At 40.7% G+C, this 72,089-nt stretch overlaps 1 protein-coding gene across 1 annotated transcript; it reads left to right on the top strand.

The window, feature by feature from the left end:
* Nucleotides 1–18,963: 18,963 nt before the first annotated feature.
* On the top strand, nucleotides 18,964–66,165 carry CHIC2 (cysteine rich hydrophobic domain 2). The gene is made up of 6 exons (XM_075849610.1): nucleotides 18,964–19,227; nucleotides 41,899–41,953; nucleotides 42,042–42,197; nucleotides 60,573–60,629; nucleotides 60,796–60,855; nucleotides 64,976–66,165. The coding sequence occupies exons 1-6, from the start codon at nucleotides 19,106–19,108 to the stop codon at nucleotides 65,024–65,026; spliced, it is 501 nt and encodes a 166-aa protein (XP_075705725.1). The 5' UTR covers nucleotides 18,964–19,105; the 3' UTR covers nucleotides 65,027–66,165.
* The last annotated feature ends 5,924 nt before the right edge of the window (nucleotides 66,166–72,089 follow it).

Here is a 72,089-nt window from a genome sequence, read left to right as displayed (position 1 = left end):
ACTCTCTCCTCCTTATTACTATGAGATTTCTCCATAATTCTGTCTGATGATAGAATGTCTCAGGCCATGAATTAATCCCTGCAATGAGGGCTCTTATGAGTCTATAATGAGCGGTAATTGCGGGGACTGGCCGGCACACGTGGAAGGGTTTAGCAGGTATTAAGCAGCTGGGTACAGAGCACAGACTGGTACAGAGCCATCACTTTCATAATTCAAGGGGAAAATTAGGCCTTTTAAGGAAAAAGCCTTTGATTCCCTTCATTCTAGTGAGGGGGTGCGGTGTGTAGAGCTGCGTCTGCCTGCAGTTCAATACACTGGAACTAATAGCAATGTAACTAAAGGCACCCACATAGGAGAATTATTAGAGGAGTTCAAAGAGGGTGCAAACTAAACCAACCACACTTCTCATATACACATGAACTACTAGCAATGTAACTAAAGGTACCCTCATAGTAGGAGAATTATAAGAGGAGTTCAAAGAGAGTGCAAACTAAACCAACCAAACTTCTCATATACACATGAACTACTCATATACACATGAACTACTAGCAATGTAACTAAAGGTACACTCATAGTAGGAGAATTATCAGAGGAGTTCAAAGAGAGTGCAAACTAAACCAACCAAACTTCTCATATACACATGAACTACTAGCAATGTAACTAAAGGTACACTCATAGTAGGAGAATTATCAGAGGAGTTTAAAGAGAGTGCAAACTAAACCAACCAAACTTCTCATATACACATGAACTACTAGCAATGTAACTAAAGGTACACTCATAGTAGGAGAATTATCAGAGGAGTTCAAAGAGAGTGCAAACTAAACCAACCAAACTTCTCATATACACATGAACTACTAGCAATGTAACTAAAGGTACCCTTATAGTAGGAGAATTATCAGAGGAGTTCAAAGACAGTGTAAATTAAACAAGCCACACTTCTCATATACACATGAACTACTAGCAATGTAACTAAAGGTACCCTCATAGTAGGAGTTTAAAGAGGGTGCAAACTAAACCAACCACACTTCTCATATACACCTGAACTACTAGCAATGTAACTAAAGGTACACTCATAGTAGGAGAATTATCAGAGGAGTTCAAAGAGAGTGCAAACTAAACCAACCACACTTCTCATATACACATGAACTACTAGCAATATAACTTAAAGGTACCCTTATAGTAGGAGAATTATCAAAGGAGTTTAAAGAGGGTGCAAACTAAACCAACCACACTTCTCATATACCCATGAACTACTAGCAATGTAACTAAAGGTACCCTCATAGTAGGAGTTTAAAGAGGGTGCAAACTAAACCAACCACACTTCTCATATACCCATGAACTACTAGCAATGTAACTAAAGGTACCCTCATAGTAGGAGTTTAAAGAGGGTGCAAACTAAACCAACCACACTTCTCATATACACATGAACTACTAGCAATGTAACTAAAGGTACCCTCATAGTAGGAGAATTATCAGAGAAGTTCAAAGGGAGTGCAAACTAAACCAACCAAACTTCTCATATACACATGAACTACTAGCAATGTATCTAAAGGTACCCTTATAGTAGGAGAATTATCAGAGGAGTTCAAAGAGGGTGCAAACTTATAACCAACCACACATCTCATATACACATGAAGTAATAGCTATATAACTAAATGCACCCTCATAGTAGGAGAATTATCAGAGAAGTTCAAAGAGGGTGCAAACTTATAACCAACAACACTTCTCATATACACATGAAATAATAGTAATATAACTAAAGGCACTCTCATAGTAGGAGAATTATTATAGGAGTTCAAAGGGGGTGCAAACTTATCCTAACCAACCACACTTCTCATATACAAGTATACATACGTACATACATACATACATACATACATACATACATACATACATACATACATACATACATACTGGCACTACTAGCGTTGTAACTAATGGCACCCTCTTAATACAAGAATTAATAGATCATTTCAAAAGAGGTGCACCCTGATCATACCCAACCTCATTTCTCATATACAGACATACATACTGGAACTATTAGCAATGTAACTAACGGCCCCCTCTTAGCACAAGAGTTATCAGAGTACAACTAAAGAGGTGCACCCTGATCGTACCCAACCTCATTTCTCATATACAGACATACAAACATTCACACTGGGACTAAGCAATGCAACTAAAGACAAGACATCCTCATATTAAGAGTATTTTCGGAGGAGTTCAAAGGAAGTGCACACTGACCATAATCGACCTCACTTCTCTAAATTTTGCTGCTAAATGACGGTATATTTATATATTTTTATATTTACACACATCTATACAATGCAATATGTACTTATATTCCTTGAAGCAGACATACCTATATAATATAGCATAATTAATATATATAGAACCTATACAGCTAAACTATACATGTGCACTAAAAAATCATTGGACTATACACAACTACACACACATCTTTTCTAAGTAAATAATTGGAAAGACACAGTATGTATACACATATTGCACATGCATATAAACGCGCACACAGACACACACACACACACACACACACACACACAAACACGATATAGAACATTGTTATATGGAAGCATATTACTGTATAGTAAATCTCTGCAAATATCCAGAACAAATAATTTAATCTTCACAATTGTAAATTAAAAACGATATTTATTATACGTGTATATTTATATACAGTATACAGATATTATACTACACCTTTATTTACTGCACTGTAGTTTTCGATATTACAATACAATAAAAATAGTACACACTACAGTTTTATATGATACGCTATAACTTTCTATAATACACCACTATGATATGGTAAAATATAACACAAAAGAAAACGAGCGATATATTCAAAAGTGTATCCATGTAGTGACATTGGAAACAGGTCATGTAATGTTGAAACATATTAATATGTGTACTGGCCCCCAGAACATTTATTATATGGAAATTACAGTAATTCCAATGCGACTTGTAGCAAAACTGTATGTGCAATGTGTGAACATGAAAGAAAAAAACAGCAACAAGGAAACAATAATATAAAATACTCCAACTGTCTAGTCGTAATACAGCAATATAATAATCACATATTAAGAAGGATTTATTAACAGAGGCACTGAATAGCGTCATCATACTGACACCATTAATACAGCCAAAAACTTTATATACTTATTTTTATTGTTATCTGCGTACTATAAGCAGATTGATATACAAGTGTCTGCATAAAAAACGTATATCCATATAAAGTATCTATATATCCACATCTTTATCTATCTATCTATCTATCTATCTATCTATCTATCTATCTATCTATCTATCTATCTATCTATCTATCTCTGCAAACCTTATATCTATATAATGTGTCTATATCTATCTTTTTATCTATTTATATATATATATATATATATATATATATATACACACATATATATATATATATATATATATATATATATATACACACATATATGTATATATTTTTTTATGTGTGTGTGTACTATATCTACATTTGTAGCTTTTATCTATATACTGCAGAATTGTCCATATATTATATGTAGAGCTACTCTTATTTCTTCATACTATATCTAGATTTCATTCCTTCTGTCATATATATCTTGTGTATCTTGAACCATCTTAGACTGTATCTATACACTATATCTGTGGATCTTTGTCCTTCTATCTATATGTACTTACTTTAGGCTGTTGCTTGAAGCATTAGAGTCAGGGTTGCCCTTCCTTGCACTAATGAGATCATTATAGAAACCGTGAACAAGCCTATTAATGTATTATTGAAAGCGGATCGTTAACTTGTATCTATAGTTGTTTAAAAGTGTCATTGTGATATTGCTATCTATGTCACATTTTACCCAATATAGACTGAGATTTCCCCATTATCTGTTACCAGGCAACACTTTGTGAATACCAAAAACTGAAAAGAAGCCTTCAAGAAAGTCCTCAATAATAGTGCAAAAGAACAAAGATCCAGGACACAACAAAATACCACAGGGGTGACTTTTCATGAGCAATTATGTCTCATTAATCAGAAGAACAGCTGCAATATTAATAATTTCTTCAGCCCTGGGATTAAAGTAGTAGGGGGAAGTCTCTTTTGATGAGGAAGTTACATGGATGTCGGTTTTGTAGATATAACTTGGCCACAAATGGATCGTGTTAAGCAGCTATTTGCATTTATGGACCTTGCCTGAAGGATATCTTGTTTTCTGAGCTGGAGGATTGATGCAGGTCCTTGCTCTGGCTCAGGCGTGGGAGCACCAACATCCTTGCTGTCAAGTCTACTTTTCAAACATCAAGCCAAGCGTTGTAGATCAGTCCAAAGAGACAATCTTTGGGCGTAACGTGCATTGTGGGACATCAAAAGGCCAGAGAATTATATGAACTGAGGAGTGCATTGAGCAAGAATAGTGCAAGGGTTCTCCTTTCAGAGAGCCAGGATTTGAATACTAACAGATATGTAGTAATGGTTAAAAACTAAGGTTTTCCCAATGATGAGGATGCAATATTTGAAGGGGCTTGTAAAGCTTAAAAGAATCTCATTACAGGAGCCGGGCAGCAAGAAGAAAAGATTTGTACTAATGAAAAGGAGGCTATTCTGGGAAATCACCTCCACTGCCCATTGAAATGTCCCATTTCCATGTCCTTAATAGCAATGAATGAGACCACGAAGATATATTAGAGATAAACACATCTCAGGCCTCACTTATAAGGTCACTTAGTTATTAAAGTCCTTCTTTATTTATTTATTTATTTTCCAATATAACAACTCATATAATATTTAATCATTTTGGTATAGCACCAAGATAAAATGTTGTAACAGGTTGGAGAAAATGTATTTAAGGTGACTTTATACAACAGTTTGTTCCATACAGAATATAGATAGATAGATAGATAGATAGATAGATAGATAGATAGATAGATAGATAGATAGATAGATAGATAGATAGATAGATAGATAGATAGATAGATAGATAGATAGATAGATATGAGAGTGATTAGATAGATAGATAGATAGATAGATAGATAGATAGATAGATAGATAGATAGATAGATAGATAGATAGATAGATAGATAGATAGATAGATAGATAGATAGATAGATAGATAGATAGATAGATATGAGATAGATAGATATGAGACAGATAGATAGATAGATAGATAGATAGATAGATATGAGATAGATAGATAGATAGATAGATAGATAGATAGATAGATAGATAGATAGATAGATAGATAGATAGATAGATAGATAGATAGATAGATAGATAGATAGATAGATAGATAGATAGATAGATATGAGATAGATAGATAGATAGATAGATAGATAGATAGATAGATAGATAGATAGATAGATAGATAGATATGAGATAGATAGATAGATATGAGATAGATAGATAGATAGATAGATAGATAGATAGATAGATAGATAGATAGATAGATAGATAGATAGATATGAGATAGATAGATATGAGACAGATAGATAGATAGATAGATAGATAGATAGATAGATAGATAGATAGATAGATAGATAGATAGATAGATAGATAGATAGATATGAGATAGATAGATAGATATGAGATAGATAGATAGATAGATAGATAGATAGATAGATAGATAGATAGATAGATAGATAGATAGATAGATAGATAGATAGATAGATATGAGACAGATAGATAGATAGATAGATAGATAGATAGATAGATAGATAGATAGATAGATAGATAGATAGATAGATAGATAGATAGATAGATAGATATGAGATAGATAGATATGAGACAGATAGATAGATAGATAGATAGATAGATAGATAGATAGATAGATAGATAGATAGATAGATAGATAGATAGATAGATAGATAGATAGATAGATATGAGATAGATAGATAGATAGATAGATAGATAGATAGATAGATAGATAGATAGATAGATAGATAGATAGATAGATAGATAGATAGAAATACATATACATCTATAGATATCTATTTACTTATTTATACATAGATAGAAGTCTATGGAGATCTTGACATACATATATAGATAGGTAACTTTAGATAGTTACACGCACATACACACACACACACACACACACACACACACACACACACACACACACACACACACACAGAAAATATCAAATATAAGGGAAGTCCTGATAAAAATTACATTTTGTATGCAACCTGTCCCAGACAAAGATATCCGGCATGTTTCACTCCCGGTTCTGGCAGTACTAACATGGGCACATGTTGGGGTGAGTATGTTGGGCAATGCTGAAACCGGCACATTTCTACTGGAATAACGTAGATCACCATAAAACCCTATGATTAACTAATTTCAGTTGAGCAGAACCACAGGGGCGGGGGGGGGGGGGGTTACATCTGTAATATGGACAGTCATATACATGTACAATATACCCGTCCGTAGTAGCTGTCAAGAAGAGAAGTGACTAGCCAGTCCTACTTTTGTAAGGCCCACTTCAGATATATCCAGCAATGCAGTTTTGCTACCCTCTGGGGAGTAAGGAAACTCCAGGGGGAAACTGATGTCAGGACTGATCCCACGTTTTGCTTTGTAGCAGTTTTGACATCAATTGCATTAGATTGGATGGCAGATCTCTGTCTAGCTATGTCAGGCTATGGACACCTGACCAGTGCACAAAAATCTTATCAGTTGTGTCAGTTATGCTCAGGTATGAAACAACTGCTTGGACATAAATGTGAACCTAGCCTAAAATGTTAACCACAGCACCTTCACTACTTATCGGAACAAAGTTATCATGGTGGCGCATATTAAAATTAAAAATGGGGCCCCAAGCTTTCTGTGTGACATAGTCAATTGAGAAGTACACAGAAGATGCATTGTAGGTTTGGGGCATCCTTCCTTTCATTCTTGATGGAACTACCTCGGTAGCAGCTGGAAGGACCATTCTGAATACTACTATGGGGCCTCATGATTATCTGTTACACCTTTGAATTGTGTGATTTTAGGCCTTATGCACATGAACGTGTTTTTGCGTCCGCAATTCATACGCAAAAGTCCGACCCATTAATTTCTATTGGCCCATACACACGAATGTGGCTTACATGGACCATGTGGACCGCAAAAACTCAGGACAAGTCATTTTACGGTCTGCAATTGCGGTCAGGCACCATTGAAATGAATGCGCCTCTTTTGTTGGAATGGTCAGTGATTGCAGATGGCCAGCGGATGACACTCCTCGGCCGTTCGTGTCCGTAATCACGGCTACGGCTGTGTGCATGTGGCCTTCAGATTGGCTGCAGCAGTCACATGCTATGTGCATGTAAACAATCCCCAGGGGTGCCGCCAGAGCATTAAAAATGTTTTATCAGGCGTGTTGGATTCCAAACTACCCATTGAAATAAACATCCATATTCATGGGGAAGTTGATACACTGAACTAATGTGTATGACTGGTTTATAATTTTTATGTAAAGTTTTGCTATTGTATAATATTAAGTTCTGCAACTTTTTACTATACTTTGTGTTATTCATTTCTCACCATTATCAACATTTATGTTTCTTTATCAATGAATATGAACATTCTTCTTGACATCGATAGGCTGAAAACCTGCACAAACCTAATAACTTTTCATATATAAGAGTTTTCTATAATTGTATCCAGTCTAGGCAATTCACTTTGTGATAAACAGCTTGGACTCCAGACAGATACATTGTACCTACATTGATACATCTTCGCAAACAATTACACCAGGAGAGATACCTCACAGAGGATGGTTCAGACTGGATACATTTGTAGCAATCTCTCTGCTGTGAGAAGTTTGTGGGGTTTGAGCTTCTGGATGTGAACAAGAATGTCCTAATTCTCTAACAGCCAATAGAGAACTGCATAACAGTGAGAAATTGAAACAAAATATATTACATCTAACTTCCCATTATACTGCGAAGAGAATTTATCTCCCTATGGGCCTAAAATTAATTCATAATCTGATGATTTTGGTCCTGACCAGAGAGTTTATGCATGCAGTGGTTTTAAGGGTGTATTAACTCACGCCATTTTGTGGCCATATGTGCAAAAAAAAAAAAAACACAACAAAAACATGTCACAGCAAAAAAAAAATAATAATAATAATACAGCCTCATGGCCCTAGCTTTTTTATTTGTTAGGCTACTCAAATAATCTTTGTGGTTTTTTGTGACATATAGGGCTTTTTTTTATTTTTATAGTCATAATGTTAATTATATATATTTTTTATTAGGCTAAAATTAAGCAACAGGTTTAAAAACAAAATCTATTTATTTGTAATTTTGCTAATTTACACTAAATATACTAGTCCTTCTCAATGAATTAGTATATCATCAAAAAATGTATTTATTTCAGTAATTCAATTAAAAAAGTGAAAACTCATATATTATATAGATTCATTACACACAGAGGGATCTATTTACAGCATTTTTATTATTTTAATGTTGATGATTATGGCTAATAGTTAATGAAAACCCAAAATTTAGTGTCTCCGAAAATGTTAATATTATATAAGCCCAATTTCAAAAATGATTTTTAATATCGAAATGTTGGCCTACTGAAAAGTATGTCCAGTATCTGCCCTCAATACTTGGTCGGGGCTCCTTTTGCATGAATTACTGCATCAATGCGGCGTGGTATGGAGGTGATCAGCCTGAGGCACTGCTGAGGGGTTATCAATGCGGCATGGCATGGAGGCGATCAGCCTGTGGCACTGCTGAGGTGTTATCAATGCGGTGTGGCATGGAGGCGATCAGCCTGTGGCACTGCTGAGGTGTTATCAATGCGGCGTGGCATGGGGGTGATCAGCCTGTGGCACTGCTGAGGTGTTATCAATGCGCCGTGGCATGGAGGCGATCACCCTGTGGCACTGCTGAGGTGTTATCAATGCGGCGTGGCATGGAGGCGATCAGCCTATGGCACTGCTGAGGTGTTATCAATGCGGTGTGGCATGGAGGTGATCAGCCTGTGGCACTGCTGAGGTGTTATCAATGCGGCGTGGCATGGAGGCGATCAGCCTGTGGCACTGCTGAGGTGTTATCAATGCGGCGTGGCATGGAGGCGATCAGCCTGTGGCACTGCTGAGATGTTATGGAAGCCCAGGTTGCCTTGATAGCGGCCTTCAGCTCGTCTGTATTGTTGGGTCTGGTGTCTCATCTTCCTCTTGACAATACCCCATAGATTCTCTATGGGGTTTAGGTCAGGCGAGTTTGCTGGCCAATCAAGCGCAGTGATACTGTGGTTATTAAACAAAGAATTGGTACTTTTGGCAGTGTGGGCAGGTGCCAAGTCCTGCTGGAAAATTAAATCAGCATCTCCATAAAGTTTGTCAGCAGAGGGAAGCATGAAGTGCTCGAAAATTTCCTGCTAGACGGCTGCGTTGACTCTGGACTTGATATAACACAGTGGACCAACACTGCTGCTCAGTGGTCCAAAGTCCTGTTTTCAGATGAAAGTAAATTTTGCATTTCATTTGGAAAACAAGGTCCCAGAGTCTGGAGGAAGAGTGGAGAGGCATCAATCCAAGTTGCTTGCGGTCCAGTGTGAAGTTTCTACAATCAGTGATGGTTTGGGGAGCCACGTCATCTGCTCGTGTCGCTCAACTGTGTTATATCAAGTACAAAAATGTTGGAAGGAAACTGGTGACAAAATGGATACCATGGTTTCCTTAGGGTTACAATTTGTGTCCAGTTGTGATGCCGGACATCTCATCAAGCAGAATAGCGAAATGTTGCCACATCGGTCACTAATCTCATCTTTAGCTAACGAAATGCCCCCCCTTCTCTAACAAGCAATGTCCATCCACATTTTACATTGATACTTTAACATTCCTCCTTGGTATTTAAATGTGGGTCACTCATTTACTACTTTGGATCTCAGACCATAAAACAAACAAAATTGTGCGACCATTAATTAATACACCCTTTATGGCCACACAATTTTGCAGATAAAGGGCGGTTTTACCCACATTAAATTGTGGCCATTAACAGGCCATTAGTCAGCCGCACTGAACATGAACGTGTCTGCACCCTTCTACACAGAAGTTACTCATTAAACATAATAATTCATTATTCTTATAGAAGTAGTATAACTTGCTATACTGTACTGCACCAACCCATTGACAATCATTCATAACCTGAGAGATTAAAGGGTTTCTCTGATATGGGTATTCTGACTTAATAGAGAGGGGTCTCCATGTAAGACCCTCATGTTTTAGCTAGATAAAGAGCATCTCTCACTCTGGTGTAAACAGAGTGTTTGTGTATTACACATTTAATTTCAATGGGCACCATGTAATCCTTATTTTCTCCTGTGGCGGCGCTGTAGGGGAATCAAGCACTTGCTACCGGGTTCCCCAGCAAATTATACCTGATCTCTGGAGGTATTAGCAGAAGGATCAGCAGACTATTATCATAAAATCTTCTAACCGAAAAGGAATGTCCAAAACGTACAACCTGCTTATGGCTGCATCTGCCATTAAGGTCATCAGTTAGACAGGCTTAAAAGCTAAGTAAACCTTTGAAGACTTTTTTTTTTTTTACAGTGTACTTTAGTGTTTTAAAAATGTTTTCCGATAAAGCTTCTATGTATCCTGGATACATAGAAACTGTATCTTGCGCTGAAACCTGAATCCGGTTATGAACTAAGATGTGATCTATAACAGCTGGATACTGCGTGAGGACACCAAGGACCCTCTTTCACCGAAGCCATCAATCACACTGACCTGATGGATTCAGGTTCCAGCGCAGATACAGCGCAGGATACACCTTCTATGTATCCAGCATACATAGACGCTGTATCTGAAAAAGTAAAAGAAAAAAAAAAGTGATAAAAACAAATGAAAAATTGCACAAAATACTAAAATACACTGTTTTAGTTAAAAAAAAAAAAAAAAAAAGGCTTCAAAAGGTTTACATAGCCTTTATTTTAAAGGAATAAATGTTGTTTGAACTGAAGGAGAAATAGAACAACATGTTATCTGATCTATAATGTAATAAAATGCCATATCATACTGCAAATAAAGGGGCTGTAGCTCTCTGTACAGTAACTGGAACTCTGTACAGTGATGCTCATAGATTTCTTGCAGTGCAAATCACAGAACCTGCACTATAGTGCTAGAGCATTGTGTCACAGATATCCAACGACAGACATTTGTAGAGTTCACCTTCTTTTTAGGACTGTAGGGGGACTTGCTCACAGACCCCCAATGATTTAGCCTTCTGATATGTCTATAGATATATTTAGGTACATTTCTAATTTAAAGAGGACCTGTCACTAGGACATATAAGTTGAACTGGTTAACTGACCTGAATAGCGTTATCTCCCTGATTCCAGCGCCTTTTTTCTCCTGGACCTCCATTCCAGAGATATGGCCCACTGTTGTTTTGGCTCCCTATATGGTATTGTTGCTGTAGTTAGCCAACGGGGTGGAGCTAGCTTCCCTGCCTTTGATGCTGACCAATCAGCGCAAGACAGCTTGGTAATAAGTCACACCCTGTTGGCTAACTACAGAAAATTAGCATATAGGGATCTTAAAAAAAAAAAAACAGCGAGCCATATCTCTGGAATGGGGGTTTCCAAGATACAAAAAAAGGAGCGCTGGAATCAGGGAGACAGCGCTATTTAGTTCAGTAAACCAGTTCAACTTATGTGACCTAGTGACAGGTCCTCTTTAACATGAAACTTGAAATTGTTAAGTAGACTTTAACTTTTCATACAAGTGGGGTTGTCCAGGAAGACAGAAATACAGATAAATTAGCAGAGTACAGGACATGATCTAAGTTTGTAGTGTTATTTGGGTGGTTGGGTGGCTGGGATTTGGGTAGTCCACGCAAGTATCCCACATCTATGAACAATCAGTCCCACACAATCCAAAGCCAAATTATAACATACAGTTAGGTCCAGAATTATTTGTGACACAGTCTTCATGATTTGGGCTCTGCATGCCGCCACATTGGATTTGAAATGAAACAACTAAGATGCAATTGAAGTGTAGACTTTCAGGTTTAATACAAAGGGTTGAAAAAAATATCCTGTGAAACGTTTAGGAATTGCAACCATTTTTCTACACAGCCTCCTCATTTCAGGGTCTCAAAAGTAATTGGACAAATTAACATTACCATAAATAAAATATAATTTTTTAATACAGGGTGGGCCATTTATATGGATACACCTAAATAAAATGGGAATGGTTGGTGATATTAACTTCCTGTTTGTTGCACATTAGTATATGGGAGGGGGGAAACTTTTCAAGCTGGGTGTTGACCATGGCGGCCATTTTGAAGTCGGCCATTTTGTATCCAACTTTAGTTTTTTCAATGGGAAGAGGGTCATGTGAGACATCAAACTTATCGAGAATTTCACAAGAAAAACAATGGTGTGCTTGGTTTTAACGTTACTTTATTCTTTCATGAGTTATTTACAAGTTTCTGACCACTTATAAAATGTGTTCAAAGTGCTGCCCATTGTGTTGGATTGTCAATGCAACCCTCTTCTCCCACTCTTCACACACTGATAGCAACTGGGTTTCCTCCTTTGTGATGCTTTGCCTGGCCTTTACGGCAGCGTCTTCAGTTGTTGTTTGTTTGTGGGTCTTTCTACCTTAAGTTTTGTCTTAAGCAAGTGAAATGCAGCTCAATCGGGTTGAGATCTGTTGATTGACTTGGCCATTGCAGAATATTCCACTTCTTTGCCTTAAAATACTCCTGGGTTGCTTTCACAGTATGTTTTGGGTCATTGTCAATAAGTACTGTGAAGCAACATCCAATCAACCTTGCTGTATTTGGTTGAATCTGAGCAGAATGTATATCCCTGAACACTTCAGAATTCATCCGGCTGCTTCTGTCTTCAGTCACATCATCAATAAACACTAGTGACCCAGTGCCTCTGGCAGCCATGCATGCCCATGCCATCACACTGCCTCCACCATGTTTTACAGAGGATGTGGTGTGCTTTGGATCATGAGCCGTTCCAAGCCTTCTCCATACTTTCTTCCTCCTATTATTCTGACACAGGTTGATCTTAGGTTTCATCTGTCCAAAGAATGCTGTTCCAGGACTGGCCTGGCTTCTTTACATGTTGTTTGGCAAAGTCTAATCTGACCTTTCCATTTATGAGGCTGATTAATGGTTTGCACCTTGTGGTGAATCCTCTGTATTTGCTCTCATGAAGTTTTCTCTTTATGGTAGACTTAGATACTGATACACCAACTTCCAGGAGAGTGGTCTTTACTTGGGTAGATGTTGTGAAGCGGTTTTTCTTCACCATGGAAAGGATTCTGTGATCATCCACCACTGTTGTCTTCCGTGGAGGTCCAGGCCTATCGGAGTTCACAAGATCACCAGTGCACCCTTTTTTTCAAGAATGTACCAAACTGTTGATTTGGCCACTCCTAACAATTGTGCCATCTCTCTGATGGATTTCTTCATTTTTTTCAGCCTAACGATGGTCTGTTTCACTTGCATTGAGAGCTCCTTTGACCTCATATTGTGGGTTCACAGCAACAGGTTCCAAATGCAAATGCCACACCTGGAATCAACTCCAGACCCATTACCTGCTTAATTGATGATGGATTAACGAGGGAATAGCCCAAGCAGCCCATTAAATAACTTTTGAGATAATTGTCCAATTGCATTTGGTCCCTTGAAAAAAAGGCAGCTACATATTAAAGAGCTATAATTCCTAAACCCTTTTTCAAATTAGGATGTGAATACCCTCAAATTAAAGCTGAGTCTGCACTTAAGCCCATATTGATTATATAACTGTATATTCAATATGTTTTGGTAAACAGCTAAAATGCCACAACTTGTGTCACTGTCCAAATAATTCTGGACCTAACTGTATAATATATTTGGAAATTAAATGTGTTGTGTTCTTTTAAAGGTTTGTCTGTATTAGATTAGAGAAACATGGTGGCTTTCTTCCAGAAACAGCGCCACTTTTGTCCATTGGCTGTATCTGGCATTGCAGTTCAGCCTTTGCAATACCAGCCCACAGACATGAATGGTGCTGTTTCTGGAATAAATAATCAGCCCTGTTTTTTTAAATCTACAACCTTTAGTTGATTTGCATGTAGGTAGAACCCTTCCTAAAGCTGTTTATTTTATTTTTTTTGCTTTCATTTTTTTCTTAGAGATGTTAGGATATTATATTCTGAAAATGTTCTGTTATTTACTAATCATACATAAAATGAATATAACTTAGGTAATTTTACATTTGCTTCATTACTATTATGGAAAGCAGAGCTTGAACTAATGTATAAAACCAAAGCACGATTGTATTAACAAAGCAGCATATAAAAAGCTCAATGTGCTCAATAAAATGATGAGAAAAACAAATATTTAAATGCTAGTGAATGACTGGAAAATCATGCCTATTTCATTAGAGAGTTGCAGTTTTAAGAGCATTAGCCTCTGGAGTAAAGGTCTTTCTTCCTAGTGAAAGAGGCACAATTACCCTCATTGAGAAGTCGGTTTGTTCTCTGGCTGGTATTTTATTCTTTATGTAAGCCTCAGCATTTCTGAATGAATAAAAGCACATGGCAAGTATTTCAGGTCAGTTTCAGCTTAAAATCCTGTGCAGGTGGCAGTGAAGCCCCCTTAGTTGCTTATTATGGGTAAAAAGTCATTTCAATTCTGCAACCAATTTCCATAATATGCCCAGCAAGAAAGAAGAGCAGAATTATAAATGTGTTATTTCTCTATTACTATTGCTTTTTTCACTTGTTAGTTCCATCCGATCATGTTGCTCATGCATCTTGATTTAACAGTTCCAAAATTATTTTTTATGGATAGTTTTGTAGCTCATTATCATGACTTTGGGCCTTTTAATACCGGTTCCACTTTATAATTTTTGTGATTTCTAAAACTACATTACGATCTTTTAGCTACATCTCAGTCGTCACCATTCACAACGTTCCTCTTCTTAGGGGGTTTAAAGTATTGATCTAGAGAACTTAGGCCTGTGTAAATTTATGTGCAAATATCCACATTAAAATTCCACATTGGAAAAGTATTTCTTGTAATGTTGTATAGAATATCCGTTTTTCTTCTTTCCTATCTGTCAGGGCTGTTAGAGCTAAAGTAACTCACATATAAGGCTGGGTTCACACAACCTATTTTCAGGCGTAAACGAGGCGAATTATGCCTCGTTTTACGCCTGAAAATAGGGCTACAATACGTCGGCAAACATTTGCCCATTCATTTGAATGGGTTTGCCGACGTATTGTGCAGACGACCTGTAATTTACGCGTCGTCGTTTGACAGCTGTCAAACTACGACGCGTAAATTGACTGCCTCGGCAAAGAAGTGCAGGACACTTATATACATTATATGCAGGACACTTCTTTGCAACGTAATTTGAGCCGTTCTTCATTGAAGTCAATGAAGAGCAGCTCAAGATTTACGAGCGTCACAGACGCCTCTCATAATACGAGGAGGAGCTTTTACGTCTGAAACGAGGCAGCTGTTTTCTCCTGGAAACAGTCTGTCTTTTCTGACGTAAAAGCCTCTCATCGTGTGCACATACCCTCACACTGAATGATGTGTCACCTTCTCTTTGTTTGGTTTGTCAATGCAGAACAATTTCATCCGAATGTTAAAATTCAATCTTAGTAATAATATCCTAGAGCAAGTTTCTTGGGGATAACTCACTAAATACGTGAAGCTATAAAGTCACACATTTATTAAAATACAAAATACTAATATATTATACTTCTCTCTCTATAATTACTTGCATAATGAAACTACAGATATATAGTGCATCTGTTCCTATGTTACCCTGTCTGAGGGAGCATATGAGGGGTAGACACATTTTTTTCTAATATTTATAAAAATGTGTCATGTAAAAAGCTGCCTATGGGCACAGTAGTCATAGTTGGAGAATAATGTATATATGCTTTACAGTACCCAATGTTGTCTTTTATGCAACACTAGAAAAACGCATAGTTATGTATTACTCAGCACACTTTGATGTCTGTTCTGAGGTATTGATATTTTGACAGTAACTATATGCAGGGACTTAACTATATGCAGGGACGTAAGAAATTCAGTGATTTACAGGTGACGTTTTCTCAAATTGGAGTCGTTCACTTTTCCTATCTTTTCTATCTGGCCCAGACCATTATGAGGTCTTCTTCCAGACACGACTTGTGTCTGCAGAGCTCGCTGTCCAGACATCTTTGGATCTTCCCTTTTCCAGCTCCCTCCCCACCTACTTCCCACCTACAAAAACTTATTGTGTAGGCACAAAGAGGGTTGTTATTACAGTTTTGGGGCAGAAAGGGGGGAATTATTATTACTAAAACCCCTTTCTGCCCCAAAAACAATAACAACCCACTTTGTTCCCCACGCAATACAAATGACCACCTTTGTGCCCCCTAATAGCCCATATAGTTCCCTCTAGCACCATATAGTGCCCCTTAGTAGCGTACAATGCCCCCTAGATGTATATAGTGCCCCCTGGTAGCTTATAGTGCGCCCTAGTAGCATATAGGACAGAAAAACAATTTTTGACCCTGGGTAGTCAGCAGGTACAATAATTATGGTCAATAAGAGGAATGCCTGCAGGCAAACAGAACCCTTTTTCCTGACCACCCAATAGTAGTAGAAATAATTTTAAAATTTTTATTAAGCTACGTGTAGCAAAAGACAGACCACATACATAAGTTTAAAACTGTCACTGCCAGAAGCCGAAGTAAGAGTGGTTCGCTGAAGGATTCAGCAAAGTATTTAAACAACCGAAAGTAAACACTGAATGACATACAGCAAGTCAGTTATCAGGCAATAAACACCATATGGCTCGGTAGATGAATATATCCGGCTAAGGCAGGAAATTAAAACAAATAGAGCCCCCCCGACATGTTTCGCTAAGTAGTAGCGTCCTCAGGGGTACACGGGGCTAATGGCGGCGCGGCGAGAAAACATAACCTCTTATGGGAATGTAGAATGACGTATGTAGGGGGCGGGTAAAAGAACAGACCGCCAATAGAGCAGTGCAAAACGTAACAGCCATCGGAGGGGAAGACCCAACCAATAGAAGACATCATAACAGAGGACCAATAGCAGACAGCGGGCCGCGCAAGCGTACAGCCGGAACGGCCAACCAAGTCCAGAGACAGCGCGCATGCGCAGTTAGACAAAAAGAGAACTTAGAAAAGTGACAAGAAAGACCGGAGTGTGACAGGTCGGCGCAAGCGCCGTAGATGTCAGTCTGGACTTAGTGCAGGGAACAGTACACATCCCCCGCCATAGTCCAATAGTAGCACAGTCCAGATCAGCGCAGCTGCGCAGTAGGCAGAAGATAGGACTCAGAGCACAGCCAGGTCAAACAGGACATGGCAAATAGATGTAAACGCCATGAATGTCTCTTTAAACTCATTGCCGGGGGCAGTAGCTAGTCTCCACTATGGCATCGTAGTATATGTATGTAAATGCGACTATAAATAATTAAATACACCACACATACAGACCCCCATCAGAACAGGTACAACTATGAAAAAATAATAATAATAATAATACAACAAATAATAAATAATACCGGCTGCCATACTAGAAGATATATATATGGTCAAAATAATAAAATAATAAATAAAGGTAAGGGTAACTATGATATATCAGAGTACAGCCGCTCTATTAGGAGAGGCTATGATAAACATAAATCAGGCGATTATATAGGCTAGAAACCGACCAATCATAAAACGGCACAAACAATATGGACATCCATACCGAACATAAAAAGGGGAATGACAAACAGTCACAGAAAGGCACTATAAGTGAATCCCTCGTTGAGCCCCTGAGGGGTCATGGTGCCAAGACGGTGGATCCAGCGTGCTTCCTCCTCTAAGAGTCTGCGGTCTAAATTGCCAGCCCTGGGTCCCAGTTTTAATTGTTCAATGCCCCAAAATTGGAGCAACAAAGTTACACTTACCTTCTCTTGATCCCGCGTAAAGCGGAGCAGCTGAGGCCTCTTCTGGCATGTGAAATCAGCATCCCGGTGCAGGCGGCGTGATGCGGTGATATCATCGCGCCATCTGTGCTGTGACGCTAATGTCCTTTGACGATCCTGTCGTCTTGTAAGCCGTAGTGCTAAAGCAGCCTGTGGCCTGGAGAATGGCAGGGCAGGTAGCTTATAGCTCCATACTCTGCCATAAATTTCAATAGTTAAAGGTGGCGCTTCCCCGGGGATTTGGGGGGGGGGGGGGGGCTAGGCATGGAGGCCCTGGGGAATTGATCACAAGGGTGTTTAAGCCGCATGTGCTCCGCACAAGCATCAGATGACCGAGCCCCATGTACAGGACAACACTGATGACATCCCATACATTGGATGAGTGGAGTTCAAGAAGAGAACCATGGTACCAATGTATGGGATGTCATCATATCAGGAAACAAACACAAAAGTAGCAATCACGTGACCGGCCAGTGCAAGTGCGAATAGTGGCAGAGTTCTGAAAGCAAGTATATTACGTAGTGCCTTCATTTTGTATATTTAGAACCCGGGGGGGGGATTTAAAAATGTTTACAATTTATGATACACGTTGTAACAATTAAGAGGATATAAAAACCTCTGCTCATGACTTGCAAAATTTTAATTTTTAAGTGTTCAGAGAACTAGAGAAAAAGAAACAGAAAAAAAAGCAATGTGTCATTTTAATTATTTTATATTCTGCTTTAATAAAATAAATATAAATGAAACGTTAACATTTTATGGACCGAAAAATTAGGCAAAAAAAATTTCACCCTGAAATTAAAAAATAAAAAAACCTCAAAAATACTTAAAACCTTAAAAAATTCAAAGTTATTATTTTTAATCACACTGTGTGTACAGACCTGCTCTGAATATATACACCACACTTTTCACTCAGACATCTTCTTGTAAACCTCTACAGAACAATAAAGTTACAAAAAGTGACAATAAAAAAAAAACACTGAAGCTTAATATGTCACATGACCCTCGTGACGTTGAAGGACGTCCTCACGTCTTGACGCAGCGGCAGGGTATGGCGGCCTCAGCTTCCTGGTAACGGGGACGATCTAGAAGATAGCTGCGGCGCTTTCCGCTGTGCGCCCAGCTTTGAGAACGGCGAGAATGGCGGATTTTGATGAGATTTACGAAGAGGAGGAAGAGGATGAGGAACGAGCGCTGGAGGAGCAGCTTCTGAAATACACCCCGGATCCGGTCGTTGTGCGGGGATGTGGGCACGTCACAGTGTAAGGCTGCAAATGGTAGTTGGGGTGAAAGGAGGGGAATTCACGTGTAACTGTAAGGGGAAAAGTAAGTGCACAGCTGGAGGAGCTAAACAGGTAATTCGTGTCTTGGCTAGAATGTGATAGAACCTGTAAGCAAAGGCAAGTGCCGGGCACTGAGGTGCCATCAGAGAGGATATGCCCATGCAGTGTTATGTGGGTTGAGCACTGGACAGAGTCAGGCAGGTGGAGTATACCATGCCCTCCAACATCCAGAATCAAATAGAGCCATGCCACTGCCCCCCCCCCTCTCATTACATAATCGCAAGCTGCAGGGATACCAGCACCATGTCACCCGCAGCACCATGTCACCCGCAGCACCATGTCAAATACATGATCTATAAAATCACATCACTCTGATCTGCAGATTATTACATGACTTTAACCTCTGTCCATACGGTCTAGTAATTGTTCTCCCTTGTAACAGCATAGGTAACTGTATAGCTATGGGTATATATATCTCAATGATGAGGTAAGAAGCTGCATATATATCTAGGAGTCCACCGGTTCTGTATTTGAGCATAGCTATGTTTTTGCAGGATCAGAGGCTGAACCGGATGATAAAGGGGAGCATTGAAGAGGCAGGAAGACAGACGGGAAACAGTAGGGCTGGGATGAGCACATTGTTCTAAGTCCCTTTGCCACCTGGAAACCAGCACACTCAAGATGTGAGAAAAAGTGGTAGATGGGGTATTGCCAAAATTGGACCATACAGACCACATTATTATTTTAGGCACGTAAATTGCTATCCAGATGGTAAGAGTGGTTCCTTGAGGTATGTCCATTTCTGACCTGGAGTATAGATCTGCCTTGAATTGGGTCCTAGGCATGTAGATCACCCATATTGAAAGTGTGGCTTTGTGCCAATGACTGACAGGAGCCAGCTGTGTAGATCAGGATTCTTGTCTGGCAGCCAGATGGTCTAACACCCTGGTACACTATATTTCCAAAAGTATATTGGCACACCTCCTAATTATTGACTTTACTGTCTCAGCAACGCGTAGAAGTGATTAACGCTCAGTCTTAACCCCTTAGTGACCACTAATACGCCTTTTTACGTCGGTCACTAATGGGCTTTAGGCTAGGCTGACGCCTTTTCACGTCAGCCTAGTCTAAGTCCTGCACGGGTCTCCCGTGCAGGCTGGAGCCGGGGCTCTGCTGTCTGATGACAGCTGAGCTCCTGCTCCAACGCCCGCGATCGAAGTTTACTTCGATCGCGGCCGTTTAACCCGTTAAATGCCGCCGTCAATAGCGACCGCGGCATTTAACTTTGTTTACAGAGGGAGTGCGCTCCCTCTGTCACCCATCGGCGGCCCGCGAATGAAATCGCGGGTCTCCGATGGGGTGTCATGGCAGCCGGGGGCTTGATAAAAGCCCCCAGGTCTGCCCTGGACATATTCCTGTTAGGACGCGCCGGAGGCACGTCCTAACAGATTGCCTGTCAGATTTACACTGACAGGCAATAATGCTCTGGTATACGAAGTATAACAGAGCATTATAGCAGCGATCGGAACATCGCACAGTAAAGTCCCCTAGTGGGACTAATAAAATAAGTCATCAAAGTGAAATAAATATTATTAATAAAAAGTACAGTAAAAAAATAAATCCATTTTTTTCCATAAGTGGTTTTATTTAGTAAAAGTGTAAAAAAAAAAAAAAAAAGTACACACATGTGGTATCGCCGCGACCGTAATGACTCCATTAATAAAGTTAATATGTAATTTAAACCGCAAAGTGAACACCGTAAAAAAAAAAACGCAAAGAACCATGGCGAAATTGCTATTTTTTTCCATCGCCCCCCAAAAAAGTCATAATAAAAATGAATCAATAAGTCCCATGCACCCCAAAACAGTACCATTCAAAACTACGTCTCGTCCCGCGAAAAACAAGCCCAAAAAATCACTACATTGATGGAAAAATAAAAAAATTACGGCTCTTGGAAAGCGACGATGCAAAAGCAAATAATTTTAGTTCAAAAGTGTTTTTATTGTTTATTATTTTTAAAGTCGTAAAACATAAAAAAACCTCTACATATGTGGTATCGCCGTAATCGTACCGACCCATAGAATAAAGGTAATGTGTTATTTACGTCGCATAGTGAACGGTGGCAATTTAAAAACGCATAGAACAATGGCGGAATTTCAGGTTTTTTTTATAATCCCCCCCCCAAAAGGGTTAATAAAAGTTAATATAAAAATTATATGTACCCAAAAATGGTCCTCATACAGCTATGTAGACGAAAAAATAAAAACGTTATAGCTCTTTGAATGCGACTATAGAAAAACGAATAAAATAGCTTGGTCATTAGGGCCTAAAATGGGCTGGTCACTAAGGGGTTAAAGTAATCGACCACGTAAACTCAGTGGGCTGACGAGTTCTGTGGGGAGTGAAACTGGCCTGTCCTCTGTTTCATCCGCACAAGAACTGTGTGTCGGGAGCTTTGACATGAGTTTTCTCGGTCCAGCTGCTGCACACAATGGAGCAGGGGAAATGTGTTCTCTAGAGTGGTGAATCACGTTTTACTATCTGGCCGTCCAATGGTGAATCTGGGTTTAGTGGATACCGGGGGAACGCTGCCTACTGTAACATTGGGTGGAGGAGGGATATTGATCTGGGACTACTTTTCAGGTTTGGTCAAGGCCCATTATTTCCAGTGAAGGTTAATGTTTCAGCATACACGACATGTTGGGCAATTTGTATGCTTCTAACTTGTGGTAAAAGTATGAGGAAGCCCCCTTTCTGTGCCCCCGTGCACAAAGCAATGTCCATAAGGCATGGTTTTATGAAATTGGTGTGGAAAAGCTGGAGTTGCCCGCACAGAGCCCTGACCTCAACCCAATCCAACACCCTTGTAATGAATTGGCACGTGGACCTTCTTATCCAACTTCCGTGTCTGGCCTCGCTAATGCTCTTTTGGCTGAATTCCACAAATTCCCACAAACGCGATCCAAAATCTTTACAGAAGAGCGGTGACCATTATAGTCACCAAAAGGGCCCAAGCTCATATAATGTATGTTCAGGTGTCCCCATACATAGGCCGGATAGTGTATGTAGTTTGGTGGCCTTATCTGACAGGCTTTGTAGGTCACCACCTTGGACTTTGTGCCATGTGAGTATTGGCGCTCCTCTGATGCAGGCGTTTGCTTCCCAGTGTCAAGCTGGCAAAGCCTAAATCTCTAATTTTTTTTATTTTTTTTTGTAATTCATCCCTCCTACCCCAGCTACTTTTTGGAATAACTCAGAAAACCCCTTTTAAGAGCTCCTTTGATTTCACAAACTTAAATGTGAAATGCTAAAGCCGGAGTGCTGAAATCGAATGGCTCTCTGGGCACTTTGTGGTCGTGTGGTGGCTTACTGAGTGACTGATGGCTTGTTGGCAATCTTTAGTTGACCAATATGTAAGCGAGTCAGATAAAATGAGAGAGTGCCGGAGCTATTGAGGTCCGACTAAATGCAAGCATATACAGTAGGTATTTCACAGTATGTCATCATTGGCTGCCATTTGCTTCACTGGGATTATAGGGGTTGTCTAGCTATATAGGAGGACTATTTTAAAGATCTTTGCTTGTTGTCAGTTACAAGAAATCTCTGGGTTTTATATATAGATGGGAAAACCCAAAAAACTTTTCAGTTGATAACTTGCTACAATTGTATCTAGTCTAGGCAATCTTCTGCAATTTATACCATCAGGATTCCAGACTGATTAATTTTATGTAGGGCCTGTTCACATCTTCATTAGGGGCGTCTGTCACGGATCCGGCCGAAAACACCGGTAAAACAACCGACTCGACGGAACCCATTAAAGTCAATGGGATCCGTCGGGTGCCGATTTTGTCCATCGTACAATGGAACCGGCGCTTTCCGATATTTTTGTTCTTTTGCTTCTATGAGCAGAACAGCGGAGACACCATCGCAGGTGTAAACCCTGCCCTGCTCTGATACATTGTATCCTATGGCATCAATATATGGGTAGTACAGGGACACTTTTGTAAAGACGTATTTAGTGTTGGTGTAACATAATATAGAGGCCTATCTATGAAGGGAAATATTGTAGACCACGAATATTTATTGTAGATTTGAGGTAACCTATACTTGGCATAATGCAAACTCATTGGGTACGTGCTCCGTTAATTCAAACATGCATCTGTTTCACGCAGGATGGTGGCTATTGGGTGGGAGTTATTTGTATGTGTTTTTTTTTTTAAACTACTTTGACATTTGCTTTGTTTGAACCTTAATTTACATCGCCCCCTGCCTCCCTAACTAGGGTATATAATATGAGTTGGCTATTAGGTCACTATTCGCAGTGTATATAGAACAATGCAGGGAAGACACACATAATGTCATGCCAGCACCACCAACCCACCCTTCAATTTAGCACTGATAGAATTCAGCGCTCATGGGCTAATCTCATGGGCTGCCTGTGAAGCTGGATTGGAGGGGGCATTGTTTGCATGCCATTAAGGGGGTTTTACACTGGGCGATTATCGTGCAGACGAGCGTTCATATAACGCTAGTTACCAATAATTGTCCTGTGTAAAAAGGACCGCGATCGGCAGAAGAGCCAGCAAACGCTCCATCATCTGCTGATCGTATTGTTTTAAAGAAGTAAAATATTATTGTTGTCGGCAGCGCATCTCCCTGATATTGACTGTCGGCCAGTATGGAAGTCCCTTTATTCTATACAGGCTTGTCAACCACATCCGAGCACAACGAGCAAACACTCGTTCATCAGCTGATCGTATCGTTTATGCAGCCTGAAATAGAATTGTCGGCAGCACATCCCTCTGTGTAAATATAGTTATAGTTTGTACGGTTGAAAAAAGACACATGTCCATCAAGTTCAACCAAGGGAAGGGAAAAGGGATGGGAAAAATTTCTACACATAGGAGCTAATATTTTTTCATTCTAGGAAATTATCTAACCCTTTTTTAAAGCCATCTACTGTCCCTGCTGTGACGGCTCCTGCGGTAGACTATCCCATAGATTCACAGTTCTCACTGTAAAGAAGACTTGTCTCCTCTGCAGGTTGAACCTTTTTTTCTCCAGACGGAGGGAGTGCCCCCTTGTTTTTTGAGGGGGTTTTACATGGAACAGGATTTCACCATATTTTTTGTATGTGCCATTAATATATTTATATAAATTAATCATGTCCCCCCTTAGTCATCTTTTTTCAAGGCTAAATATGTTTAATTCTTTCAATCTTTCCTCATAACTTAGATTCTCCATGCCCCTAATTAGCTTTGTTGCTCTTCTTTGTATTTTTTCCAACTCCAGGGCATCCTTTCTATGAACTGGAGCCCAGAACTGAACTGCATATTCTAGATGAGGCCTCACTAATGCTTTGTAAAGTGGTAATATTATATCCCTGTCCCGGGAGTCCATGCCTCTTTTAATACACGACAATATCTTGCTGGCCTTAAAGGGTTTATCCAGGGACATTCTTTTTCTCAGGCCGTGCAGCGCACGAGCACTCAGGAGTTTTACTCATTAGAGGCAAATGGGGCGTGCAGTAAGGCGTAACTAAAGAGGCGGGCATTGAGGAGACTGGACCAATAGGATGCTTCGAACCCGGGTGTACGTCAGAAGTCCCGGGTTTTGAGACATCCTATTAATCCACGGCCCCCTCTATGGCTGCTCCGATCATTCTGTGCTTGTACTTGAATAACAGCACAATTTCCTTTGCATGTATTCTATTCCTCAGTGAAAATTGCAGAATAGCATGCACGCAACGAAAATGGTGCTGCTTATTATATATAGATATAGATAGATGATGGGGATCACATTAGTTATCTGAGGTGCGGTCACGGGATTCTGTGACCACACCTCAGATAAAGCAGGTGGGCGGGAGATACTAAAAGGGAAGGGAGAACTAGTGGGGAGCGCCAATAGACACAGAGGGGGCAGAATAATTAGTAAAGAACAGTCCTGTGTCGTTACGTAGGTCAGTGAGATATCGACACAGGACTGTGTGCATACTAAGGGTATGTTCACACGCTGAGAGGCAGTTACGTGTGAAAAGACAGACTGTTAACAGCTGCCTCGTTTCACACGTAAAAGCTCCTCCTCGTAATTTACGAGGCGTCTGAGACGCTCGTAAACCTTGAGCCGTGCTTCATTGATTTCAATGAAGAACGGCTCAAATTACGTGGCAAAGAAGTGCCCTGCACTTCTTTGCCGAGGCAGTAAATTTACGGGTCGTCGTTTGACAGCTGTCAAACGACGACTCGTAAATAACAGGTCGTCTGCACAGTACGTCGGCAAACCCATTCAAATGAATGGGCAGATGTTTGCCGACGTATTGTAGCCCTATTTTCAGACGTAAAACGAGGCATAATACGCCTCGTATACGTCTGAAATTTGGGCGTGTGAACATACCCTAACTCTCGTGCATGAGCCTGTGTCGAGAGAAAAAAAAAAGACAAATGAAAATCAGAACTTCCGGCCGGGCAGAGGTAGGTAGAATAGGAAGGAAAGTGTTCAGATTTAATACAGACTATGTATTAGCAACTTTATTAAATATTTACATAGAATATTAGGTCAAAAATGGTGTCCCTGGAAAGCCCCTTTAATGCCCTTTTACACTAGCCGACACTCGGCCGGTGCAGCAAGCGCCGATCAACGAGACATCTTTGATCGGCGCTCGTTTGCTCCGGTCGCACGGAGCTATGGATTGGGACGAGCGGTCGTTACTCCGATCACTCGTTCCCATACATTATTATGATGTCCGCAGCACGTCACCCTGTTAACACAGGGAGATGTGCTGCCGATAAAGATAATCTTTTACCTTTTTAAAACTATACAACCAGCAGATGATCGAGTATTTGCGCGTTCATCTGCTGATCTCTGCCCTGTTTACACATGGCAATTAACGGCAACGAGCGTTCTATTAATGCTTGTCTGCCCAATAATCGTCCTGTGTAAAACCCCCTTTAGAAGCAGCTGATTGACATTGCATGCTGTTATTTAGTCTATGTTCTACAAGTACACCCAGAACCTTCTCAACAAGTGACTCCCCCAGTATAGCTCCCCCTAGGACATATGATGCCTTCAGGTTGTTGGTACCCAGGGGCATAACTTTACATTTATCTACATTAAACTCCATTTGCCAACTGGACGCCCAAACATTTAGTGTGTCCAAATCAGCTTGCAGTTTACTAACATTTTCTATAGACTGAACTATATTACATAGCTTGGTGTCATCTGCAAAAATAGAAATAGTGCTATTAATCCCATCCTCTATATCATTAATAAATAAGTTGAATAATAGTGGTCCCAGCACTGAACCCTGGGGTACACCACTTATAACTGGGGACCATTCAGAGTAGGAATCATTGACCACAACTCTCTGGATACGGTCCTTGAGCCAATTCTCAATCCAATAAACTATATTTTCTAAACCTATAGTCCTTAATTTACCCATTAGGCGTCTATGGGGGACAGTGTCAAATGCCTTTGCAAAGTCCGTAAACACTATATCCACAGCGGCCCCTCTGTCTAGGCTTCTGCTCACCTCTTCATAAAAACAAATCAGGTTAGTTTGACAACTTCTGTCCTTAGTAAAACCGTGCTGGCTGTCCCTTGGCACTACACCAGTCACTAGAGAATCACTGAATGTTATTAAGAGGGGAAAATAAATAACTGAACAAAGCTCTGTAAGAACTCTTAGGCTGGATTCACATGACCATGTTACGTCCGTAATGGACGGAACGTATTTCGGCCGCTAATCCCGGACCGAACACAGTGCAGGGAGCCGGGCTCCTAGCATCATAGTTCTGTACGACGCTAGGAGCCCCTGCCTCGCTGCAGGACAACTGTCCCGTACTGAAAACATGATTACAGTACGGGACAGTTGTCCTGCAGCGAGGCAGGGGCTCCTAGCGTCGTACATAACTATGATTCTAGGAGCCCGGCTCCCTGCACTGTGTTCGGTCCGGGATTAGCGGCCGAAATACGTTCCGTCCATTACGGACGTAACATGGTCGTGTGAATCCAGCCTTAAGGAAGATGTGTTGCCGACAATGATAATCTTTTACTTTTTTAAAAGTATACCATAGGCAGATGATGGAGTGTGTGCTCGTTTATCTGCTGATCGTTCCCCTGTTTACACAGGGCGATTATCAGCAACGAGTGCTATATTAACGCTCGTCTGCATGATAAACGTCCAGTGTAAAACCCCCTTTACCCATCTGGTCCCGGGGCCTTGTGCATATTTTATGTAACTTAGCTTGGATCATATCTACATTCAGCCAATTCAGTATATTAATTGACGTATTAACAGCACTGGCCCCGGCTACATCGGCTGCTGTTTCTTCTGTTGTATATACTAAGCTGAAGAACCCATTTAGTAACTCTGCCTTCTCGTGATCCCCTGTGACCAACTCCCCATTACCAATATTTAGGGGTCCTACATGTTCATACTTGAAGAATTTTTGGGATTTGTTTTACTATCCTTGGCCTCCTGCCTTTCATTATGTATTTTTGCAGATTTTTATTAAGCTCTTTATATTTTACAAAGGCTGCAGATGTACCCTCAGATTTGTGTATTTTAAATCCCCTTTTTTTTGTCATGTATTGCCCCTTTCACAGAAGGTGTAAGCTATGTGGGGTTTAACTTTAGTCGTTTATACTTGTTACCTATAGGAATACATTTTGCACTATACTTACCCAAAGAAGATTTGAAAATCTCCCATTTATCATTTGTCCCATTATTTGACATTAGTTCTTCCCAGTCTATATCCTGAATTGCCGCCCTCATCCTGGGGAAATTGGCCTTCTTAAAATGAAGTGTTTTTGCCCTCCCAGCCTGTGTTTGTTTTTTACAGTATAGATAAAATATAACTATATTGTGATCACTGTTAACGAGGTTTTCACGAACATTGACGTTCCCAACAAGCTCTGCATTATTAGAAATGACCTGATCCAACAGAATTTCACCTCCGTTCCCATGTTCTTTGCTCGTCCTAATGCATTTTTCCTTGTGAAACGAGCAAACGAGCGCTGATGAACGAGCTGCCTCCTTGATCGGCGCTCATTTACATGCCCCATGTCGGGACGTGTAAGAGGACCCTAAGGCCTAATTCTCGTGAGCGTATTTCACGTCCGTGACACTAGGGATGCACGGTGCATCGAAACTTCGATACTGTGCATCCCTAAACGGTTCGATACCGCTATTTCCTGTATTTCGATACTGAGCTGCGCAGCCGCACAGCTAAGTATAGTAATACATGAATGTATGGGAGCACGGCTGCGGCTGTGTAATTCAGCCACAGCCCCGCTCCTGAGTCATGATAAGTTCGCGGGGTCAGGATGATGCGATGCGGCCAGCGCTGCACTAATGAGCGGCGGCACTGCAGACAGAACATGGCGGGCGCACTACAAAACACCCCCATGTTCTGTCCTCAGTGCCTGAACTGCCGCTCATTAGTGCAGCGCCGGCCGCACCTCCTTATGCTGACCGCGCGTGCACTTCCTGTCAGGAGCGGGGCAATGGCTGTATTACACAGCCACAGCCCCGCTCTATAACGGCGGAGATCAGAGAAACCTCTCATCTCCGCCGTTATTCCCCTGAATGCTGCGATCACAGCGGACTGCAGCATTCAGGAGAAAATGAGCAGGGGAGAGGGCCATACCATATATGGGCAGACAGCCCAGGGTCTATTGACGGACCCCAGGGCTGTCCTACCATATTTCTTGTTGTTAGGGCATACCCAAGTATGTCCTAACAGCCTGTGTGCTATCCGTCCACAGGCTAATGTACTGGCACATATCTGATATATGTCAGTACATTAAAGTTTAAAAATAAAGTAAAAACAAAGTATTGTTAAAATTAAAAAAAAATACACATTCACCTTTTTTACAATAAACATTAAAATAAGTCTCAATACATAAAATATTCACATTCAGTAATGCCGCGGCCGTAATAACCTGCACAACTATTTTTCTGCATCATTTATGATGTGTACGCTGTAAAAAATAAAATAAACACGGCTTTCATTCACTTATTAATGTGAGGCGCGAGGTGCGATGAATTCAACCTCCATGTTCCTCACATTAATAGTAATTAACCCCATCCTGTACCTCACACATTAACCCATTATGACTGAGAAACATGATGGGATTAATTACTATTAATGTGAGGCGCGTTCAAAATATATCACACGTCGCGCCTCACATCAGAAAACTGAAGAATTTTATTTTATTACTGTTGGCAAAAGTATCGAAATTGGTATCGAAATCGCAATACTAAACGAAGTATCGGTATCTAAGTCCAAATTCTGGTATCGTGACATCCCTACGTGACACGCGCATGAAAATAACGCACGTCACACGGACCTGTGGAAGTGAATGGGGCCATTCAGACATTCAGTCTGTTTCACGCAGCGTGTGTCCGCTACATGAACCTTACTGCATGTCCTATACTTGTGCATTTTTTGCGCATCACGCACCCATTGAAGTCAACAGTTGCTAAAGGAATTACATACTCATGCCATATGCGTGCTTTTCTGTTTACAAACATCCAAACAGAGTGTCATAATGATGGCGGCTGCGCGAAAAGCACGCAGCCGCGCACCATATGATCATGACACACGGAGCTGTTAAGTGCCTTTTGCGCACTCAAAACGCCGCATTTTTTGCGTGCGCAAAACACACACGCTCGTGTAAACCCGCCCTCACATTAATAGTAATTAACCCCATCATATTCCTCAGTCAGTCATAATGGACAACATTGCGTTAATGTGTGATCTACATGATGGGGTTAATTACTAATAATCTGAGGCACATGGAGGTATTAAATTCATAACACCTCGTGCCTCACATTAATAAGTGAAAGGAAGGCGTTTTTATAAAAAAAATTATAGCGTTCACATCATAAATGATGCTATAAATTTTTTATTCGATACCGAACGTGTGTATATTTTATGTATTGACACATTTATTTTAATGTTTATTGTAAAAACTTGTATTTTTAAAAAAAAAAAACAGTAATTGTATTTAACATTACTTAAATTTTTTTAACTCCTTTTTTTTAATTTTTATTATAAACTTTAATGTACTGGCGTATATCTATATTCCAGTACATAAGCCTGTGTACTTATAGTACACAGGCAGTTGTTAGGACATACCTCAGTATGCCCTGACAACACGAAATATGGTCAGACAGCCCTGGGGTCTTTCAATGGACCCTGTACTGTCTGCCCATATATGGTATGTCCCTCGATCCAAGGGCGTTCTCATTTTCCTCTTGAATGCTGCGGGCAGCTTTGATCACAACTTTCAAGGGAATAGTGGTGGAGGTCGGAGGTTTCTCTGATCTCCGCCATTAGAGCGGGGCTGCGGCTGTGTAATACAGCCACTGCCCCGCTCCTGACAATAAGTGTGCGCGTGCGGTCAGCATGAGGTGATGCGGCCGGCGCTGCACTAATGAGCGGCGGCGCGTGCACTGAAGACAGAACATGGGGGTATTTTGTAGTGCGCCCACCATGTTCTGTCTCCAGTGCCAGCGCTTGTTAGTGCAGCCTCGGCCGCATCACATCATGCTGACCGCATCTGCACACCTGTCAGGAGCAGGGCAATGGCTGTATTACACAGCCGCAGCCCCGCTCTAACAGCATTCATGTGTTACAATACTAAGCTCTGCGTACGCACAGCTTAGTATCAAAATACATGAATTGCCGGTATTGTACAGTTCGAGGGTGCACGGCATCGAAATAGTATCGTTATTTCGATGCATCGTACAACCCTACAATCAGGAAGCTTGAAATGTTGATGCCATACGTATTGTAGATGTTTTATTCTCTAGACCCCTTAACCCGTTAGTGATCGCCAATACACCTTTTCACGGCGGCCACTAATGGGCTTTATTGTGGTGCATATGCCTTTTCATGGCGCTGCATCAGTATAAATAAACAGCAGGGAGCCGTTAAATCTCCCTGCTCTTCGCTACCAGAGGTAGCTGAGGTCTAGGGGCATCCCTGCTCTAACGGGTGAGATCGATATCCATATCGATCTCACCCATTTAACCCCTCAGATGCGGCGCTCAATAGCGAGCGCCGCATCTGAGTGGTTTTGGAGAGCGGGAGGGAGCTCTCGATGGATTGCATAATGAAGTCCCCTAGTGGAACTAGTAAAAAAAAAAAAAGTTTCATAAAGTTAATAAAAATAATAATTAAAAACCCACTTTTTCCACTTACAAAATGCTTTATTATTAAAAAAAAATTACACGTATTTGGTATCACTGCACCCGTAACGGCCCCAACTATAAATGTATTACATTATTTAACCCGCATGGTGAACGCGGTAAAAAAATAATGCAAAAATTGCTGTTTTCTGTGAATCCTATCTTAAAAAAATGTGATAGAGTGAAGTCGCATCTACTCAAATGGTACCAATAAAAACTACAAATCGTCCTGCAAAAAAAACAAACATAAGCCCTCATACAACTGCATCAGCGGAAAAATAAAAAAAGTTATGGCTCTTCAAATATGGAGACACAAAAACAAATAATTAAAAAAAAAAGGGTTTTTACTGTGTAAAAGTAGTAAAATATACAAAATCTATATCATTTTGGTATCGTTGCAATCGTAACAACCCGCTGAATAAAGTTATTGTGTTATTTATACCACACGGTAAACTGCATAAATTTAAGACTCAAAAAAGTGTGGTGAAATTGCTGGGTTTTTTTTTCTATTCCCCTGCCCCAAATTTTTTTAAATAAAAGTTAACCAATAAATTCTATGTACCCCCAAATGGTGCTGTTGCAAAAAATAAAAAATACAACTTGTCCCGAAAAAACAAGACCTTATACAGCCATGTCGATGCAAAAATAAAAAAGTTATATCTCTTTGAATGAGACGATGGAAAATGTAAAAAAATAGCTTGGTCATTAAGGCCTAAAATAGGCTGGTCATTAAGGGGTTAAAATGTATGGCTTTTGTAGGCTCAAAGGTGTATTCTGATTTCAGCAAATATTATTATTCTTTGTATAATTAGCAATTCTGTACTGTACATCTGCTGAGCTTAACCCCTTCCCTCTTTAGCCACTTTTGACCTTCCTGACAGAGCCTCATTTTTCAAATCTGACATGTGTCACTTTGTGGTAATAACTCCGGAATGCTTTCACCTATCCAAGTGATTCTGAGATTGTTTTCTCGTGACACATTGCACTTTAAGTTACTGGCAAAATTTGCTCGATATGTTCAGTATTTAATTGTGAAAAACACCAAAATTTAGCGAAAAATTGCAAAAATTAGCATTTTTCTCAATTTAAATGTATCTGCTTGTAAGACAGGCAGTTATAACATACAAAATTGTTGCTAATTAACATCCCCCATATTTCTACTTTAGATTGGCATCGTTTTTTGAACATCCTTTTATTTTTCTAGGACATCACAAGGCTTAGAACTTTAGCAGCAATTTCTCACATTTTCAAGAAAATTTCAAAAGGCTATTTTTACAGGGGCCAGTTCAGTTGTGAAGTGGCTTTGAGGGCCTTATATATTAGAAACCCCCAAAAAGTCACCCCATTTTAAAAACTAAACTTCATCCCTCAAAGTATTCAAAACAGCATTTAGAAAATGTCTTAACCCTTTACACATTTCACATGAATTAAAGCAAAGTAGAGGTGAAATGTACAAATTTCATATTTTTTTGCAGAAATAAATTTTTAATACAATTTTTTTTATAACACAGATGGTTTTACCAGAGAAATGCAACCCAATACTTGTTGCCCAGTTTCTGCAGTTTTAGGAAATATCCCACATGTGGCCCTAGCGTGTTAATGGACTGAAGCACAGGCTACAGAAGCAAAGGAGTACCTAGTGGATTTTCGGGCCTTATTTTTGTTAGAATATATTTTAGGCACCATGTCAGGTTTGAAGGGCTCTTGCGGTGCCAAAACAGTGAAAATCCCCCAAAAGTGACCCCATCTGGGAAACTACACAACTCAAGGAAATTATCAAGGGTATAGTGAGCATTTTGAAAGAAAATGTAGGTTTAGCGTTTTTTTTTTTCTCATTTCCACAAGGACTAAAGGAGAAAAAGCAGCGCAAAATTTGTAAAGCAATTTCTCCCGAGTAAAACAATACCCCACATGTGGTAATAAACGGCTGTTTGGAGACACGGCAGGGCTGGGAAGGGAAAGAGCGCTATTTGGCTTTTGGAGCTCAAATTTAGCAGGAATGGTTTGCTGAGGCCATGTCACATTTACAAAGCCCCTGAGGGGACAAAACAGTGGAAACCCCCCACAAGTGACACCATTTTGGAAACTACACCCATTGAGGAAATTATCTAGGGGTATAGTGAGCGTTTTGACCCCACAGGTTGTTTGCATAAATTATTGGAAGTAGGCCCTGAAAATGACAATCTAAATTTTTTCAAAGAAAATGTAGGTTTAGCTAATTTTTTCTCATTTCCACAAGGACTGAAGGAGAAAAAGCACCGTAAAATTTGCAAAGCAATTTCTCCCGAGTAAAACAATACCCCACATGTGGTAATAACCGGCTGTTTGAACACACGGCGGCGCTTAGAAGGGAAAGAGCACTATTTGGCTTTTGGAGATCACATTTAGCAGGAATGGTTTGCGGAGCCCAGGTCACATTTGCAAAGCCCCTGAAGGGACAAAACAATGAAAACGCCCAAAAAGTGACTCCATTTAGGAAACTACACCTCTTGTGGAATTCATCTAGGGGTGTAGTGAGCGTTTTGACCCCACAGAATTTATTAGAATTGTGCAGTGAAAATAAAAACAATCCTTTTTCTTTAATAAGACGTAGCTTTAGCACAATTTTTTTTATTGTCTCAACAAATAAAGGAAAAAAAGAACCCAACATTTGTAAAGCTATTTTTCCCGAGTACGGTAATACCACATATGTGGTCATAAACGGCTTGTTTGGGCAAACGGCAGGGCTCAGAAGGGAAGGACCGCTATTTGGAGTGCAGATGTTGCTGGATTGGTTTCTGGGCGCCTCTGGGCCCAAAACAGTGGAAAACCCCCAGAAGTGACCCAATTTTGGAAACTACACCCCTCAATGCATTTACCTAGGGGTGTAGTAAGCATTTTAACCCTGCATGTGATTGGCAGAAATTGGTGTGCACTCGATGTTGCAGAGTGAAAATTTTGATTTTTTTTTCCCCGTAGATATGCCAATATATGGTGCCCATCTTGTGCCACCATAACAATACAGCTCTCTAATTATTATGCTGGGTTTCCCGGTTTTAGAAACACCCTACATGGGGCCCTAATCTTTTGCCTGGACATTTGACAAGGCTCAGGAGTGAAAGCGTACCATGTCAAATTGAGGCCTAATTTGGCGATTTACAAAGTATTGCTTCACAACTGCAGAGGCTCAGATGTGAAATAATAAAAAGAAACTCCTGAGAAGTGACCCCCATTATGGAAACTGCACCCCTCAAGGCATTTATTAAGGGGTGTAGTGAGCATTTTCACCCCACAGGTCTTTTCCATAAATGATTGCACTGCGGATAGTGCAAATTAAAAATTTATATTTTTCCCTAGATATGCCATTCAGTGGCAAATATGTCATGCCCAGCTTATGACGCTGGAGACTCACACCCCAAAAGTTGTTAAAAGGGTTCTCCCGGGTATGACGATGCCATATATGTGGAAGGAAACTGCTGTTTGGGCACGCTGTAGGGTTCAGAGCGGAGGGAGCACCATTTGCCTTTTGGAGAGGGAATTTTGCTTGGTAGTAGATTTATTTGAGTATTGCTGATGTTTCCATTTATAATGTGGGGGTACATGTAAGCCGGTCGGAGTATATAAGGGGCATAGTCAGGTGGTATAATAATGGGGTAAAAAAACAATAAAATAATCCATAGATACTTTCTGCACAGGCCGGTGTCGCACTGATATATGGCGTCCTTTATTATCCCCCTTTTGGTCCACACGCCACAACTTTGCAGTTTGGGGAATTTTGCTGGGAAGTGTTGTCCTGGTATAATACGGGCACCGTCGCTACCAGCGGATATGTTTGGGCTCTCGTCTTCCTGGTTCCCTAATTTTAGGTCCTTGATAAATCGCCTCTTGAAACAGAAGAAATGTTCCCCTCGGACCTGCACAACAGCATATTTTTTTATTTCCTGACTTATTGGAGCCTTAACTAATTTTATTTTTCATAGACGTAGCGGTATGAGGGCTGATTTGTTGTGGAACGAGCTGTAGTTATTATTGATACCATTTTGGGGTACATGCGATTTTTTTGATCACCTTTTATCCTATTTTTTGGGAGGCCAGGTAAACAAAAAAACGCAATTCTGGCACAGCTTTTTTAGTTTTTTTTATACAGCGTTCACCATGCGTTATAAATTACGTTAACTTTATTCTGCGGGTCCGTACGATTCCGGCAATACCTCATTTATAGCACTTTTTTATGTTTTACAACTTTTTGCACAATAAAATTACTTTTGTAAAAAGAATGTCTTTTCTGTCGCCATGTTGTGAGAACCATAACTTTTTAATTTTTTTGTCGACGGAGCTGTATGAGGGCTTCTTCTTTGCGAGACAAGCTATAGTTTTTATAGGTACCATTTTTTGATACGTGCGACTTTTTGATCACTTTTTATTCTAATATTTGTAGGGCAAAGTGACCAAAAATAAACTCTGGTAAAGTTTTTTACGTTTTTTTTTTACGCTGTTCACCGCGTGCAATAAATAATATAATATTTTGATACCTCAGGTCGTTACGGTCGCGGTGATGCCAAATACGTATGGTTTATTATTATTTTTCAATAATAAAGGACTTGATAAGAGTAAAAGGGGGATTGTGTTTTATTTTATTACTTGAAACTTTTATTGTTTTCAAACTTTTTTTTTTTGCACTCTTTTTTTTATACTTTTTTTACACTTTTTCTCAAGTCCCACTAGGGGACTTGAAGGTCCAACGGTCAGATTTTTTTTTTTCAAATACATTGCACTACGTAGATCTGTCAGTCATTCACTGACAGCAAGCCGATTAGGCTTCGCCTCCCGGCGGGGCCTAAATCGGCTTCCGTAATGGCAGAGCAGGAGACCATTGTGTCTCCTGTTGCCATAGCATCAGTCGCCAGTCCTGATTGCCTGTCAGGGCTGGCGATCTGCTAGTAACCGCTACGATTCAGCAATCGCTTTCGATTGCTGCATCGAAGGGGTTAATGGCAGGGATCGGAGCTAGCTCCGGTTCCTGCCATTACAGGTGGATGTCAGCTGTAACATACAGCTGCCTTCCACCGCTGATGACGCCGGATCAGCTCCTGAGCCAGCGCCATCTTGCCGGCGGCTACGGAAGCCGATCAGGCTCTGCCGCCGGGCGGATCTTGACCGGCTTCCGTGCTAGGCAGACCGGGAGGCCAGTATTAGGCCTCCGGTTGCCATTGCAGCCACCGGAACCCCGGCAATTTCATTGCTGGGTTTCCGATGAGCTGCAAACACTTTAAGTGCAGTGATCGCGTTTGAGCGCTGCACTTAAGGGGTTAATGGCGGGGATCAAAGCTAATTACAGCCAGATGTCAGCTGTAAGATACAGCTGAGATCCGGCGATGATGGCACCGGCTCAGCTTCTGAGCTGGTGCCAAACATTTGTCGTAAGTATACGACATTTTGCGGGAAGCACTGGCTTTCCATGACGTATACTTACGACAAATGTTGTGAAGGGGTTAAAGTAATGGAGGGTCCTATTAAATAACAGCAAGCCGAGATATCAAAATCGCGAGAAATTGATGGAGAAAGTATATCGGAAAGTTATAACTATTGCTCAAAGATTAACTTTTATTTGCTGGAACTTGAATACCCCTTCACGCAAAAGGAAGTACTGTTATGACCTAAGTGCAGTCACCTACACATATTAGAACGTTATATTATGTCCCGGTGATCGTTCGGCTACAGAATCTCTGCCCGAGCGATCACAGCGGGAGCCGACTGAAACGCTGCTGTTTAACAACCCCTATAATGCCTCAGTAATTAGTGACATCTATCCCACTGTCGGTGCATCGGCACCTCGTGATGCGATTGCCAGAGGTGTGGCCTTACAGATTGCCTGTCCGTCAATGTGGACATACAACTTGAACGCCTGTCAGCCAAGCCCTCGTTCGGCCGACAGCTATGCCTCCCGACGTCTCCATACACATGCATGCTCAGTTTGGTGAGTGTGCTTGACTTCTTCATGACTGATTACTGTTACTGCTACTTTATACATAAAAACATGCATCCATGGAAGGAAGAGTGCAGCTTTTGATCAAACCTAATGCCAGAATGAGAGAGAAATATAATCCCAGTGATTCTGACTACGGAATGCTGTGTTGTCAGGCTCCCAGAGGACGAGCAGGAATTTTAGTTAATAAAGTTGCTCTCACTATAAACATTGCTAATCTATAGAATTTTGTATAAACTACAAAATGTTTTATATTTTCATTTACTAACCACCTGCTGATTTTTTTTTCACTAAGGTGGAATATTACTTTTCATTTGTGCTTTATTATTCTTCTATTGGCAGTGGACGTGTTTAACTAGTTCATTGTAACACTTGATGCTTGCATGGGATGAAGCTCCAGGATGTTATTCCAGTGAAATGGCCATCTGATTTATTATTAGACGTTAAATACTGATTTTTATCCTGCTCCTTTTATCTGTTAACCCTTTCCCTCCGCAGCCCTTTTTTAGATTTTCATTTTCGTTTTTTCCTCCACATTCCAAAAGCAATAACTTTTTTTATTTTTCCGTCAATATAGTCCTATGAGGGCTTGATTTTTGCGGGACGAGTTGCAGTTTTTCGGGCGACCAATTATTGTGCCATACAATGTACTACGAAACGGGAAAAAAAATATTTGTGGTAGAAAATGAAAAAAAACTGCGATTCCTCCATTGTTTTTTGCGCATAGTTTTTACAGAATTCAATGTGCAATTAAAACATGTTAACTTTATTCTGTGGGTCAATACGATTACGGCGATACCAAATATATATAGTTTTTTCTATATTTTAGTAAAAAAGTGTAAAAAATACAATTTATTTTGTGTCGCCAAATTCCGAGAGCCATAACTTTTTTTTTTTTTTTTCCGTCTATTTCATTTTTTGCGGGGTAAGCTGTAGTTTTTAATGATACCATTTTGGGGTACATGCAACGTTTTGATCACTTTTTATTTAATTTTTTATTTAACGCGGCGATACCAATTATGTTTATTTATTTTTGTATTATGTTATAGGGGAAAATGGGAAAGGGTTTTTTTTTTTTGAACATTTAATTTTTTTTTTTTTTTACATAAAAATACACTTTATTTTACTAATTTTTACTTTTTTTTTATTAGTCGTCCTAGGGGACTTCAACCAGCGATCGTTGGGTCGCTTGTACAATATACTGCAATACTAATGTGATTCTGACAGACTTAAAAGGAGCACAAAGATGGCAAACCTTCATCAGGCCCCCAGGCATCCATTTCCCCCCTGCTACTGCATTGCGGGGGTTGCCCCCTCTTTCTAGCTATTTAAATGCAGCGGTCGCTATTGACCGCTGCATTTAACGAGTTAAATTAGCGGGAGCCCGTTCCATACTTCCGCCTACCCGACTTTGGCGTCGCCTACCCGACTTTGGCGTATGGATACGTCAAATGTCGGGAAGGGGTCTAGTATTGTCTTTTCACTATTTCCACTTAGGGATGCATGATGCATCGAAACTTCGATACTGTTTTGATACCGTGCACCCTGAAAAGGTTCAATACCATTATTTCATGTATTTCGATACTAAGCTGTGCGGCCGCACAGCTAAGTATAGCAACACATGAATGTATGAGAGCAGGGCTGCAGATGTGTAATACAGCCATTGCCCCGTTCCCGAGTCATGATGTGACCTAACATGACGGACGCACTGAAAAACATCCCCATGTTCTGTACTCAGTGCCTGTTCTGCCGCTCATTAGTGCGGTGCCGGCCGCATCACCTCATGCTGACCGCGCACGCATTTGTCAGGAACTGGGTAATGGCTGTATTACACAGCCGTAGCCCCGCTCTAACGGCGGATGTGAGAGAAACCTCTCATCTTTGCCGTTATTCCCCTGAATGCTTAGATCAAAGCTGACCGCAGCATTCAAGGGGAAAATGAGAAGGGGGGGGGGATGCCCCAAGGATCGCATCACAGGGAATCCCTGATTGAGGGACATGCCATATATGGGCAGACAGCCCAGGGCCCTTTGAAGGACCCCAGGGCTTTCTTACCATATTTCCTGTTCAGACATACCCAAGTATGTCCTAACTGCCTGTGTACTATCCATACACAGGCTAATGTACAGGCATATAGATATATGCCAGTACATTAAAGTTTAAAAATAAAAAAGTTAAAATATAAAGTAGTGTTATATAAAAAAAACACACGTACACATTTTTTACAATATACATTAAAATAAGTCTCCATAAATAAAATATACACATTTGGTATTGGCGCGGCTGTAATAACCTGCACAATCATTTTTTTTGCGCCATTTATGATGTGTACGTTGTAAAAAAATAAAAACTGCTTTCTTTTACTTATTAATGTGAGGCAGGAGGTGTGATGAATTTTACCTCTATGTGCCTCACATTAATAGTAATTAACCCCATCATGTACCTTACACATTAATCCATTATGACTGAGAAACATTATGGGGTTAATTATTAATGTGAGGCACACTCAAAATTCATCACACCTCATGCCTCACAGAAAATTTAAGAACTTTTTTATTTTTTTTTATTATTAGGGTATGTTCACACGCAGTGTTTTCAGGCGTTATTCGGGTGTTTTACGCCTCGAATTACGCCTGAAAAAACGGCTCCATTACGCCTACAAACATCTGCCCATTGCTAGCAATGGGAATTACGATGTTCTGTTCCCATGAGCCTTTGTTTTACGCGTCGCTGTCAAAATACTGCGCGTAAAATGACGGCTCGTCAAAAGAAGTGCAGGACACTTCTTGGGACGTTTTTGGAGGTGTTTTTCATTGACTCAATTGAAAACCAGCTTGAAAAACGCGAGTTGTTAAGAAAACGTCTGAAAATCAGGAGCTGTTTTTGCCTGAAAACAGCTCCGTATTTTCAGACGTTTTTGCTCACTGCGTGTGAACGTGCCCTTACTGTTGGCAAAGTATAGTTTTGGTATCGAAAATTGCAATACTACACAAAGTATCGGTATCGAAGTCCAAATTCTGGTATCGTGACAACCCTATTTCCATTACTGTGGATGGAGAGTATAAGAATATATTTGATAATTTGGAAATATCCCTCACTTAGCATTCCAAAGCAGCTTTTCTCTCCTGTCCCAGCATTAACAGCTTCTCGCCATACACACTGGACTAGTTCAGGCCAAATAATTCATCAAAATATTTCTGGTCTCTATGTGGAATAGAGTAATGAAAACAAACCTCGGCTTCTCACACAAGCTAATGGTTTCTGCATACTTTTACATTAGCGAATAATGGATAAAATAGAACAGGAACTTGCTAAATTTTGCCTCTGCAATAGAGAGTGCAAGGGATATTGTGCACATTATAGGGCACTAACATTACATTCCCTTTCAGGCTTGGAGCATTAATTTACATGCAAGTCTCTTGAGAACTTTTATTATCATATTTAGATCATTTATTTTCTCATTGTACTGAACAATAAGGGTATGTTCGCCTGTGTCGGATTTGCGCTTGGCAAATCCGACACATTCACTAGAGGATCCGCAGCAGAAATCTGAGACTGACATTACGTTTTGCTGCGTTTGTTCAGTTTCATGAGCCGCAGATCTGCACAAAGATGAGCCTCATTCCATGGGGCTAATCCACCACCTTTTTTTTTTTGCGGAATCTGCGAGAATAATTAGCATACTGCTTACTCTCTCTCATTTTTTCTTCCTACGGTTTGGACAAAAATCTGCGCAGTTTCTGGTTTGCTGCATGGGAACGGGGTTACGAAAACCTTATTCACGTGCATTGGATGCAAAATGTTAGCTGATTTACTGAGAATTTGGGGCCTAAGTAATAGGTAACTTTGCAACTTAATTTAAGGATTTGGTCGTGGAACAGAGACCGAGATCAGTGTGAATCTATGTGGTTGTTCCATAGAGGCTACTTGATGGGTAAGCATGTGTACTGCAATGGCACATAGCCCATGCCATGTCACTCGGTGTTCAATACAAAAGACACTAAACGTTAGTGACCCTCTGTCACCGTGATAGACCCCTTTAACTTTGAGCATCTGTTAGTCCCATAGAAAAACATTACCTTCAGTGTGACCACTTTTAGATCCACTGCAACAGGCGGCGTAATATATTCATATAGCTCAGCCCTCTAAGCTAATTTGTCAAGAGAGACCATGTCTACACATCCACAGCTGTTTTCTAAAAAGATGTCATCGATGTGCCCAAGGGGTTTACATTTCTGAAAAACTCTCGCACAACGGTCCAAACAAACAACCATTTCAATCCGTGGCACTTTAAATCTTTGGGTCGATAACTTCCAGAAATTAAATCTCCGGACAGGGCCAAAGGGACTCTTATGCTTTCCGGACCGCTGCAGCCCATTCACTCGCAGACCTCTTTGCTGAGTTTTCTAAAATATGTCAAAAGATCGCAGTGTGTTGTAAGCCATTGTGACGTTAGATCATTGGTTAACTTTTGTATTCTTTCTTTTAGATTTGGTCTTAGCAACAAATTTGAAGCAGAATTCCCATCATCTTTAACTGGAAAAGTATGTATTCTTATCTGACTGGTATTTTCTAATAAAGTTTCCATTATTTCGTTATGTAATTTTTGTTATTTTTCCCATTTACTCCCAGGTAGCACCAGAGGAATTTAAATCTAGTATTAACAGAGTCAACAGTTGTCTTAAGAAGAACCTTCCAATTAATGTTCGATGGCTGCTATGTGGGTGTCTTTGTTGTTGCTGCACACTGGGATGTAGCATGTGGCCAGTAGTGTGTCTCAGTAAAAGAGTAAGTTATTTTATGATACTCAAGTCTGTTACCTTACTACATGCTGTAATGCAAAGTATTTTTAGGAAGAATTTTAATGACTACATTTCTTCTGATTATAAAATGCATATTTCATTATCTTACCCACAAAATGATTCAAAGTACCCCAACAGGTTTCCAGTTCCAGTCTCCCCACTGAAGTTAGGGGGGGGGGGGGTGTTATAATGTGGTAATTATTGATCGCAGTACCTAAAGGGTTAATGGCTATGATTCAATGTATATCGGATTCTAGTCATTGTCGTGGGAATGTGGCTGTCCCAGCACTAGGACTTTATAGTGCGATTCAGGCGATTAGTCCTGATTAAAGTGTATGTCTAAATGCAGGAGGGTGCAATTTAATCAGGTTCTTGGCATTTCTAAGAGTCCAACATCCTCTGACAAGCGCTAGCTGCCAAAGCAGCAAATTAATCTGGACAGCGTAAGTGGTGTACATTACCCCAAATTTTGATTCATGGGACTGTATGGTAGTGTAATGACAATTACTCTAATAGGGCATTTGCACACTGGTTGTTTTGGTGGAATAACCACTTTAAGAATTAATTATTTTTTTTTAAATCTTATAGAAATGCTTGTATTGTATAGCCAGCTTTAGACAGATTTTTCTCACCATGCCTACAAGCAAATACTTCTTAGAGCTGTTTAACCTCTCGGCCCCAGATGCCATACATATATGGTGCTGGCGGCCTGCAGTTAGAGGCTCTGTCACCACATTATAAGTGCCCTATCGCCTACATAAGGAGATCGGCGCTATAATGTAGGTGACAGCAGTGTTTTTTATTTAGAAAAACGATCGGTTTGAGCGATTTTAGCTTTATGCTAATTACTTTCTTAATGCCCAAGTAGGCGTGTTTTTACTTTAGACCAAGTGGGTGTTGTACAGAAGAGTGTATGACGCTGACCAATCAGCGTCATGCACTTCTCTCCATTCATTTAGTCAGCGCATAGTGAACAACGCAGTCACTATGTGCTGTCTTATACTGACATGTTACTGAAGTGTTTAGACCGTGAATAGACATTCCTTCCAGCCAGGACGGGATGTCTATTCACAATCCCTGCATTTAACCTGTCATTTACAGCGAGATCTTGCGAGATTACTCTTGCTCTGCTGTAAGTGCCACGTCGTCCCGATTTTTTGGAGTTTTGCTATGTTGTGCATACACCTTGGAGGTGCCTCAACACCTTATTGGCTGCACCGAACCAGTGATTTTTGACCTGTGAGACGTAAATTGATTTTTGAGAGGAGTGTCTGACGCTGACCAATCAGCGTCATACACTTCTCATTGTTCCAGCCCAGCTTCTTTCACTGCACAATCACACTGTAACAATGGGCTGGAACAATGAAAAGTGTATGACACTGATTGGTCAGCGTCATACACTCATCTGTAGTATCACCGTGGATGAGTCCCTGGTCCTTTTCAAAGGGTGGCTACAATTCAGGCAATATTTTCCAAATAAGAGGGCCCGATTCGGGTTAAAAATGTACAAACTATGTGATTGACTAGGGGATACACTCACAATTCAAAGTTTATGAAGGGAAAGACTCCCAAATTGTCCCTCAAGAATGCCTCCACTCCACAGCAGTGGAAAAATTGTATGGGACTTCTTGCACCCTCTTTTGGATAAGAGGTATAATTTATATATTAATAATTTAGGTGCCTGTCTGCTAAAAAAAACAACAAACCTTTGGCCTGTGGCACCATACGCCACAATCAAATAGTCCCTGGTCAACCAAAAATTAAAGGGACTTTGTGTGTGTTTTTTTTTTTTTAGTTAATTATTATTTAAGTGATTACACATTGTTTTTATTTTATTTAATTTTTCACAAGTCAGGAAATATTATGAATTAGATTCTAATTTATAACATTTCCATGTGCTGGTCACTAGAGGGAGCAGTTCCCAAAATTGCAGCATGGTCAATGTGGTAAAGCAACCTCATTGCTTTAGGCTGCAAATTTGGGGTAGACACACTCGCTCTAGTGTCCTCGCACAATCCTCCCTCCCTTATTCTGGCTAGTGCCAGGAGAAGGAGGGGTTTGAATCTTCAAACCTCCTACACTGCGTGCCGCCATTTTCTGAGCGACTGCACAGTGTAGGAGGATTAGATACAGTAACACAAACATGCACGAACATTCTCTATGGGGATGTATGTGCCGTATTCCATCTCTGCATGTGTCGTTAATTGACACATACAGAGATGGAAGAAAAAATGGCAGCCCCCATAGAGAAGTAAAAGTAAGAAAAAAGTAAAAAGTAGAACACAAATAAAATTTATGTTCATATCATACTAAAAGCAGTATGATAAAAAAAAATCGAGTCAAGCCAGCAGAATTGTCCCAGGACAACATTTCCCATCCGAAATGCCCCCTACTACCAAAAAAACCGACCCCAAAAGAGATGTCGCGTATGTTCTAGGAACGGAATACAGAGGGAAACCAGGTACCGATACGACACCTGCCCACAGAAACCAGGGCTCTGCATTAGGCGGGATTCACACGACAGGGATTCCCGGCCGGGTGCCGGCCGTTCATATATCGGCCGGCACCCGGCTGCATTAGGAATAATAGACCCCTAATGGGGCTATTCACACGACCGATTTTTTTGACGGCCGGGAAAACCGCCCGTCAAAAAATAGGACATGCTCTATTTTCAGCCGGGTGCCCGGCTCCCATAGAAGTCTATGGGGCCGGGTAATACACGGCCATCACCGGAATGTGTCCCGAGTGATGGCCGGGTCTACCGTCGCTCGCGCACTCTCTCTCCTCCTCCTCACAGTGCAGAGTGCATGTGAGGAGGAGGATCTTTTATTGCTCGCTGTAGGAATCGGAATCCCCAATCCCCGGCTGGGGATTGGGGATTCCGCTACAGGAGAAGTGCGTGACTACACTGTCCATATATGGACACAGCGAAGTCACGCACTTCTGCAGCGGAATCCCCGACTCTATGGCCGGGGATGCCGCTACAGGAGAAGTGAGTGACTACACTGTCCATATATGGACACAGCGAAGTCACGCACTTCTGCAGCGAAATCCCCGACCTGTGGCAGGGAATTCCTCTTCAGGAGAAGTCAGTGACTACACTGGGTGGCATCACCTACAGGGGGCAGGGTGGGTGGCATCACCTACAGGGGGCAGGGTGGGTGGCATCGCCTACAGGGGGCAGGGTGGGTGGCAGGCATCACCTACAGGGGGCAGGGTGGGTGGCATCACCTACAGGGGGCAGGGTGGGTGGCATCGCCTACAGGGGGCTGTGTGGCATCGCCTGCAGGGGGCTGGGTGGCATCGCCTGCAGGGGGCTGGGTGGCATCGCCTGCAGGGGGCTGGGTGGCATCGCCTGCAGGGGGCTGGGTGGCATCGCCTGCAGGGGGCTGGGTGGCATCGCCTGCAGGGGGCTGGGTGGCATCGCCTGCAGGGGGCTGGGTGGCATCGCCTGCAGGGGGCTGGGTGGCATCGCCTGCAGGGGGCTGGGTGGCATCGCCTGCAGGGGGCTGGGTGGCATCGCCTGCAGTGGGCTGGGTGGCATTACCTACCAGGGGGGCTGGGTGGCATTATCTACAAAGGACTGTTGTGTGGCAACAAATTTTAAATGAAATTCATCCGATTTTTAAACGGACAGGGAAAAAAACGGATTCAAATCGGCCGGTAAAAACGGATTCAAATCGGCCCGGAACGGATGCAAACCGGCCGATTTTACCGGCCGGCACTCGGACCCTGTCGTGTAAATGAGGCCTTAGGGAGTGTTTCAGTGTGTACCATACATTCCTAAATGTATCATTTTGATTTTAAAAAATACAAAAACATTTTTAGTCCTTTTATGCATTTTCTTTACCATTTTATTATCCAATCCATTGTTTTTTTTGTTTTTTGTTTTTCATTTCACTTTTTATTACACTATAGCCCACATGGAATACAAGAAACAAACCAAAATAGAAAATAATAGTTCCCACTATACCCCTAGATGAATACCATTAGGAAAAGATCCCCTACACAAAAAAATAATTCTCGCACCCCTTGGGGAATGTAATTTTCAAAATGGGGTCACTTTTGGGGGTGTTACATCGTTCTGCCAGCTCAAAACCTTTGTAAACAAGCAGTGGGGCATATGAGTCTTTCAAGCTAAAATGAAGTCCTGAAAACCATAGAGGGGTTCCTGTCATTTTGGGCCCCACCATGAGAACCGTAAAAGCAGTGCAATAAATGTTGGGGTGCATTTGCGCTGTTTTTTGTACGGTTTACGAAAAATATGTCCTATCCATTACGCATTTGTGAAAAAATAATAATCTGAAAACCTCGGAGTATCTCTTTTTTTGAAATAAGGGTGTTTTTCTGTGCTTTATGTTCTGGAAACTCTGAGCCTCTGCAAACCTTTCTTGGTGCATGAAAACAAAATGTACTTTACAATTCTCAAAATTTTCACAATTTCAATCAAATTTGTATGCCCTGTTAGATTAAAAATATTAGTATTTTTTTTCTAATACATAAAGTACGATGGAAATATACATTTCTAAACACATTAGTACAGTATATACATAAATTGTAAATATTTTACTTAAAAAAAAAAATCCATGTTATATTTAAAGTTTCTTTATTTTGTGTTTTTTAATAAAAAAATGCAAATCGTATCGGCCTATTTTTAACACGAATATATAGTACGATATGCGACAAAAAAAAATTAAGGGGTTAAAGAACGTCATACCTTCAGTCAGAGGTGGTGATTGTAGTATGATGCATTTTGGAGTGTCTGTCTGGTTCTCTGTTCACCAGGTGAATTTTTCAAGTGGAAAAAATTGGGATGTGCAAGATAATCTGGTTTAATATGCAGTTAGAATTTGCAGTTTGATATGTCACGGATTCGCACACAAATTAGCCTTATTGAGTGGGGCTAATCCATGTGTAGCTATGGATTTCTTATCCGCGTCTGAAAATTAGACATCGTAAATTGACACTCGGATTTTCCTTTTAAAAAAAGTGAGGTGGTTTGTGGGCGGATTTCACGCAGACTTTGGCACAGAATCCCTGTGAAAGATCCATCATGTGAACTTGGCCTAAGGGTTTAAGTTTTGTATTGGTGTAGTCGATGTCCTGGCTCGAACCTAATAGAGATGCTGTCAGAACTGGAAATCATTTTTTTTTTCTGTGTATGACTACATTTCATTTTGGGAAAATTTTCCTAATATTATTTTGTAAATTTGATCCATTTTATGTCCCCGGAGGCTTTCTGATGCTTTGTCTCCATATTATATTACTCTAAATGTTACATTTCACCTTTTTATTTTTATTACTTTTAATTTCTTACTCTTTCCCTCTGACTTTTATTTGGACATTTTTCTGTTGCTTCATTTCATTTGGCTCTTGCATACGTTTAAGTGAATTCTCTGCCTTAACTACGCTTTTATGTGGCACTTTTCTCCGTTGCCTTTGTGACTATATAAATGTGCCATTGTTGAGAGCTAAAAATATTACTCTCCAATCAAGTGTCCCTTTTATGTTTTTGTGTGCTGTCACCTGCCTTTCGATGGGAACCAGTAAAATGTCAAGTGCAGAGATTAATGGGGCTGCACGTGCAGGAGCTTTTCACTTTCACCTGTCACAGCTGAGAAAAATGAAATGCGTAATGATGTGCGCTGCGGTCTGATCTCCAGCTCCCAGCCCGGAATTATGAAGTCATGTTTCCTTGTATTGTTTCCAGTGGAGATTGCCTGGTCGTCACTTCTGCACCAGTGAAGCGTCTTCGACACGTTGCAGGGTTTGTAGTAATACTTCTGACAATCTTGTGGGCAGACCGCAGAGGCATTGGTGTATATTTTATAGGCTTTTAGTGGAACAAATAATTTATTGTAATAGGATGAAAATAAGGCACGAGCAGAATTTTGACAATTACTGTAGACATTTGTAAGGCTACCGTTAAGATTCCCCCATTGCAATCCATCAAGAAGTGAAATAAAGGCATTGAGTCATTTAAAGTGTTCCCAAGGCATCTTTGTCGTCATGTGAGATCCTTAAAACTTTTGGCAAAAATGTTGGGGACAATGTAAAGGCGAAAACATAGAAACCCTAATGCTCTATAAGCAGGTAGTGCAAAAATAGCATTTAGATAATTGAATATAATAATCCCATGCCATTGATTTAGCAGCGGGTGGGCAGGCAGATGCCCGCTCAGTGTAGAACCTATTGCCGTTTTACACCATTGATAGAGTAGCCTTTCAGAGTCAATGAGCTTCTGTCAATATAAGCTTGTCAACGCTACATCTTCATAGACTTGAGAGGCAGTTTAAGGGGTCAGCCCTTTTCGGGTTTGCTGTGATGCAAATGAACTGTAATGCTTAAACAACTATTGGAATTTTTATGTCTGCTCCTTGTTCTTTTTTTCCTTTTTTTTTTTTTTTTTTTTTTCTTTCACCCCCACTTTTCTTCTTTCTTTTTTTTCCTCTCTTCTCCTCCTCTTACCCCTTTACAAAGTCATTGACGAGACATTCAGTGCTTTCTAAATTGGAAGTTGCATTGTGCTAAAGACCCAGTACAGATTTACGGAGGGCTGAAAGCAGTTAGATCATGTTCTTTTCATGGTGCGATTAGAATCAAATCGATTTCCCTACAGCCTTCAGCATTCAGATGGCAATTTGAACAAAGCTTGGGGCTAGACAAGGGACAAAACGACTGAACTGAATGTTAATTACACTGCACGGCCTTATTTTCTTTTGATTTGAAGCTGACTGGCAACTAAATTAACACAAAGTGTGACCATAACTGCAGCCCCATTTTCATTTAAAAGGGGAACAGCCTCTAAAAGACTATCTTAACAAAAAACCAAGCCGGGTCCGCTGATCTTTGCCAGCTTGGGGCACTGTTTCACTATACAGAAATGCTCAGATAATGAATGTAATAAATTTAAAAAAGCGACACTCCTGTCCAAAGTAAACTCTTAGGGTTTCACTCTCTACTCGAACAAACTATCTCTCAAGAGCCCAAAAATGCTGTTCATTCAGTACAACTGAGCTGTAATTGGCGCTGATTGTTTTTATTGCAGTCTAACAGTAATTATTTGGTGAACTTCATGTCTGGCACAAGAATATGAAAATTAACTTGTTTATTTTGGAAATGTGAGCCGACCGCTCTGAGTTGGGGCAATAAAGCGGCTTATCATGAGATTTGTTTGTTGCTGTAGTCGGTGTGATGCAGTGCGGGGCGTCCCTTCTCATCCTGCACTGCAGCTGCGCCCACGCCTGAGCTGTCACTTTGCACCTGCAGCTTTTGCCTGCTTTCAACACCTGGCGTCATGATTTATCCTCCCTGGTCTTTGACTCCTGTGATGCTTCTGCATCTAAACAAACCATTGTCGGATTTACTTCACGCAGCAAAGGAAAAGAAACAGATCTGGTTTCTTAAATCCCTCTTCATCTGAAAAATACCTCTGTCATGGAAATAGATTTTCTAAAAAGTCAGTAGATTTTAATTGTTTGAATGATAAAATTTAGAATTTGTGATTAGGGGACTGAACGAAAGTTTTCTCAATCTGTCTAAGACGTGTTTGGCTCCAAGTCACCATTTATGACACGTGTAGACTTCTTACTTCCACTATACAAATGATTAGGATGTGGACGGTGGTTTGAATCCATACAGTGACCGCATGCTAACACTTTACCAGAAGAACAGTAAGGCCCAATGCACACAAACATATTTTTTCCTGTCCGTAAATACGGGTCCTTGGTCACACGTATTCGACCAGTATTCCACCCGTATTTACGGGCACGTTTTCGTTGCAAAATTGCACTGCACTAATCGGCAGCCCCTCTATCAGTGCAGGATGGAGAGAAGGGAGAGCCCTTTCCGCAGTAAAACTAAAAGAAATTCATATTTACCCGGCCGTTGCCTTGGTGACTCGTCCCTCTCTTGACATCCAGCCCGACCTCCCTGGATGACGCGGCAGTCCATGTGACCGCTGCAGCCCGTGATTGGCTGCAGCAATCACCTGCGCTGAAACGTCATACCGGGAGGCCGGACTGGAGGAAGAAGCAGGGAGTTCTGGGTAAGTATGAACTTCTATTTTTTTTTTACACGTTAATTTTATATTGTGAACGGAAGTCGTCCAGTGTGCTGAAAGAGTTACTGTCGCCTAGAAACGCTCCCGTAATTACGGGTGCACACACGTAGTCACCCGTAATTACGCGAGCCCCATAGACTTCTATGGGCCTGCCCGTGCCGTAATTACGGCCTAAAATAGTACATGTTCTATATTTTTCAACGGCACGTGCACCTTCCCGTAAGCATACGGGGAGGTACCCGTGGCCAATAGAAGTCTATTGGCCCGTAATTACGGGCGTTTTTACGTTCGTGTGCATGGGGCCTAAGTGTTATCATTGGGTTACAGGCAAAAATTTTGACCATTTTTTATTTTTTTTTAAAAGGTGGCTGAGCCTTAACAAAAAAAAGCTGGGGGCACCAGCAGCCTGACACATTTAATATAATTGACACCAGAATGTGTTTCAATTATTGCGCAAATCTGTGCCAGCTCTTAGCTTTCGCAGATTTGGCTCTCAGACGCACAAGTTGCACCTGAAGCGATCTGTATATTAAGCCTGTTGTATGAAACGACAGTCTTAGTAAATCTCCCCCATTGCGTCTCTGGCACTGACATCTACTGTATTTTTATTTTTTAATTTTTTTTTAAAAATTTGCTTCTCTATTTTTATGTGGGCTCTTCCCCCGGACCATAAAGAAAAAAAATATATATTGTATTGGCTCCAGAGTATGAATAATACATACATTTTATGGTAAAATCCGGTGACAGAAATGCAGCAACCTGTAATCCTTTCCGAATTTAGTATGTGTGTTTGGGTTTCTCAAATTCAAAACTAAGGAACCTTCTTAATTGCCTTCATTGAACATTTCCTAATATTTTGCTGCTGTACTCTGCAACTCCTTTACTGCTGGTTCAAGGATCACTTCTCGGTCTTCTCCCCCCCCCCCCCCTCTCTTCTATGTGTCTCATACCAGCAGGGAGAGGAGGAGGTTGTACAGAGCAGGGAAGACAGTATCAGAGAGGGTGGGGAGCACCCACAGTCTGGAGGTGGAGAAAGATCATACAGGTAGCCTCACTGTAGGAGAGAACCCACTGCAGACTCTGCAGTGGGAGGTGGGTGAGATCTCACACACAGGCAGTATCGGTGTGCGTGTCAGCAAAGGGGAGAACAGTGCAAAAAAACTAGGTTAGTTGGCACCTCCTAACAAAGTGAAAAATGTGCAGGTGCACATCTGCTGTTGCTGAAAATTTAACCCATCATCTAGAATATGCAGTAGAGTTCTGGGCTCCAGTTCATAGAAAGGATGCCCTGGAGTTGGAAAAAATACAAAGAAGATCAACGAAGCTAATAAGGGGCATCAAGAATTTAAGTTATGAGGAAAGATTAAATCAATAAAACCTATTTAGCCTAGAAAAGAGATGACTAAGGGGGGGGGGGGGGGACATGATTAACTTATATAAATATATGAATGGCACATACAAAAAATATGGTGAAATCCTGTTACATGTAAAAACCCCTCAAAAAAACAAGGGGGCACTCCCTCCGCCTAGAGAAAAAAAGGTTCAACCTGCAGAGGTGACAAGCCTTCTTTACTGGGAGAGCTGTGAATCTATAGAATAGTCACCGCAGGAGCCGTCACAGCAGGGACAGTAGATGGCTTTAAAAAAAAGGCTTAGATAATTTCCTAGAACAAAAAAATATTAGCTCCTATGTCAATGTGTAGAAATGTATCCCTTCCCTTTTCCCATCTCTTGGTTGAACTTGATGGACATGTGTCTTTTTTCAAACGTACTAACTATGCAACTATAACTCCTTCACCACTCCCACATGGCTATATATCTTCCAACTACTGATACCCCGTGCAGTTGTCACGTATATAAACATTGGCAGCCTGTAACGGGGTTAATGAGTGCAGTGCTGCTTCAATGGGAACAGTGCTGCACTCATGTCTGCCAGGGCTTTAAGAGCCCTGGAATACACCCCCCACTGTAGACGGCGCCATACACAACCCCCGCAAAACCCCTGTGGATAGCGCCACCTAAGCTCCCACTAGGTGCGGTTCCCCGACCAGCATTGTGGCTGTGGATTCCCCTCCTAGAGGGAGCCCCCGACGTCTCAACATCCCCGCTGTAAATAGTGCCACCTAAACTCCCACTAGTAGCGGAATCTCCGGTGTCCGATCGCTGTGCCTGGGATTCCGCTTCTAGAGAGCGCCCCTGTCGTCACTATCCACAGTCGGGCTCTCTCTAGGAGCGGAACCCCCGGCCGACACTGACCGGGGATTCCGCTACTGGAGGAATAGCCCCTGGCGTCACTTTCCATATATGGACAGTCACGTCAAGGGCTACTCCTGGAGAGGACTCCCTGGCCACACTGCTGCCGACGCTCAGGCAGAGAATTCCGCTTTTAGATTTAACCCCTGAACTCACATCAGGGGCTCTCTCTAGGAGCAGAATCCCCGAACAAGAGGGTAGTGGTGCGATGTACAGGAAGCGGTTGCCATTTACAGGGAGAGGCTGGGGTGCTGCTATCTACAGGGGAAGTGGCGCTGTCTGCAGGGGGGATGTTGCTATCTATATGGGGGTGCTATCTGCAAGTAGTGGCACTATGTACAGTGGCTATGGTGCTGTCTAGAGGGCGGTGCTATATACAGGGTGTGTGCCACAAATTTTGAGACACACTGCAAAACAGCCATGAAAAACTGGCAGTTGATTCGTTGTTACCTGCCCTTTTTTTCACATTCTGTGAATATATCCTTTATAGCCCTCTTGACTCTCCGCACTCTAAAAAAAAAAAAAAAATTACAAAAAAGTGTTCCACGTTTTTTATGATTTGTCTGCGAATAAAAAAAACATGTCAAATTAATTAAACTAATCTGGAAAATGAAAGCCTCAAGTCTTGTAAAAATAGTCGTCATATTCAAAGCAGTTCCACAGATATAATTTAAAGAAGTGCATATCAGATGTGGAAAATTTGACCTGGACACAGGGGCGTCAATGACCCTTGGTCATTAAAGGGTTAAACAAACACAAAATTACAGCAGCCCTCTGCAGGCACAAAGATATATGCAAACGTTGAATGTTTTTTTTCTAAATTGTATTACTGCTATATTTACTATACTTATGAGATAGAGGTGAGTCTCTCATTGTACAGGCATAATGTTTAGTGTAGGGACCACCTGTATTAGGTCGTTTTGTCATGGCAGGTGGGCTCGCCCAATTTGTTCAAAATGAGTGCTAAGAACCTCACAACATAAGTATATTAATTATAGCAGTATTGTGGTCTAAGTAAATCTAAGTACCCGAGAGGGGAGGTGTCCGGGTCACTAAGAACATCGGCTCCCTAAAGTCCGATAAGAAATAGAGATCTACCATGAAGTCCAGGAGTAAGTGTGCAGTCATTAACATTGGAAAAGGAGTCTAAGTCCAGGAGCGTGCCCAGCGATGGTCTCAGGATGCATCCAGTTTTATCGAAGTCCACGCGCAGGCGATATGACAAATATAGCATGACAGGGAGTCTCTGATCGGGCACATGCCCAGTGAATTCAAGAGTCATATTCAAACACTTAAAGCGGTTTTCCCATGAGACACATTTAGATGTGTTTCCCACCTCTGGGACCCGCACCTATCTCCAGAATAGTGCCCCTGAAACACCGTTCAACCACTTTATGTTGCAGCTGAATGAGGTGAATTCCGACCATGAAAAAGGTTTTATGGTCACGAGTTACGTAAATAGCATAGCTCGCGTGCTATGCGGCTTCCATAACTGCCATTCACTACTATGGGAGTTATGGAAACAGCGTAGCTCAGCGAGCTATGCTGTTTTCGGCACTCCCGACCATATAAGCAGGAAGTGATCGGGAGTCAGCGAGATCAAACCAAGCTAGAACGGGGTTTAGGACCACCGTTCTAGAGATAGATGCGGGTACCTGAGGTGCGACCCGCATCCATTTGACATATCCTGTGTACATGTCATAAATGTCTCATGGGAAAACCCCTTTAAGTTCACACGCATGACTAGATAATATAACCCCGGGATCTTGGAGAACCAATCGGCTAAGTTAGGGTACGAAAAACACTGGTGGACATCGTAGTGCAGCTCCTATGACATCAAAAGTTGGTTTTAAAATGTACAAACCGCAACTATACTACGCTATTAGCCTCATGTCCCTGTTGTGGCAGCCTGGGGGCCTAGTACTTTGAAGCTCTGCCTCTGGCAGAACTTCAAAGGAGACTGTCAGTATCACGATATACTGCAATACATTAGTATTGCAGTATATCATGCAAGTGATCCAACAATCGCTGGTTCAAGTCTCCTAGGGGGACTAGTAAAAAAAACAGTTAATACTTTTTTTTTTTTTTTTTCTTGAAACCTTTGAGTAAAGTAATGTTAAAAAAATAAAAGTTAACATAACCGGTATTGCCGGGTCCGTAAAAGTCAGAACTTTCACAATATAGCGGTGTTTAACCCGCTTGGTGAACGCTGCAAAAAAATAAATAAATTATAAAATACGCAAATTGCTGTTTTTTTGGTCAACTTAGCTCTCTAAAAAATGAAATAAAAAGTGATCAAAAAGTCGCATATACCCCAAAATGTTATCAGTTAAAACTAGAAAACTACAGCACGCCTCACAAAAATTAAGCCCTCACATCGCTAAATTGACCGAAGATTTAAAAAAGTTATGGCTCTTAGATGATGGCGATATATTTTTTTTAAATAAAAAGTGGTAAAACATGAATTTCGTATTGCCGTAATCATATCACCATGTAGTTTTTACTGCCTAATGGATGCTGTAAAAACAAATCCCCAACCCCCAAAAAAAGAAATTGCATAATCGCTGTTTTTTTCACCCATTTTCAACCATTTCACCCTTCAAATAATTTTCAGCTTCCCAGTACATTATACGGTACAATAAATGGTGCCATGACAAACTAGAACTTGTCCCTCAAAAATCAAGCCTCCTACGGCTGTGTCGACGAAAAAGAGGTTATGGCTTTTGGTAGGCGCGGAGGAAAAAACGAAAATGAAAAAACGAATTGGTCTCGTGTACATGGGGTTAATCACCGAATACTAGCTCGATAGCTCGGTAATGAGGCTTCATGAATAATGCAAACATATTGATTACTATCTTTATCGCGTCAATATAGGGATATATAATTGATACACCATGTGATTGTGTCAGTATTTATATATAAAGTGTCAAATCACAAAAAAATAGATACACTTCGTGTTAGGCTGGATTCACACGAGCATGTTCGGTCCGTAATGGACAGAACGTATTTCGGCCGCAAGTCCTGGACCGAACACACTGCAGGGAGCCGGGCTCCTAGCATCATAGTTATGTACGATGCTAGGAGTCCCTACCTCGCTGTGGGACAACTGTCCCATACTGTAATCATATTTTTAGTACGGGACAGTAGTTCCCCGGAGAGGCAGGGACTCCTTGCGTCGTATATAACTATGATGCTAGTGTGCAGTGTGTTCGGTCCGGGACTTGCGGCCAAAATACGTTCAGTCCTTTACGGACCGAACATGCTCGTGTGAATCCAGCCTTAGTGTATCAACAATTGTACTGAACAAAAAGGAAGTGTTCATTATCCTGTAGCGGACAACTGAGGTCTATTAGACCTAGATACTTAAAAAAGAATTGGTTCACCTGGAATTATTTAATGTTTTCTTTCTCTATAATAGTAAAACCTACCTTAAAATATAATTTAGTAAACGTGCTATCAAAGTTAGCACATAAATTAACGAGCTGCAGCACAATGACCAATCCCCTATAAAGTTAATTTTCCTTGTGGGCTGGAAGGGGTTAACTCACATTTACTATATGTATCACCGAGAAATGGTATCAAATATCCACTTGGAAATTACACTATCCCCGAATGAGTAGTAGATTAAAATAAAAATGAACTTTTAATAGATATATAACGAAATAGTAGTGGCACTCGGTATAGATTGATATTCAATCACTATCGCTTCAGTCACAATGTCATGGGGGTGATTAGAGTTGCCTGAAATTTCAAGGCATAGAGAAGATGCGTCCCTCGTTGAGGGGGGGGGGGGTGGCAACTTGGATAGCCACCGGTTGCGCAGGAACCCCAATGGACATTCAAGCACAAGTGTCAAGCCTTAACCCCTTCATGACCAGCCTATTTTGGACCTTAATGACCTAGCCATTTTTTTACGTTTTTCCATCGTCTCATTCCAAGAGCTATAATTTTTTTTTCATTTTTGCGTCGATATAGCTGTATAAGGTCTTGTTTTTTGCGGGACAAGTTGTAATTTTTAATAGCACCATTTTGGGGTACATATAATTTATTAACTATTAACTTTTTTTGGGGGTGGAATAGAAGAAAACCTGCAATTTCGCCACACTTTTTGCGTCCTAAATTTACGCCGTTTACCGTGTGGTATAAAGAACACTAACTTTATTCAGTGGGTTGTTGCGATTGCATCAAGACCAAATGTGTATAGTTTTTGTATATTTTGCTACTTTTACACAGTGAAAACACTTTTTTTTTTCAAAAATTTTTTTTTTTGCGTCTCCATATTTGAAGAGCCATAACTTTTTTTATTTTTTCGCCGATGCAGTTGTATGAGTGTTGTTTTTTTTTGTGGGACGGCTTGTAGTTTTTATCGGTACCATTTTGGGGTAGATGCGACTTTTTGATCACTTTTTATCACATATTTTTTTTTTTTTAGGCTGGATTCAAAGAAAACAGACATTTTTTCATGGTTTTTTATTTTTTTACGACGTTCACCGTGCGGGTTAAATGATGTAATAAGTTTATAGTTGAGGTCATTACGGATGCGGCGATACCAAATGTCTAACTTTTTTACTTTATATTGTATTATATTTTTAATAATAAAGCAGTTTGTAAGGTAGGAAAAGTGAGTTTTAATTTTTTTTTCTTTTTTTTCCCCTTTTTATTAAACTGTTTTTTACTAGTCCCACTAGGGGACTTCACTTTGCGATTATCCAATCTCATTTATAATACACTGCAATACTTCTGTGTTGCAGTCTATTATGCCTGTCCGTGTAAAAGAGGCCAGAGGCATGATCTAGCAGGCATTTACTACAGGCAGACCTGGGGGCCTTTATTAGGCCCCCGGCTGCCATCGTAGACACACACTCGGTGATCTTATCGCCGTGTGTCAGTAGGATGAGAGTGGTTAAACGGGTGAGATCGATACTAATATCGATCTCGCAAGTTTGAGCAGAGATGCCCCCAGCCCTCAGCTACCTCTGAGAGCAGGGAGATTTGACAGCTCCCTGCTATGTTTACTTATTCCGATGCAGCGCCGTATAAAGGCTATTGCATTGGAATAAAGCCCATTAGTGGCCACCGTAAAAACACTATGGGGCGGTCACTAACGGGTTAAAGGGGTTATCCGGGGACCAAAAATTGCATTGCAATAATATTTTTATGTGAGAAAAAGTAACTAACTAATGTACTTTTAATTTAAAATTCAGTACTAAATCATGCGTTTTCAAGCCCAGTAAATTGTTCCCAGAAGTCCTGGAGCTTTTCTAATAATCATAATGCGCGTTATCAAGAACATGAACGCAATGGGCTGTCACATTGCCTATTGCTGGAGTCCCCGAGCAGAGCATCAGCTATGACTTTGCTCGGGACTCCATTACTTCTCCCAACGTCCATATTTGGTCAGTAAATTCAGGGGTTCCCTATCGCCGGAGTTTTTGAGTAGCGCATCAGCTGATGCTCTGCCTGGGAACTGCTGCCAACGTTTCGGTCACTGTCCATATATGGACATTGATGTCGGGAGAAGTGCTGGAGTCCCCAGGCAGAGCATCAGCTGATGCTCTGCTCGGGAACTCCTGCGATAGGAAACCCCTGAAGTCACTGACCATATATGGACGGTGATGTCGGGAGCAGGGCTGGAGTCCCTTGCAGAGCGTCAGTCCCCGGATAAGCCCTTTAATAATTCCATTTATTTTGCTCCTTTTATTGAGTAGGAAGGAAACCCTTCTACTCTCTAAGTACCTTGTACTATAGTTACCTCCTTCCTGTCCTTGCTTTTCTCTCATTGGTCCTGTAAATGTTTACGACACATTTTAATAGCCGGATTGACTGGTCGTTAGTAAAGCATTAGTTACTCCGCTTTGTTTATACTAGCTTGTGACACGCGTCACCTTTATATAAATCGCTTTCGGTGCCGGCATCGTTCTAGGTTGTTCGTTGCAGAGTGGTTCTGCGACGGGAGAAGATATAGGCATGTCTTATGCCTCCTTACCTACTCTATCCCAGACCCCCTGCACTAAGGTTCTTCTAGTGAAATGCATTTCACAGCCCACACTATTTGTTTTGGTTTGATGTCTCCAGCAAAGCAGCATTTTGCTGCTATAGTTACAGGCGCACCTTCCCCGCCACATCACCATCAAACACGCTCATACGTTCGTCAGGCCTATCCGAGACATGATGACGGGGGAGGGTGGGGTCTAGTCTTCAAATAGCTGGCGTTCTCGCCGCCGCACGCATAGCTGGAGTCCACCACCAGGGCTCTAGCTCAGCAGTTTTAACTGCTTATCCATCCAGCAGTCGAATAGCAGTTTTCGCTGCTTTAAGTATTCTGTTGCATTGAAATCTCCTGATGATCCCTCTCATAATAAAGGAAGGGGAAACGCGTAGAGAATGAATGCTTACTAACTTTGCTACATTGTGCATACAATTTTAACAGTGTATCATGGAGTCTATATAGTGGAAGGGATGTGGTTTCCTCCCAGGGTTTGATGCTCACTTTGCTGTACCCTAGCAATCTTCCTACCTTCACTTACCCTACAGTGTGATAGGCCAAAAAACTTCAGCGGTTAGGAATTCAATATCGGTCACAATATATCTTGAGTGCGAGAGAGAGAATACTTATTTAGAATTGTAATGTGTAAAAAATCTAGACTAGCTGAAACTGTAGGAAACTGTATGTCGTTACAGTGTACCAGTCTGCATAGTGGTAGGGCTACAGTTACCTCCCAGGGCTTCTTTACACTTTACTGTACCTTAGTAAATCTGCTTACCGTCACATCCTAACGCAGGGAGTCTGACATGCAGGACATTGAGGCTATAGTGATTGAATATCAATCATAATCTATATTGAGTGCCACTAATATTTTATTATATATCTATTTAAAGTTCAATTTTATTTTAATCCACTACACGTTTACTATATGGAAGGAATTGAAGTGCTCAATCACTAAAGCACAAACATTTGCCTGCAGACAAGATTTTCCAGGACAAATGACAGGCAAGAATGACAATAGATGAAGGAATCTGATGTCGACTTCTATTTGTTTTGGCTGTTGGTCTCCTGTAAGTTTTGGATGACCATGTATATAATATATAAGGTCTAATTGGCATCAAAATGGGCTGATTGTCCCGTAATCTTCAGATTATAACGATGAGCCGAAAAACTCCAACCGAGCAGATCAAATTTGCAACAGTCTTTTGAACACAAGAATGTGACCAGTAAGTGGAAGGCAATTGAATAGTGCGCTCAGAATCATGTGTTCTAGCCAATGTGACATCTTTTTACAGATCTAGCATTATCCGGCATAGTTTACTGCTAGGAGTTCATGTCTTATGTTTTTTTCACTGCTTTTAAAGAATGCATCTAAATAGTAATGGTTGAATTTTCATTTCTGCACCACTCCTATGGCAGCCGCATTCCATTTTTCGATCCCGTTCCCACTAGTGTCATGGCGTACATTCTTACCAGAGCCATCACCGCAATGAAGGATCCATTTTCAAACCGATCCCAATGAATTCTGGTAGACTCCAATAACTTCTATCGGGGGTCCGCCAGGTTTCCGATATTTTTGATGATAATAGCGCTGCAGACTCAAAACTGCTACTGCTACCCCAAAGCAATTGGGGGAAACCACCAATGTGAACAGATCCAATAATTGTTTGGTAGTTATTCATTCTGCTTGAGCTAAAAACAACATATTTGCAATAAACCGGATCTTCCAAGAAGTTGTGTATTAGTTTATATTTCGAGACCATTGAATACGGTGATGCAGCTGTATTATACGGTTACCCCAAATGTCAATATGTAAACAATTAGGGGCACATTAAGTTGTTTAGAGAGAATCCTTTGCTCCCCCTGTAACTATCTATGACGGTTTGAGTTACTGTTTAACAGCCTCCCTTTGATGGCATTATAGACCACCCCAGACCCAGTCACTGTCCCATAGCTTGAATTGTCTCATGCAATAAACAGCTGCAACATGGATGTGTTTTTTTTCCCTTTGTCTCTTTTAAGCTACTCAAGGGTAAAATTGTCCCTCATTTGTCTTCCAGACACGAAGATCGATTGAGAAGTTATTGGAATGGGAAAACAATAGGTTATACCACAAGGTGGGTACCGCAGGGAGCAGCTTCGCAGTGTGGAGGTTTGAATTGCACAGTATGGAAACAGATGCTTTTGTTAGGCGAAAAATATGAAAGGTGGATAAATGGGCTAATGTGTGCGCCGCAGTCCAACGGAGCTCATTTTTCTTCTTTTACTATCCCTCTCTTCCAGCTGTGCTTGCACTGGAGACTGAGCAAAAGGAAATGTGAAACCAATAACATGATGGAATATGTAAGTTAAAGGGCCGTTTTGTGAGTCTCTATTAAATGATCATTTATTTTGCCTCTGATCTTATTCTTTTCATGATTATTAATCAGCAAAGGTGTCAGGAGCTTAATCAGCCGAGCGGAAGGATTTTCTACGGTCCACAATTGCAGAGTCATGCGTGGGGCTGATTTATAAAGTTATGAAGGGCACGGAGACAAGTCTTCACGGCGCTGTTGAGAAAAAATAATAAATTAATTGCTAAAATAAAGTCGCTCAGGCGGGCATTGATGGGGTGTGAAATTTCCGATTCTGTAAGAAAGATAAGCGCATCTTTGGGCGCACAGCAAGTCTGAAGCTGGATTAGCATTCTACTAAATAGCCAGTCTCATAGGACAATTCATCAGAGGCATAAAGACTTTCTTCTCCCTTTTTAATGGTTATTTTCTGAAACAAAATATTTTCTCTTTTGTCTTTGCGCTGGCCGGTGTTTATTATGTGTGTAACCATTGCTGCCATTTTTGTTGCTTAAAACCATTTATTTTGATAGCGTTAAAAGAATAGCCATTCTGTTTAAGTTTCTATGTGTATATAGGAGTCTATGTATCAAAAGAATCATTAAGGATTATTTATAAAATATACAAAAAGGACTTTTTCAGATTATGAATGAATCTGCTATTATTGAGAGACAATACAAAGTGTATTTTAATTTACTTTTCTATCATTTTCATTATACTTTCAGTATTTTTTCTTTACAGTTTTCAAGATATCTGCTTGCTGTTATTCAGTGGGAACATTCATCGTTTACTTCCAGTGGCTAAGATTGTATCCATGGTCGTGTGATGTGCACACAAGGGCTGGGGTTATTGGAAGACGCCGCTCTAATACACATTCTATAGGGCCTTATGCACATGGCGCAGCAATTCTGCGGAACTGCACTCCAGAATTTTATGTAGTGGTTGCGCAAGATAAATTGACATGCCGCAGATTGAGAATCCGCTCTGTTAGGTCCATTTCTGCACGTGCACGTGTTTTTCTGCATTTCTGCACATGTTTTTTTTTTTTTTTTCCTGCAACGTGGAAGGGGAGATCTGTTCAAATGTAATTCACTCTGTGGAATTGCTGCACGGAAATTCCGCAGGATTTCCGTCCTGTGTGCAAGAGGCCTTACTGTGACAAGCCGTGCACCTGCGTGTCCGTCACTTGACCATGGACAGAATTGTATCCCCTAGAATTAATAATGTACTGAAGAACAACAAGCAGAGATCTTGAAAATCCTACAGAAAGTATATTTTCACAAATTGTACATTAATTTTATGAAGCTGGACAACCCCTTTAACCCCTTGGACCAGCCTATTTTAAACCTTCATGACAAGCTATTTTTTAAGTTTTTCCATCGTCTCATTCAAAGAGCTACAACTTTTTTATTTTTGTGTCGACCTAGGATAAGGTCTTGTTTTTTAGTGGGACAAGTTGTATTTTTTAATAGCACCTTTTTGGTGTACATAGAATTTATTATCTTTTATTAACTTTTTTTGTGGGAATCTAAAAAAAAAAACAACTTTTGCGACGATACCAAATTTATAGTTTACTTATGTTTTTACTACTTTTACACAGTAAAAACTTTTTTTCCAAAATTAATTTGTTTTTGTGTCTCTATATTTGAAGAGCCATAACTTTTTTTTTTTTTATTTGTCGGCTGTTGCCGCTGTATGAGGGTTTTTTTGCGGGACGACTTGTAGTTTTTATTGGTACCATTTTGTAGTACATGCGACTTTTTGATCCCTTTTTGAGCAAATTTTTTTTTAAGGCAAGAACAGAACAGAAAAAAGCAATTCTAGCATTTGTTTGATTTTTTACGGCGTTTACCGAGCGGATTAAATAACATAATTGTTTTATAGTTGAGGTTGATACGGACACGGCAATACCAAATATGTGTAACTTTTTTTAAAATTTAGTTTAAGGGGGAAAAGTGAGTTTTTAATTTTTACATTTTTTTTCTTTTGGGTTTTTATTTATTTAACTTGATTTAAACTTTTTATTAGTCCCACTATGGGACTTCACTATGCGATCACTTTTATATTACTCTGCAATACTTCTGTATTGCAGTGTATTATTGTCTGTCAGTGTAAAACTGACAGGCATCTGCTAGGCCATGCATCCGGCATTGCCTAGCAGGCATTTAACTAGAGGCAGACCTGGGGGCCTTTCTAAGGCTGTTTTTTGAAGCACAGACACCCCACGATCGCATAGCAGGGTGCCGGTGGGGTGAGAGGGGAAGCCCAATCCCCTCCAAAACCACTTACTTGCGGTACTTGCTATTGAGTGCCGCATCTAAGGGGTTAAACGGGCTGATTTTGATCCACCCGCCTGAGCAGCGCTGCTTCAAGTTCTCAGCTACTGAAGGTAGCTGGGAGCAGGGAGTTTTAACTGCTCCCAGCGGTGCAGAATTGTTCTGATGCAGCGCCGTGAAGAGGTGTGTGCATCAGAATAAAGCCCGTTAGTGTCTGTCGTGAAAAGGCGTTTTGGCGGTCACTACATAAAATATTAATTATATTAAAATAATATACGTTTTATATTTTCTGTAGTGTCTGATTATTCTGCCTAGATTATATACCATGGTCCCCCCCCCCCCTATTTAACCTGTTAGTGACCACCAATACACCTATTCACAGCGGTCACTAAGGCTGGGCCTTAGGCTAGACTGCCACTGTTGGCATGGCCTAATGATTGCCTGTCAGTTTTACATTGACAGGCAATAATGCTTTGATATACGGAGTAAACCACAGGATTGTATAAGAGATCAAAAGATCGCATATAAAAATCCCATGGCGGGACTGAAAATATAAGGAATTAATGTCAAGTAAAAAATATAGTGTACAGTCAAAAGTGTAAAAAAAAATACACATATGGTATCGCCGTGATTGTAATGACCTGAACAATAAAGTGAACACGTTATTTAAACCGCAAGGTGAACGCTGTAAAAAAACACATATGGTAAAATTTATATTTTTTTTTTTCCCTCCCCTCCCAAAAAAAAAAGATATTTAATAGTTAATCAATAAGTCCCGTGTACCGCAAAATGGTACAAATGAAAACTACACCTCGTCCTGTAAAAAATAAGCCCTCATGGCGACATCGATGGGGAAAAAAAAAGTTATGGCTCTTGGGATGCAAAAATACATTTATTAAGTGTTTTTATTGTGCAAAAGTAGTAAAACGTAAAAAACGTATACATATCTGGTATCGCTGTAATCGCGCAGACTCTTAGAATAAAGGTAACCTGTTACTTACGCCACGTGGTGACTGGTGTGAATTTAAAATGCATAGAACAATGGTGGAAAATGACGTATGCCAAAATGCTGCCATTGAATAATACAACTCCTCCGCATAAAACAAGTCCTCATACAGCTACGTCGATGGAAGAATAAGTGATGGCTTTTTGACTGGGACGATGGAAAAAGGAAAAAAAAATGCTTGGTCATTAAGGGTTAAAATAAAACTGCGTAATTCGATTTCCTATGTGTTGGTTTAGAAATCATTTGATCATTTTTAAAAATAGTTTCTTGCTTTCACCTGCTGAACCCTTGTGTATTTATCGAGCGGCACTGGGCTCTGTTGCGTTAGATTAACCCTTGCATTCCATGTTATAATTAATTAACCTCCAAAGTGAATCCATATTCATAAGGGAAATCTACAATGGAGCCTTGACACTAGGCCATTAATTAGTTGTAAGAGGCCATGATTAGCAGGATGGCGTACGTCCATTGTAAAGGTGCGATCAAAGGAATTGCCCTTTTGTTTTGTGTTTCAGATGTGATGAACGGCATTACCGGGATCATCGGTTAATAATTAGCCGGCGCTTACTTTACCAGATTTAGTGACCCCTCGACCATATGTTTGTATGCCTCTTGTCATAGCTTGCAGTGTAGTTGTTTATTACTCTAAAACACCCGCTGGGTAACATCATCTAAGACTCGCAGCTCAATAGTTTACTTTTGTTTGCTTGATTTGACCTCTTTATTTGCCTTTTTCCATGAAATTCAATGTTCTTTAGCTTTTAAGTGTCCAATAAATGTCAATTTCTTCGTATTGCTGATATGATGGATGAGGCAGAAAATTGATTGTGTTTTTTTTCATTTCACAGGTAATCTTGATAGAATTTTTACCAAAGACACCAATTTTTCGACCAGATTAGCTTGTCCCCCCCCCCCCCCTTATTTCTGGTTTTGTTTTTCTTCCCACAAGGACTTATTCAACTTAACCTGTATTTCCAATGGTGCCTTGCTTGGTGCTTTCCCAGTGGTGACACCGCAAAGGTTCTGAAAAAACATTTTTTTTTTTATTTTTAGAAACACTAATTCACGAAGGTTAATATGTATTTGCCGCAGAGCTTCACCAATAAAAAGTCAGTGACCATCTTCTTACGTAATATAGACTTCATTTCCCATGGATGACATTCACAATTGCTTTTTTTTTTGTTCCTATATGGAACTTCTAGTTCAAATGTTCGTGATTTTTTTTATTTTTTATTTTTTTCTCTTTACACTTCCCGTGTCACTCTTTTGGGGACCAAGATTTAACTGCACCATTAGGAATCATTGTCTGCCCAAGATGTTGGTCCTGTCAGCTGGCTCTGATAAGGATGTCCTGGAAAGAAAGGTTCTGATCTGTTTTAGACTGATCTAAAATGTGCATGATCCATAGTGCTGAAGCTCCGGACCATGCAGTTCTGATTTGTTATACTCTGGTCTTCATTCTGGATTAGGAAACTCTCCCACTTATGGTTTTGATATTTGTATCCTGAATTACCATTCCTCATCTCCTCTTCCCATGTTACATAGTACGGTTGAAAAAAGACATATGTCCATCAAGTAATACCAATGTTGCCCACTAGTTGGTTGCAGCTCACATGTAAACTTAAATGACAATATATCCTTTTGGTTTACTGTGGCGAATCCAGGAACATTCTTATTGTCACGTAATAAACTCCGTACACATAATAAATTAGCCTTTTAATTCATCTGGAATAGTATGACTTTTTACCTCTTTATATGTTGTCTTAACATCATTATATTCTAACACTAGTTATAAATCGGTGATCTGATGTATATCAGATGTTTTATTTAAAATAGGTGAATGGTGGTTACCACCGCTGTATTCAACGTGACCGTTTTATTACCACAAAAAAGCAAAAACCTTTTATCCGAGATTCCTCTTATGTCCTCATTGGATTTCTTACGTTTTCACGGAGATATATTTGTATGTGCTACATTTGTCAAGATCACCGTTTTATATTTTCATGACCTAGTTTTTTTTTTTTTTTTGTTTTTAGTTCTCTAATCTCACTATTAACAGGTTTATAGAATAGCCAGCACTAACCAGATGTGGGTGGAAAGAATCTGTTTAGAGAAGTTTCCCAACTTGTAATACTTTAATAACATTTTTGCTCCAGTTGTTTCATACTTTTTATTTTTCCTCTTTTCTGGGTGCATAACCACTGCTGGCAATGGGATGCACCGTTTATTTTAATCAAGGAAAATAAGTTGTACAAATTCTCAGATGTCCATATGTTGCTGTAAGATACTTGGCTTTGGTTTGTTTTGTCATTTGTACACTATAAAAAGGAAAAAATATAAAAACTGAAAAAAATGCTTGGCTTGTATTTATTTACTGCTAGAGATGGACATGTTAGAATGTTAAACATTTGTGAAAGTATTCTGAAAAAGGGACTAAAGAGATTTAAATGTTTTTACAATGGTTTATTTTATTTTTATGTATCTGACATTGAAGTCATTGTGTTATTGTTGTGTTTTTTTAATTTTTTTTGTTAAAGAGGCTCTGTCACCACATAAGTGCCCTATCTCCTACATACGGAGATGGGTGCTATAATGTAGGGGACAGCAGTGCTTTTTATTTAGAAAAACGATCTATTTTTACCACGTTAGGAGCGATTTTAGCTTTATGCTAATTAGTTACTTAATGCCCAAGTGGGCATGTTTTTCCTTTTAGACCAAGTAGGCGTCGTACAGAGGAGTGTGACGCTGACCAATCAGCGTCATGCACTTCTCTCCATTCATTTAGTCAGTGCATAGGGATCCTGCTAGATCACTATGTGCTGTCTTAGGCTGGATTTACACGAGCGTGTGAGTTTTGCGCGCGCAAAAGGTACTTAACAGCTCTGTGTGTCATCCCCATATGATGCGCGGCTGCGTGATTTTCGCGCAGCCGCCATCATTATGACACTATGTTTATAAACCGAAAAGCACGTGGTGCTTTTCTGTTTTCATTCATACTTTTTACTGACGCGCGTCAAACGGAAGTGCTTCCGTGTGCTGCGTGTGATTTCCACGCACCCATTGACTTCAAAGGGTGCGTGATGCGCAAGAAACACAGAAATATAGGACATGTCGTGAGTTTTACGCAGCGGGCGGCCGCTGCGTGAAACTCACGGACAGTCTGCACGGCACGATAGACTAACATAGGTCAGTGCGACATTATACGTTCGTCTAAATAAGCCCTTATACTGACACATTAACGTTACTGAAGTGTTTAGACAGTGAATAGACATTCCTTCCAGCCAGGACGGGATGTCTATTCACAATCCCTGCACTTCAGTAACGTTTGTGTGGTACTTACAGCAGAGCAAGCGTAATCTCGCGAGATCTCGCTGTAAATGACAGGTTACAATGAGATTACGCTGTGCTCTGCTGTAAGTACCAAACAAACGTTAACGAAGTGCAGGGATTGTGAATAGACATCCCGCCCTGTATGGAAGGAATGTCTATTCACTGTATAAACACTTCAGTAACGTTAATGTGTCAGTATAAGACAGCACATAGTAAACAACGTAGTGTCACTATGCGCTGACTAAATGAATGGAGAGAAGTGTATGACGCTGATTGGTCATTGATTGGTCAGCGTCATACACTCCTCTGTACAATGCTCACTTGGTCTAAAGTAAAAACACGCCCAGTTGAGCATTAACCCCTTGCGTACCTTTGACGTAATAGTACGTCGCTGGCCACTTATGCCAGCGTACCTTCGACGTACTATTACGGCGCAGGAATAAACTGTCACTATGTGAAATCACATAGTGACAGAACAGCGGCGGCAGCTGTCATTGACAGCTAACCGTCTCTGCTACCGGCCTGGGGACCAATTAGCAGTCCCCAATGCCGGCGATTGCTGTGATTGGTCAGTCTCTGAAGACTGACCAATCACAGCCGTCTGTGACGTCGTCTGCAGGAGAAAGCTCCTGTCACTTTCTCTGATCTCCTCATTTCTGTGAGATACGTGAGGAGATCAGAGAAAGCAGTGTAAAAAAAAAAACAAAACACTTTTTATTAACCCCTTCCCGAAAATGGGCGTATAGTAACGCCCTGAGGATGAAGCGGGCACAGGAGCTGTGCTCGCTCCATCTTCATCGGATGTCGGCTGTAATATACAGCCGACATCCCACTGCAACTACAGCGATCACTGTCCTCTCCGATCGCTGTAGTTTAACCCCTTAAATGCCGCTGTCAATAGCGACAGCGGCATTTAAGTGATTGATACAGAGGGAGGGGGCTCCCTCTGCACCCCATTGCCCCCCCCCGCGAAAAATCGCGGGGTTCTGATGGTTGCAATGGCAACCAGGAAGCCTAGCAACGGCTTCCTGGTTGCCAGGTACGGGAGCCTATTAGGTCCTGCCCAAGGCAGGACGTAATAGGCTCAACTGTCAGTTGTAAAGTGACAGTTACAATACACTGCACTACATCAGTACATACAGAAGTAGTGCAGTGTATTGTGCAGGGGATCAGAAGATCAGATCTTCCAGTCCCCTAGTATGTGTAAAATAAAAAGTGAAAAAAAAGTAAAAAAAAAAGTTTTAGATAAATAAATAAATACAAGTTTTACGTAATAAAAACAATAATCGCCTTGTTTCCCTGATCAAGCCCTTTATAATTAGAAAAAAAAGACAAAAACTAGACATAATAGGTATCGCCGCGTTCGTATCGGCCTGACCTAAAAAAATATCATATTATTTATCCCGCACGGTGAACACCGTAAAAAAAATACCATAAAAAACAATGGCAGAATTTCCTTTTTTGGTCACGTTGTTTCCAAAAAAATGGAATAAAAAGTGATCAAAAAGTCGCGCGTAGCCAAACATGGTACCAATAAAAACGACAGTGTGTCACGCAAAAAATGTATGTACTCCGCACAGATTACATATGCCCCCACATTATAAACTGAAACACCAGTAAAACACTAAACAAAACTACTACCAAGCAAAATCTGCGCTCCAAAAGCCAAATGGCGCTCCTTCTGGGCCTGGCAGTATGCCCAAACAGCGGTTTATGACCACATATGGGGTATTACCGTACTCTGGAGAACCGCTTAACAATTTATGGGGCGTATGTCTCCAGTGGTGCAAGCTGGGCCCAACGCATTGGGCACTGAAATAGCATATATGTGGAAAATGTCAATTTTCAATCTGCAACATCCACTGTGCACTAATTTCTGCAAAACCTTTGGGGGTCAAAATGCTCACTACACTTCTAGATGAATTCCTTGAGGGGTGTAGTTTCCTAAATGGGGTCACTTCTCGGGAGTTTTCACTGTACTGGTACCTCAGCGCAATGCAACATGGCGTCAAAAACAAATTTTGTAAAATCTCCACTCCAAAAACGAAATTTCACTTTTTCCGTTTAGACCCTTGCCGTATGTCCAAATAGCCGTTTACAACCACATATGGGGTATTTCCGTAATCAGGAGAAATTGTGTAACACATTTTGGGGAGTCTTTTCTCCTGTATTCCTTGTGGAAATGAAAAATTCTGAGCTAAAGCTACAGGTTATATTTCACGGACCAATTCTAATAAAATCTATAAAACACCTGAGGGCTCAAAATGCTCACTACACCTCTAATTTAATTCTTTCAGGGGTATAGTCTCCAAATTGGGATCACATCTGGGGAATTTCTACTGTACTGGTACTTCAGGGACTCGCGACATGGCCCCCAGAAACCAATTCAGCAAAATCTGAGCTGCAAAATCCAAATGGTGCTCCGTCCCTTCTGAGCCCTGCCATGGGTCCAAACAGCAGTTTATTACCACATATGGGGTATTTCCGTAATCAGGAGAAATTGCTTTACAAATGTTGAGGTGCTTTTTCTCCTTTATTCCTTATAAAAATTAGAAAATTCTGTGTTTTTTCCAAAAAAAAGTCTCTTTTCATCTTCACAGACTAATTCCAATAAATTCAGCAAAAAACCTGTGGGGTCAAAATGATAACTATACCACTAGAAAAATTCCTTGAGGGGTATAGTTTCCAAAATGGGGTCACTTTTGGGGGGATTCCACTGTTTAGGTCCCTCCAGGGCGTTGCAAACGTGACACGGCACTGAAAACCATTCCAGTAAAATCAGAGCTCCAAAATCCAAATGGCGCTCCCTCCCTTCTGAGCCCTGCTGTGGGTCCAAACAGCAGTTTATTACCACATATGGGGTATTTCCGTAATCGCGAGAAATTGCTTTACAAATGTTGGGGTGCTTTCTCTCCTTTATTTCTTGCAAAAATTAGAAATTTTTACGTTTTTCCAGAAAAAAAGTAGATTTTCATTTTCACAGACTAACTCCAGAAAATATAGCAAAATACCTGTGGGGTCAAAATGCTAACTATACCCCTAGATAAATTCCCTGAGGTGTGTAGTTTAAAAAATGGGGGTCACTTTCGGGGGTTTCCACTGTTTTGGCACCACAAGACCTCTTCAAACCTGACATGGTGCCTAAAATATATTCTGAAAAAAGGAGGCCCCAAAATCCAAGAGGTGCTCCTTTGCTTCTGAGGCCTGTGTTTCAGTCCATTAGCGCACTAGGGCCACATGTGGGATATTTCTAAAAACTGCAGAACCTGGGCAATAAATATTGAGTTGCGTTTCTCAGGTAAAACCTTCTGTGGTACAGAAGAAAATGTATTACATATGAATTTTGTAAAAAAAAATGAAATTTGAAAATTTCAGCTCTACTTTCCTTCAATTCCTGTAAAACGCCTAAAGAGTTGAAACACTTTCTGAATGCTGTTTTAGATACTTTGAGGGGTGCAGTTTTCAAAATGGGGTGTTTTATGGGGGTTTCTAATATATAGGGCACTCAAAACCACTTCAGAACTGAACTCGTCCCTGAAAAAATCGCTTTTTGAAATTTTCTTAAAAATATGAGAAATTGCTGCTAAAGTTCTAAGCCTTGTGAGGTCATAGAAAAATAAAAGAATGTTCAAAAAACGATGCAAACATAAAGTAGACATATGGGATATGTTAATTGGTAACTATTTTGTGTGGTATTACCATCTGTTTTACAAGCAGATACATTTAAAATGGGAAAAATCATAATTTCTTCATATTTTCGCTAAATGTTGGTGTTTTTCACAAATAAGGAATGAATTTATCGACCAAATTTTTGCACTAAACTAAAGTCCAATGTGTCACGAGAAAACAATCTCAGAATCAATTGGATAGGTAAAAGCATTCCGGAGTTATTACCACATAAAGTGATACATGTCAGATTTGAAAAAATGGGTCTGGTCCTCAAGGCCAAAATGAGCTGGGTACTCAAGGGGTTAAGAAACTAGCATAAAGCTGAAATCGCTCCTAACGTGGTGAAAATAGATTGTTTTTCTAAATAAAAAGCACTACGGTCACCTACATTATAGCGCCGATCTCCTTATATAGGAGATAGGGCACTTATAATGTGGTGACAGTCTCTTTTTAATAACAAAATGGGGTTCAAGTGAAGAAATGGAATTCAATCCTGATTGCAATTTACAGCATTAGTGGCCAGTATCTTAATTCAGTAATGATTCGCGTCGGACACCCCTCATGGAACATGAGGGTAGTTATAGATCCAAGGCACCTGTAGCCACACAGTGGTCTTTCTCAGCTCCTAGCATAGACCTAAACATTGTGTGGGTGTAGAATGAGACTGTCTGTATATCACCTACATGACTGGATGTTCCAGAACTGAGGCAGATTTCTAATGGTCTGTACTGCAACCAGGTTTGTGACTGAAGGCACGCTATAAAGGGGTTAGGCTTAGCTCACATCTGAGTCATGGGTCCATTCCGATGTTCCGTCGGAGCTTTACGTCGGAACGGAGCCCTGACTGACATAAGCGGAAACCAAAGGTTTCCGTTTCCATCACCATTGATTTCAATGGTTTCGGTTTGTCTCTGTTGTGCAAGGGTTCCGTAGTTTTGACGGGATGAATACCATAGTCTACTA

This window comes from Rhinoderma darwinii, chromosome 1 (genome assembly GCF_050947455.1).
Source record: "Rhinoderma darwinii isolate aRhiDar2 chromosome 1, aRhiDar2.hap1, whole genome shotgun sequence".
NCBI classification, from domain to species: Eukaryota; Metazoa; Chordata; class Amphibia; order Anura; family Rhinodermatidae; genus Rhinoderma; species Rhinoderma darwinii.
Note: the sequence above shows the minus strand (reverse complement) of the source record. Positions and strands in the feature narration are given on the sequence as shown.

Coding starts and splice junctions, on each gene's coding strand:
- CHIC2 (XM_075849610.1), top strand. CDS start 19,106: ATGGCGGATTTTGATGAGATTTACGAAGAGGAGGAAGAGGATGAGGAA. Junction 19,228..41,898: donor GGATGTGGGCACGTCACAGT/GTAAGGCTGCAA, acceptor TCTTTCTTTTAG/ATTTGGTCTTAGCAACAAAT. Junction 60,856..64,975: donor CCAATAACATGATGGAATAT/GTAAGTTAAAGG, acceptor TTCATTTCACAG/GTAATCTTGATAGAATTTTT.